Source organism: Neomonachus schauinslandi, chromosome 6 (genome assembly GCF_002201575.2).
Source record: "Neomonachus schauinslandi chromosome 6, ASM220157v2, whole genome shotgun sequence".
Lineage (NCBI taxonomy): Eukaryota > Metazoa > Chordata > Mammalia > Carnivora > Phocidae > Neomonachus > Neomonachus schauinslandi.
The window spans coordinates 76,693,110-76,754,057 of record NC_058408.1 but is presented as its reverse complement, the minus strand read 5'-3'; the positions used below and the strand labels follow the sequence as shown (position 1 = coordinate 76,754,057).

At 38.8% G+C, this 60,948-nt stretch overlaps 2 protein-coding genes across 4 annotated transcripts in view; both read right to left on the bottom strand.

The window, feature by feature from the left end:
- Positions 1–580: 580 nt before the first annotated feature.
- On the bottom strand, positions 581–24,960 carry LIPF (lipase F, gastric type). 2 transcript variants are annotated; one of them, XM_021696175.2, is made up of 10 exons: positions 24,919–24,960; positions 20,931–21,046; positions 20,435–20,552; positions 19,417–19,615; positions 18,211–18,320; positions 13,785–13,921; positions 12,094–12,240; positions 9,783–9,854; positions 3,615–3,686; positions 581–982 (listed from the first exon to the last, which is right to left on the bottom strand). In XM_021696175.2, exons 2-10 carry the CDS (start codon positions 21,033–21,035, stop codon positions 746–748), a joined length of 1,197 nt encoding a protein of 398 aa, XP_021551850.1. In that variant the 5' UTR covers positions 21,036–21,046; positions 24,919–24,960; the 3' UTR covers positions 581–745. The 2 variants fall into 2 exon arrangements, with proteins under 2 accessions (XP_021551850.1, XP_021551851.1); XM_021696176.1 differs by lacking the exon at positions 24,919–24,960 and having other exon boundaries at positions 746–982; positions 19,417–19,516; positions 20,931–21,056.
- Positions 24,961–60,824: 35,864 nt separating this feature from the next.
- The window catches only part of LIPJ (lipase family member J), a 17,858-nt gene continuing 17,734 nt past the window's right edge, over positions 60,825–60,948 (bottom strand). For both annotated transcript variants that reach the window (XM_021696195.1, XM_044916454.1), the window contains one exon: positions 60,825–60,948. This exon is cut by the window's right edge and continues 110 nt beyond it. In XM_021696195.1, coding sequence (XP_021551870.1) covers positions 60,825–60,948 — 124 coding nt within the window.

Below are 60,948 nucleotides of genomic sequence, written 5' to 3'. Positions count from 1 at the left end.
GGGCACACCGAATGATGACAGTTGCATCTTCTGACTTAAATTATCAGTGGGAGTGTTTCTGGATCCTGTGGTTGCCAGAATGGTGATGGTAATGTAAAAAATCTTATGGTTGGTTGTCGCATGTTCTGTGGCCAAGGTCCAGGGATGGGGATAGAACAGCAGGAAGGATGGAGAACACACCTCGTAGCCCAACTTCCAGAACTACAGCTCCCTATTGCCAGTTGCTCTCTTCCCTCTAGGAAGTGAAAGTGAGCTGACCTTCATTCAGCTGATAGCTTAATTTGCCTTTTCATGGGGTTAAATAGGCAAAACAGCAAGGAATATCACCAGCGTACAGAGGGAGAGAGTGAGCTTCAGCAACAACAGACCATAGAAAGCAATGTACTCAATCTCAAGCATGCCCCAGAGGAGTCAGTATTCTATCCCATGACTGTCTTTTGGTAACACTCATGACTCATGTCTCACAATCTATGTTGAGTTTAGAAGATCATTGGGATGGGAGCACTGGGAGAGACATTTCACCTCCCCACAAATGTGTTCTTCCAAGTGTTTCAAGACCCATCTTAAGTGAAAAATAAAAAAATGTAAAACTTTTTTGACATTCAAAAAAGACAACTAGAAAGATTGTTGATGCTAATATATTTCTGAAGTCAAAATTACAGAAAGAATCCCTGTATCCCAAACACCATGTGAGAGAGAAGAACTTATTTTGGAACAATAAATGGATAATTCTCTAAATGGGGAACTACTTATTATTTTCTCCCATCATAGAAACAATATCGTTGTAAATTACTTGAGGGGCATCCATGGCCCAGATAAAATCCAAGTGATTGTAAGGAGGAATCTTCTTGTGGTAAATGAGGTTGGGGAGTTTGGAAAGCAGAAGGTCAACGTCTTGAGGGTCGGCCAACAAGTCATTGCCTCCGTTCCACACTGCAATTGGCACATGCATGTCCGTCAAGTTGTAGTAGGGAGGTGTGGGCTAAAACACAAGAGAGAAAGAACCCTAGTGTTTATAGGTAGCTGCACTTTAAAGCCCAATACTTATTCCTTGGCTAGAGGATATTGCATTGGTTGATGACTTTTTCTACTGAGGTGTAATTAACACATAACATTGTATCAATTTCAGGTGTACAACATAATGATTTAATTGATGCATATATTGTGAAATAATCACCCCAGTATGTCTAGTTAATGTCCATCACCACACATAGTTACAAATTTTTTTCTTGTGATGAGAACTTTTAAGATCCACTTTCTCCGTAACTTCCAAATATACAATACAGCATTGTTAATTATAGTCACCATGCTGTACATGACATCCTCGGGACTTATTTATTGTATAAACTGGAAGTTTGTGCCTTTTGACCATCTTCATCCATTTCACCCACCCTGTACCGCCCACACCTCTGGCAGCCAGCCATCTGTTCTCTGTATCTATGAACTCAGCTGTTGTTTTTGTTTTTAGATTCTACATATAAGTGAGATCATACAGTATGTGTCTTTCTCTGTCTGACTTACTTCACTTAGCATAATGCCCTCAAGTTTGATCCATGTTGTTGCACATGGCATGATGGAGTTTTAGAAGGAGATTCTTACCAGTGATTGCTCAGAGAAAGTCACCTTTATCCACACAGCGAAGTGGATGTGATATGTTTTAGGTCAGTACTTCTCAAACTTGAAAGGGCCTGTGAATCACTTGGGGATCTTGTTAAAATGAAGATTCGGTACATCTGGGGGAAGAGCTGGGATTCTGCATTCCCAGGTGAATGCTGATCCTCTTGGCTCTGGACCATGCCTTGAATAGCAAGTCTTTAGATAACAATTCTTGGCAAATTAAAAACTTAGATTTCTACCCAAGCTCAAGAAAGTGGATTTGATTGGATTCTAACTGTAATAGACTGTTTCTACCCAGGCCCTCTAAAGTATGATCTCGAAATATCTTGAGTTATTTATTTTGGCTTTGTATTGATTCACCAGTATGGTCAGTTGGTAGGTCAGTCAGTTCATTGAAGGGGTTGCATTTATTTAATACTTACCTGATTTTACTAAATATTGGTTAAAATTCTGATAAAAGCTATCATCAGTCTCATTTGCAATTTCTAGAAGATCACCATTTACACATAGATTTTAAAGAGGTTTATAAAGCAGGACAAGGGAATAAGTAAATCATCACCAATTTTACCACTATCCACAGAGAACTTTGTTAGCTTTTTAGATCATATTCTCAAGATTACTAAACCGATATACTACATTTTTCTATATTCTCACTTTATATAATCGCCAACTTGTGTCATAACAAAATATTTCATCATATGTAATTTTCCATAGTATTTTAACACTTTATTATAGTGGAGAAAGGGGTGTGGAGAATATCCATAATAATAAGCCCACTTACCTTTATTCATACTCCATTGTTCAAAGAGTTTTCTAAATGCTAGCTTCTGGCTCTTAAATTAGTGTCAGTGCTCAGTTAGTTGAAGACCATCTGTCCTGTTTTATGGCTTGGCTGGAGGGAGGGTGGGCTTGGGATTTGTTATTTTGGGTCCTTTAAGATGAAAGCCTCTGATGACAGAGCCCAGTAGAAAGGTAGATGCAAAGAATGACTGTGTTTTGGGGGTTTGAGGAGGCAATGGTTGGGGGGAAAAGTTTTCAACAATGTTTGATCTGATGGTACCTCTTTAAAGACATCAAAAATGTCACAAAAAGGGGGGACATCTTCTCTACACATAAGATATTGTGGTGAAGAGATAGAAATCCCTTGTAAACATCAAGTCGTGGAAGCAGATGAAAATCAGTAGGGCTGCTCGGCCAATACTTGGGCGGAAAATTTGGGGTGGGATAAGAAGGAAGGGAAGAAAATTATAAAAACTGCAGAGTAGCTCTCCATTCAAATGTAGCCAGTGATGGTCTGAGGGTGTACCCTGAGCTGAGGGCTTGCAGACATTGCCTCATTCCGAGTCTGGGTGGTGAGATGAAGCAATTCCTGACTCAACGCCTAGGGGGCCTCAGAGAGGATGGACTCCAAAGCAGCAGCAAGTGCAAGCGGTGGCCAGTATGTCTGCCTCTCCAACAAGGCCTCTGTCAGCTGAGGAGTATCTCCAGCCTTGACCTGCGAGCACGCCATCCTAACATCTTACCTCTGGGAATATGGTGGGATCACCTCTCTGGCTGTTCACAAAGGAGGGGCTATTGTTGAAGAAGACCAGAGATTCCAGCTTTATCTCATGAACAGTTCGAATTATTGGCTTGTTGTATCAGCAAATTGCACTTCCCAAAGGAGAGGACTGTATGCTGGGTGGCTGGGATACAGGGCAGAGCTGTATAAGGGGGTGAGGGGTAATGTGTTCTAGGAGGTTCTCGCACGCGGTGGTGCGGTACCCTGAGTGCAGCCAATGGAGCAGAGTGCACAGAGGGAGAATGGAGACGGGGTGATGTCTGGCATGATGAAGGGATTCCAAGGAAATTATTGTCTACTTTCTAATTTCCTTAAGGATGAGTCTGGGCACCAACATTCCTTTGGAAAATATATGCACGATTATCATAATTTTACCTTTAACCTTTTATATCTTTGTCTTTCAAAATGTGAACAATTTCAACTTAAAGAAGCTTACCTGATGATAGTGCAGCATGTTCTGAGCTGGGCTGCCCCAGTCAAAAGCTTGGAACTTCCCAGACTTAACAGCCTAATGTAGAGAAATGAAGAACACAAGGAAATAAAAACTCTCCTTGCTATGTGAAAAAGAAAATTCAGACACTTCCAGTTGGTTTATTTTCAATTTAAACAATATTTGGGCCTTTTGTAGAGATGGCGGAGGAGTAGGAGACCTGGATTTCGTCTCCTCTCAGGAATTCAGCTGGATAGGGATCAAACCACTCTGAACACCTACAAACTCAACAGGAGATCAAAGAAAAGAAGAGCAACAACTCTCTCATCAGAAAAGTGACCACTTTCTGGAAGGTCTTTTCTGATTTGTTTAGAGTATATTTTCTGGGGATGTTGTTACTCTGCTAGCATTTTGTTCTCTCATTAATCTATTCCCCTCTGCACAAAATGACAAGACGGAAAAAATCACCTCAACAAAAAGAACAAGAGGTAGTACCGACTGCCAGGGACCTACTCAATACAGACATTAGTACGATGTCAGATCTAGAGTTCAGAATCATCACTTTAAAGATACTAGCTGGGCTTGAAAAAAATATGGAAGTTATTAGAGAAACCCTTTCTGGAGAAGTAAAAGAACTAAAATCCAACCAAGTAGAAATCAAAAAGGCTATTAATGAGGTGCAATCAAAAATGGGGGCGCTAACTGCTAGAATAAATGAGGCAGAAGAGAGAATCAGTAATATAGAAGATGAAATGATGGAAAATGAAGCTGAGAAAAAGAGAGATAAGCAACTACTGGATCACGAGGGCAGAATTCGAGAGATAAGCGATACCATAAGACAAAACAACATTAGAATAATTGGGATCCCAGAAGAAGAAGAAAGAGAGAGAGGGGCAGAAGGTATAATGGAGCAAATTATAGCAGAGAACTTCCCTAATTTGGGGAAGGAAACAGGCATCAAAATCCAGGAAGCACAGAGAACCCCTCTCAAAATCAATAAAAATAGGTCAACACCCCGACATCTAATAGTAAAACTTATGAGTCTCATAGACAAAGAGAAAATCCTGAAAGCAGCTAGGGAGAAGAGATATGTAACCTACAAGGGTAGAAACATTAGATTGGCAACAGACCTATCCACAGAGACCTGGCAGGCCAGAAAGGACTGGCAGGATATATTCAGAGCACTAAATGAGAAAAATATGCAGCCAAGAATACTATATCCAGCTAGGCTGTCATTGAAAATTGAAGGAGAGATAAAAAGCTTCCAGGACAAACAAAAACTAAAGGAATTTGCAAACACAAAACCAGCCCTACAGGAAATCTTGAAAGGGGTCCTCTAAGCAAAGAGAGAGCCTAAAAGCAACATCGACCAGAAAGGAACACAGACACTATACGGTAACAGTCACCTTATAGGCAATACATTGGCACTTAATTCCTATCTTTCAATAGTTACCCTGAATGTAAATGGGCTCAATGCCCCAATCAAAAGACACAGGCTATCAGACTGGATTAAAAAACAAGACCCATCGATATGCTGTCTGCAAGAGACTCATTTTAGACCCAAAGACACCCCCAGATCGAAAGTGAGGGGGTGGAAAACCATTTACCATGCTAATGGACACCAAAAGAAAGCTGGGGTGGCAATCCTTATATCAGACAAATTAGATTTTAAACCAAAGACTGTAATAAGAGATGAGGAAGGACATTATATCCTACTTAAAGGATCTATCCAACAAGAAGATCTAACAATTGTAAATATCTATGCCCCTAACATGGGAGCAGCCAATTATATAAGGCAATTAATAACAAAAGCAAAGAAACACATTGACAACAATACAATAATAGTGGGGGACTTTAACACCCCCCTCACTGAAACGGACAGATCGTCTAAGCAAAAGATCAACAAGGAAATAAAGACTTTAAATGACACACTGGACCAAATGGACTTCACAGACATATTCAGAACATTCCACCCCAAAGCAACGGAATACACATTCTTCTCTAGTGCCCATGGAACATTCTCCAGAATCGATCACATCCTAGGTCATAAATCAGGTCTCAACTGGTACCAAAAGATTGGGATCATTCCCTGCCTATTTTCAGACCACAATACTTTGAAACTAGAACTCAATCACAAGAGGAAAGTCGGAAAGAACTCAAATACATGGAGGCTAAAGAGCATCCTACTGAAGAATGAATGGGTCAACCAGGAAATTAAAGAAGAATTAAAAAAATACATGGAAACCAATGAAAATGAAAACACAACTATTCAAAATCTTTGGGATGCAGCAAAGGCAGTCCTAAGAGGAAAATATATAGCAACACAAGCCTTTCTCAAGAAACAAGAAAGGTCTCAAGTACACAACCTAACCCTCCACCTAAAGGAGCTGGAGAAAGAACAGCAAATAAGGCTAAACCCAGCAGGAGAAGAGAAATCATAAAGATCAGAGCAGAAATCAATGAAATAGAAACTAAAAGAACAGTAGAACAGATCAACAAAACTAGGAGCTGGTTCTTTGAAAGAATTAACAAGATTGATAAACCACTGGCCAGACTTATCAAAAAGAGAAGAGAAATGACCCAAATCAACAAAATCATGAATGAAAGAGGAGAGATCACAACCAACACCAGAGAAATACAAACAATTATAAGAACATATTATGAGCAACTCTATGCCAGCAAATTCGATAACCTGGAAGAAATGGATGCATTCCTAGAGATGTATCAACTACCAAAACTGAACCAGGATGAAATAGAAAACCTGAACAGACCTATAACCACTAAGGAAATTGAAGCAGTCATCAAAAATCTCCCAAAAAACAAAAGCCCAGGGCCAGATGGCTTCCCAGGGGAATTCTACCAAACATTTCAAGAAGAATTCATACCTATTCTTCTGAAACTGTTCCAAAAAATAGAAATGGAAGGAAAACTTCCAAACTCATTTTATGAGGCCAGCATTACCTTGATCCCAAAACCAGACAAAGACCCCATCAAAAAGGAGAATTACAGACCAATATCCCTGATGAACATGGATGCAAAAATTCTCACCAAAATACTAGCCAATAGGATCCAACAGTCCATTAAAAGGATTATTCACCACGACCAAGTGGGATTTATCCCTGGGCTGCAAGGTTGGTTCAACATCCGCAAATCAATCAATGTGATACAATACATTAACAAAAGAAAGAACAAGAATCATATGATCCTCTCAATAGATGCAGAAAAAGCTTTTGACAAAGTACAGCATCCTTTCTTGATCAAAACTCTTCAGAGTATAGGGATACAGGGTACATACCTCAATATCATAAAAGCCATCTATGAAAAACGTACAGCGAATATCATTCTCAATGGGGAAAAACTGAGAGCTTTCCCCCTAAGGTCAGGAATGCAGCAGGGATGTCCACTATCACCACTGCTATTCAACATAGTATTGGAAGTCCTAGCCACAGCAATCAGACAACAAAAAGAAATCAAAGGCATCCAAATCGGCAAAGAAGAAGTCAAACTCTCACTCTTTGCAGATGATATGATACTTTATGTGGAAAACCCCAAAGACTCCACCCCAAAACTGCTAGAACTCATACAGAAATTCAGTCAAGTGGCAGGATATAAAATCAATGCACAGAAGTCAGTGGCATTCCTATACACCAACAACAAGACAGAAGAAAGAGAAATTAAGGAGTCGATCCCATTTACAATTGCACCCAAAACCATAAGATACCTAGGAATAAATCTAACCAAAGAGACAAAGGATCTGTACTCAGAAAACTATAAAATACTCATGAAAGAAATTGAGGAAGACACAAAGAAATGGAAAAACGTTCCATGCTCATGGATTGGAAGAACAAATATTGTGAAGATGTCAATGCTACCTAGAGCAATCTACACATTCAATGCAATCCCCATCAAAATACCATCCACTTTTTTCAAAGAAATGGAACAAATAATCCTAAAATTTGTATGGAACCAGAAAAGACCCCGCATAGCCAGAGGAATGTTGAAAAAGAAAAGCAAAGCCGGCGGCATCACAATTCCGGGCTTCCAGCTCTATTACAAAGCTGTCATCATCAAGACAGCATGGTACTGGCACAAAAACAGACACATAGATCAATGGAACATAATCTATACGGTATAGAGAGCCCAGAAATGGACCCTCAACTCTATGGTCAACTCATCTTTGACAAAGCAGGAAAGAATGTCCAATGGAACAAAGACAGTCTCTTCAACAAATGGTGTTGGGAAAATTGGATAGCCACATGCAGAAGAATGAAACTGGACCATTTCCTTACACCACACACAAAAATAGACTCCAAATGGTTGAAAGACCTCAGTGTGAGACAGGAGTCCATCAAAATCCTAAAGGAGAACACAGGCAGCAACCTCTTTGACCTCAGCCGAAGGAACTTCTTCCTAGAAACATCGCCAAAGGCAAGGGAAACAAGGGCAAAAATGAACTATTGGGACTTCATCAAGATAAAAAGCTTTTGCAAAGCAAAGGAAACAGTCAACAAAACCAAAAGACAACCGACAGAATGGGAGAAGATATTTGCAAATGACATATCAGATAAAGGGCTAGTATCCAAAATCTATAAAGAACTCATCAAACTCAACACCCAAAGAACAATCCAATCAAGAAATGGGCAGAAGACATGAACAGACATTTTTCCAAAGAAGACATCCAAATGGCCAACAGACACATGAAAAAGTGCTCAATATCGCTCGGCATCAGGGAAATCCAAATCAAAACCTCAATGAGATACCACCTCACACCAGTCAGAATGGCTAAAATTAACAAGTCAGGAAATGACAGATGTTGGCAGGGATGCGGAGAAAGGGGAACCCTCCTACACTGTTGGTGGGAATGCAAGCTGGTGCAGCCACTCTGGAAAACTGTATGGAGATTCCTCAAAAAGTTGAAAATAGAGCTACCATATGATCCAGCAATTGCACTAGTGGGTATTTACCCCAAAGATACAAAAGTAGGGATCTGAAGGGGTACGTGTACCCCGATGTTTATAGCAGCAATGTCCACAATAGCCAAACTGTGGAAAGAGCCAAGATGTCCATTGACAGATGAATGGATAAAGAAGAGGTGGTATATATATACAATGGAATATTATGCAGCCATCAAAAGGAATGAGATCTTGCCATTTGCAACGACGTGGATGGAACTGGAGGGTATTATGTTGAGTGAAATAAGTCAAACAGAGAAAGACATGTATCATATGATCTCACTGATATGAGGAATTCTTAATCGCAGGAAACAAACTGAGGGTTGCTGGAGTGGGGGATGGGGTGGGAGGGATGGGGTGACTGGATGATAGACACTGGGGAGGGTATGTGCTCTGGTAAGATCTGTGAATTGTGCAAGACTGTTGAATCTCAGATCTGTACCTCTGAAACAAATAATGCAATATATGTTAAGGAAAAAAAAAGAAGAAGAAGAAGGTAGCGGGAGGGGAAGAATGAAGCGGGGGAAATCGGAGGGGTAGATGAACCATGAGAGATGATGGACTCTGAAAAACAAACTGAGGGTTCTAGACGGGAGGGGGGTGGGAGGATGGGTTAGCCTGGTGGTGGGTATTGAGGAGGGCACATTCTGCATGGAGCACTGGGTGTTATGCACAATGAATCATGGAACACTTCATCTAAAACTAATGATGTAATGTATGGGGATTAACATAAGAATAAAAAAAGAAAAAAAAAACAATATTTGAAGCACTATTTCTCCTTCCAAAAACCAAGACCATCCAGGACCAGATATTTATACAAGTTTAAATGTGGCTTTGCTTGAAATACTTTTTTCTCACATGCCAAGTCATCAAAAATCATTTGTTTGCTCCCCAAAGTGACAGTTTTCATGGGATTTTATTTTTATTTTTTTTTAGAGAGAGAGAATACATGCACACGAGAGGGGTGGGGGAGGGGTAGAGAGAGAGAATCTTAAGCAGGTTCCATGTTCAGCACAGAGCCTGATGCAGGGCTTGAGCTCATGACCCCAAGATTATGACCTGAGCCAAAATCAAGAGTCAGAAGCTCAACTGATTCAGCCACCCAGGAGCCCCTCATAGGATTTTCATTCACATGCACTGATAGTTATTTTCAGTGACCCTGGTAAAGTGCCAGGGATTCAGGTACACAAAAGAAGTTTTAACAGCATTTGAGAAATGATACCTGGGACCAGTGGAGGACGTCCTGAACCGATGTTCCCGCTGGATTATGTGATAGATACACATCCAAGCGACTCTAGAAAGCAAAGGCACACACAGATGTATATTTGGTTTCTTAAAAACAGCTAAGATTTAAGTTTTTCTGATCCAGGTCAAGTGCCTAAGGGCAGCATTTACCAAAGGAGATGAGCAACACAGTTGTATGCTGCTTTAGATCTTGCAAAGCGTAATTGCATGAGCCAGTTTGTTTGATTTGTAGCCCCTCAATGAGGAGAACTCATCATCCCTTTTATCAAAATGGGAATCGGGGCTCAGAGAAGTTTAGAGAAATGTCCAATGTCATGCAGCTCATATCAGGGTGGAGCCAGAGACTTTAATCTAGATCTCTAAATTATCAGCTTTCATTCTTCTCTACCCAGTGCCAGAGTGCTGTAGATGTAATGTCCACACACAAGCCTTTTGCTTTGCAGACCTATATATGCATATATAAGGAGACATATGTATGTGCACATTGTATATGTGATAGTCAGTATACACGTATAGGATATTTACAATTGTTGTGCTATCCTGCTATCCTATCAGTGTCCTAATCCACCATGATCAGACCTCAGACAACAAACTGAAATCCGTATCTCAGCTTGCATAGACTAGTTCATAGTGGGTCTTAGTGCCACTCTGTGGAGGACCATGGCTAAGGGCAAACAAATTGACCATTATCATAGAAGAATGAAATCTTTCTCTACATAATGTTCATGCAGAAGGATGAAATCTCTAATTTCCTTTGCTCCTCGTCTCTATTTTACTATGGTTTTTCTCAGAAGGCTCTTATGAATGGAATGCAGTAACTTGTTCTGCCTTTTCTTAGTGTGACAAGGGTAGATGGCTCCGTCATACTCCACATATAAAATGGCAGCCATTCCCAGATCCATGGAGAGGGACTCGCTTGCAAGACAGAAGGATGAGACTTTTATTTACCATCCAAAATAGAAACGAAGGAAAATTCCCTTTGTTCATATATATTTTAAAATATCCACAGATTCTGATCAGCATTGAGAAAAAGGACTGGATATCCTTGATTTCCATGACAGCAGGAACATATCTGTGTTTTCACCTTTGTGTTCCCAGTAGCGACAACACTTAGTAGTGCCCCAATAAATATTGTTTAATGAGTAGGTACCTGAAGGTAGAATTATACCTTCTTGTCAATGAACTTGGTTTTCTTAGGTGTTCAAGGGTATATAACTAAACCGACAATTCTGAGGGAGGATAATTGTCAGTATACAATAGTATTAATAGCAAAACCTATGCTATTCTTATGAGCCATATGCTTTGAACTATATCCTCCATACTTTACACATATTAGTTCATTTAATCTCCACAATAATACATTTTGTGGACAAGGAAACCAAGATAGATGAGTGTAACTCAGCTCCAAAGATAGGATTTGAATTTTGGCTCTTACCCTGAATCCATGCTCTTCACTACTTTTGATACTGCACTTTGTCATACATGTTTTAAAACCCAAACCCAATTCAAAGCAAGTGAAATAGCCAGATAAAGAATGTGGACAAAAGCTAACATAAATCATTGCTCTGAAATAAATTTTATAAAATTTATGGGAATGACTATCAGCATTAAGGACATTTATTCAATGCTTAGACATCGGCAGAGGAGCCTGCCAAAATATATGGTTCAACGAGTCCCCTCACAGAATTGAAATGTTACACCAATTACTTAGGTGGTCAGAAGTGAGTAGTGCTCACTATCTACTACTTTTTCTACCTGCTGTTTACTTTAGGGGGCACTTGGGTGACAGCAGGGAGCTAGAGGGAATGAAACTGGGAGCAATGATGTGACTTCCCTTGGGCTTATCTACATAGCATGGACACAATTCTGAAGCTACTCCTAGTTTTTTTGTTTTGTTTTTGTTTTAAGTAGACTCCACACCCAGTGTGGAGCCCAACATGGGGCTTGAACTCACGACCCTCAGATCAAGACCTGAGCTGAGATCAAGAGTTGGATGCTTAACCAACTGAGCCACCCAGGAGCCCACTACTCCTAGTTTTTTTTTTTTAGAATATCATGTCTAAGTGATGGTAGGACAAGTCATCAAAATTTGCTCAAAATATTCAGAATAGAAATGTCAATGCAGGGTCCTGGGATCGAGCCCCTCATCGGACTCCCTGTTCAGCAGGGAGCCAGCTTTTCCCTCACCCTCTCCCCCTGTTTGTGTTCCCTCTCTCGCTGTGTCTCTCTGTCAAATAAATAAACAAAATCTTAAAAAAAAAAAAAAAGGAATGTCAATGCATACAAACCATGTTCAAGTTCTTAGTGTCAAATCCACAAATGATGAATAAGGCATTGCTGCAGAGGAGATCCACTGTCTCACGGGAACACACCTCAGTAGCAAGAAATTGTTCAAAAAACTGGTGTGGGAAGAATATTTTGTCACCAAAGATAAGCTGAAAAATAAAAGCATCGGTAGAGGATTGTAAAAATTAAGCAGCGGAGAAGACTCATTAATTTGTCTAGTTTACTGGTACAGGTGTGAATTGGCTGATGAGATTTTCATATTTCTTTATGTTGTTTCAGGAATTTCATATACTTTTTCTCATTTAATTCCCACAATAAAGTTGGGGAATAGACAGGGCAGATGACCAACATTGAATATTTACTGTTCCGTTGAGAAACGTAGTGGCTGCCGAGAAGAAGTACAAGACACAAAGAGTTACAGTCTAGTTGGGTTAAAAAGTGTTATGAAATAAAATCATAAAACAACGTGGCAGGATGTCATAACTAAGTGTCAAGATGTGTGATTTCAGCAATAAAACGTGAAAAGATCAGGAGCCGAAATGGTGACTCAGCCATATTTTCAGCAAAGCCTTTGGAAGGATTTGCCTCAACTCTTCTTGAGGAAAAGACATTTGGTTATCCCCATATTATACATGAGGAAACAGGAGACTAAGAAATAGTTGGGATCTTGTGCTAACTAGATCTGACTATAAAGTTCATAAATTCTATAAAGCTAGCATCCTGACCCAAACCTCAAGCCTCTGACTTAAGGTCTAACACTTATTATTATTATTTTTAAACCAACTATCTACACTGCCTATCAGAAAATCTGAGCACAAGTAGGAAAGAAACACCTGCATTAATGCAGCCAGTCATGATACTCAAAGTCATCCCAAATTTTCACGTTTTGAACAAAAGCTTTACAAATATAGTTTGTAGATAAAGTCTCAGGCTTTCAACATACAGGTTAGTTCAGAGTGAAAAGAAATGAATAGCACAAAACCACAGAAGGAAATAGCATCATTACGTTCTAGGGCCTGCAGTAAAACTGTTTTCCTGAAGGAAGTTGTGTCGGTGTCTGGGTGCGTTGGTTTCGGTAGGTGATTAAGTGTTGGAAAAACAAAGATCATTAATTCCCTCTGGTGTGTGCCTACTTATACAAGACACTTAATATTTACGGCTTATTGCAATCCACACTCCTGCCCTCTGGAACCCCATTTAAAGGGGAAGCTCTTAGGAAAAGTTTTGGAAAGCCAAGGGCATTTGATGAAGGGTCTCAAGGTGCTTGCCTCAAGGAGCATTCTTTCTCCTTTTCCCTCTCCTTCGCTTTTTTTCCTACCCTTCCTGTTTCTGGTTTTCTTGGCGCAGGTGATTTAGGCTTCTTCTTTGACTGGTTTTGTTTTTATTTCTCCTTCCCTGAATCATGGTTTTCATACAGCTATGAAGGAAACAAAACGTCTGTGAAGGGGACCAACACTCCCGGTATTGCTAACCCATATAAAGTAACTGAGAATGCAAAAATAAAGGGGGATCTCAGCGGCTTTAATGGGGATTCAACCATGGTCAGTGCTAGTCAAGAACTAAAACACGCATGTGCACATTTCCATTCTTGGCCAGAAACATGGTTGTCCGCGCAGTGTTTCTCTTCTCTTTCCATCAGTCTGAGACCAAGGATAATTTGATATCTTAGATTCAGTTAAAGACAATCACATACCTTGAAGAGGAATGAAGGAATAAGCGCGAGTTTGTTTAGCAGGCTTTTGGTGTACTTCACAGTGGCAACTGGAGCTAATGCATAGAAGGTTTTGATTCTTTCAGCCAGCTTGGGATTGGTAGAAAAGGCGATGAAACCTGAAACAGAATGACAAGGAACCAGTGAAGAAGGGCTGTGTGTGTGTGTGTGTGTTTTACAAGTGGACATTATTTTGGATTTACTCAGTGCCGTTTACTAAGAGAGAGAAAATGACCACCTCTGCTTGTTCAGAGTGGATCAAATCTTAGTATATTTGTTTTATTTTCATAGATTCTCTCTAGGAACATGCATGAGGCTAGAACTTGTAAAAAGTTAAAATAAATTCTTTCATCTGACTTTAGAAAACAGGCCAACTTACGATTCGCATGGGGTGATAAAGAGTTATTTATACTACATATAGGTTTTGATGAGTTCAAATTCATGTCATCACAATGAGATAATTAGCATTTAATACGAGTAGGGTATGTAAGTGGGAAGATTGAAAAAGTTTTAAATCTGACCAAACAAGATTTGAATCCTGGCTATGTGGTTTACTAGTTTTGTGACCTTGGACAAATCACTTAAGCACTATGAGCTTCATTTTCCTCATCTGAAATATGGGGCTAATAATAATGAGTGCTTCAGTAGGTTTTTTTAGGAACCAAGTGAAGTGAGTTATAGAAGGCATTTACCAGGACACTAGGCACATTGTAAATGCTGGACAAGTGACTAGACACAATAATTCAAACATCTCCGCATGGTAAATATACTCAAATCTTGACTGTAATTAATTGGTCTTATGAATGGTAGCATATTAGTAGATTGGGATGTGATCAAAGAGTTTTTAAGCTAAACTCTATACAATCAAACTACATAGGATAATCTCTCCCCACGGTTTATAATGACATATTGATTAGACACAAGAATGACCTGAAAAAAATAAAAAAGACTTTCAAATGTAAACACCTACCTCACCTACCTCAGCCCAATTCTGCTTAAGGAAGAATGGTGCTCTTGGTTGCCTAATTCTGCAGATTACAGCAAGCCTATCACCCAGAGAAAGCAAGAATCACACTTGAAGACTTGGCTTGGGTGTCCCCTCACTGTCAGGACAGGTGACTTCCCCGAATACGTTTGCTTGCTCAGAATAAACAATCCTATTTGAGACACAATCCTAACAAGGATACTTATCTGACTTTCCAGTACACAGAAGATTAAAAGATGCAAATTCAAAGCAGAAACACCTCCCAGAAATCTATGAGTGTGGCGACAGCAATGACAAGGTATCCATTAGTGACAAAGAAGAATAGAATGTTCAAAATTCAAATGGCTCCAAAGAGTGGTAGTTTGGTGTCATTTAGTGTCAGTTCTACTCATCTCAATAAATCCTAGGAAATTGTTGCATTGCATCTCAAGGCAATAATTTTATAACCTTAGATCATCGAGGAAAGGTTAAACTCTGTTCAATGGGTGCTCTTTAAAAATGCAGCAGTGTGTCATAAGTTAAGGCAGACTTCCCTCCAAAATAATGAAATTTTTGTATGGTTTTGGAAACTGAAGGAGTCAATTTTAGTAATCTAGAACATCTCCCCCTTTTTAACAAAGGACTTTGAGGGGTGCCTAAGTGGCTCGGTTGGTTGAGTGTCCGACTCTTGATTTTGGCTCAGGTCATGGATCTCAGGGTCGTGAGATCGAGCCCCAAGTCAGGCTCCTTGCTCAGTGGGAAGTCTGCTTGGGATTCTCCCTCTCCCTCTGCCTGTCTCCCTGTGCACATGCGCGCATGCTCTCTCTCTCTAAAATAAATAAATAAATAAATAAATAAATAAATAAATAAATCTTAAAAAAAAAAAAAGGATTTGAGTCGATTGCTGACCACATGTGATTGATGCTGTGCTGCACTGTCCAGATTCTTCTTCATGTCTGAGACATTTATTCAACCCTAGAGCAGGGAAGTTTGTGACTCCTTTCTAATTTTTCTTTTGCTCAAGAGAATCCAAGGTTCTCAAAGAATTCAAGGGAATCCCTTCCCAGGGCAGTCTGCATTGAATGGCTGATCAGCAAGTGGGTCACCTAGTCCCACTCAAAGACTCTGAAGAGCCATCTCATACAGAGCTGGCAGAGACCTTTTTGAGACCGTGTCACGTCCCAGTTTCTCTCTCTGCCTAGTCCTGCTTTTCTGCCCTTTACCCTAGCAGTGTTTATTTATAAAACACCCTGAATACTAATCCTCATTTCCTTGGGAACATGGCCTATGATGTAATGACAAAGGACACTGGGAAGCTCTTTGTCACTGACATTTTTCTCTAAAATTTTATAGGTGAGTGGTGCCTGGGTGGCTCAGTTGGTTAAGCATCTGCCTTCAGCGCAGGTCATGATACCAGGGTCCTGGGATTGAGCCCCATGTGAGGCTTCCTGCTCAGCGGGGAGTCTGCTTCTCCCTCTGCCCACTCATGTTCGCTCGCTCTCAAATAAAAAAATAAACTCTTTAAAATTCTATAGGTGAGATCCATGTGCCCGCCACCAAGTTCATCTACTTCCCTGCATAGATGTCTATGTATGGATGCTCTGATTGCTCAGCTTCATGGCAGGGACTCAGGTTATCAGCTGAGAGTAGGGACTATCATAAAAACACATTGTTATTCCTCCCCTGTGACCCCATCTTCCCCTTCTGCTTCCACCCTTTTCCTTCCATTTATAGCTTTCTCTCGTGAGCTCTTGAACTCACTGGATTATGCTTTCATCCCAACCACTCCTCTGAGGTTGCTGTTAGGAAGGTTCCCTACACCTGTCCGGCTGCCAAATCCAATGGTCCCTTCTTAGACTTCAGTTCACATGATTCATCAGTAGCCTCTTCCACAGTTGACCACCTTCTCCTTCTTAAAACACGTCCTCCCCTTGACTTCCAGAACACCAGGGACTCCTGGCTCCTCATAGCACTGTCACCATGACTCCTCAGCTCCTTTGTCTGGTTCCTCCTCATCGTCTAAATTAAGAGCAGCCCAGGGCTTAGTCCTCGGGCTCCTCCTCTTTCCTGTCTGAACTCACTCCATTGGTTATTGCATCCTGTCTCACGTACATTTTGTGTTTTCAGTCCAGTCCTCTCCCCTGAACTCCAGATTTGTATCATTACTCAACTGCCTGGCCTTCCACTTAGATCTCCAACAGGTATCTGACAGCCAACAGCGAGAAAACAGAGCCCCTGTGCCCCTGGACCATATCAGCCCTCCTCACAGCCGTCCCCCTCGTGGGTTGGGCATCTCCATTGCTCTAGGTACTCAGGCCACAAATCTTGTGTCATCCCTGACTCCTCTCTTTCCCTATACCCTGTATCCAATGTGGAGGCAAGTCCTGTAGGTTCCACCTCCAGAACACATCTAGAACCTAACCGTGCACCACAGCTACCTACCCGCATCCAGGTCACAATCATGCCTCGCATGGGTTCCTCTAAGAGTCCTCTCCCTAGTTCCTCTACCCAGTTCTTTCTCCCCATTGGCAACTGGGGGGATCCTGTTAACAGGACCGTGTAACTTCTAATCCTGTTGAGGATCCTGAGGTCGGATCCTGGTACTCCTGTCTTCAAAACTCTACTCTGGTTTCCCTTTTTACTCAGAGTAAAAGCTGAAATCCCCGTAACAGCCAAAAAGCCCTGAATAGTCCTCCTTCCTTAGACCGCGCCCCCATCTCGTCTCTTGCTTTCTGCCTGATTCAGCCATACAATGAATTGCCTCATCACCTTTCCTTGAACCGGCTGCAACCTCAGACCTTTTGCACTTGCCATTCCCTCTTCCCAGAACATCAGTTTTTCAGGTGTACACATGGCTCACCCCCACCGCCCACCTCCTTCATGCCTTTACTCAGAGAGCTGGTGGTATTCTCTATATGAACTCGCTGTGTCCCCTCCGATGCTCCTTAATAGCCTTTCCTGATTTATTTGCTTCCCATAGCCTTACCATTATCTAACCTACTCTATATTTTACTTTTTAATCCTTGTCACTTTCTCTGCCTCCCCACTAGAGTATCTGTAGCACAAGGATGGAAATTTTCATCTCCTTTATTTATTGCTATATTCTTAGGACACATTGCAGGTGCTCCATAAATGTGGTTGAATATATGGAAGACATTCAGTCCAGAGGCCAGGAGGTGCAGTATCTCAAAGCATGGGTTTGGGAGTCAGATTGCCTGAGCTGGTATCTGAGCTACCCTATTTGCCCTACCTGTGTTACCTTGCACAAATTATCTACCCTCATGTTTTGTTTCCCCATATATACAATAGGAATAGTAATTGTCCCTATATCACTGGATTGTTGTAGCCATTCCTTTATATGATGAATGGAAAGCAATTAGCAAGATGACCAACATGCCTGGGTCTATACAAACAAAACCACCTGCTTCAGCTGCTTTTACCTACCAATGGTGGTACCCTGGGAATGGCCAACATAGTGTAGCTTATCCTGTCCAGTTTTCTTTAAAATGAAGTCAATTGTGGCTGGAAGGTCGTATTTAGCCATCTCATCAAAGCTGCAAGAAAAACAAAGACAAAATAAAACTGAATACATTTCCTTGCCGTAATTTCTAAAAGTCAAGCATATTTATAGCTAAACCTCTCTTTGAGAAAGAGAAAACTGGATTCTCTAAGCATTGCTTCTTATAGACCATTAGTTAGTATCAGGTGCTTTTGAGGGGCGTGGCTTCTTATCAAGAGCTGACATCATTTCTGAAGCAGAACATTACAGCTGCAACTTAATCCAAACAAGAGAGCATCTGTAGGTGGGGATTCTTTCTATCCTTAAAAATGAATGTCAGACTTAATCATCATTTGTATGCAGTGTTCTGGCGCCAATTGAGATGAGTCATATCGCCCTCTCTTTTACTCCCCAGAGATCAGCCAGAATAATCTTTTGAAAATGAAAACGGGATTCTGCCACTGCCTTGTTGGAAACTGTTCAGTGGCTTCTCCTTGTGTGAAGGGTGAGCTCTGAGGCCCTCAGCATTGCACGCGGAGCCCACCTGACCTATCTCTCTTTCTCACCACTCCAGAGACATGGGCTTCCTTTCAGGCCTTGGAACACTCAGAGCCCTTCTGTGCCTCAGCATCATCACCGAAATCTCTTCTGTTCCCCCTTCCATCAGCACTTTCCAGGAATGGGGCACGAGAGGGCCAGAGATAGGAAACCTTTGAAAAGCTTTCCACGGTGTCCAAATTTCACGCTCCCCCCCCCACCTCACTTTCGATGGTGACTCGGGTTCTTGAACCCCCAACTGAGTTTGGACATCCTCCCAAATCTCCACAGATGTTCCTTTTGGAATCTGCTGAAGGCAGCAAATTTCCATGCTTCGGTCATTTCGCTCATTCCATTTGGAAAAGCATACTCAGGAAATCGGGCTAATCATGCGTACCGAGATCATAGAAAATGTGAAGGAAAAGCTACCCTTGGACTGAGGTGTATGGAAGAATCCAAGAAGGTATTAGGATAAAAATGACTTGCTTTTTTCCTACTGAGAGTGTAATATATTAAAATGGGACTGGACTGGAATATGCACGCATGAATACCCATGCTTTTTAGACTCAATGTTTATTTTTCATTGTCCATCTTTCCTTGTCCCCTTTCTTTACCTGAAAGCCCAGAATTCAACTGAGTCTGGGGAGAAGTATAGGTTTCTCCTGGCCCAGGTGTTTCCCCTGCTGTTGCCCAGCCACACGTCATAACCTGCGTCTGCCAGAATGAAGGCCAGGCTGTTGTTGGGCAAGTTGGAGATCCAGTTTGTGGCTGATGCGAGCAAACCGTGCTGCAAAAATGCAACAGGTCTCCGGCCTGAGGGAGAAAATCGTATCCAAGCTTTATACACTCATTCCTCATTCTCAGATAAACACGAAGACGGAAATAGGCTTTCAGACGAGTAGAATTAAATACGTTTGCTTGATTGAGTTGAATATTTGAATATATTATCTTAATCATGGTGGTGGTTTCTCAAGTGACACAATGTATCAGATTGTGCATTTTAAACATGTGCAGTTTATTGTAGGCCAATTATACCTCAGAAAGCTATTGAGAAACTGATATTCTAAGGAAGTTCAGCGTGATGTTAATTTAAGTGGATTGTGAGTGGTAAAGTGATAGGTGATGTTGCTTAATTTTATTCTTTTTGTACTTCACAATTTTCCTGCGATGAAAACAAGATAAATTTTTATTTAAGTGACCTTTATCTGTTTAGGAAATGAGCCTCAGATCGCCTCCCCATCCTCCTTACTGTAACACACATCCTGGCTAACGCTTCCTGGTCCTCCAGGACTCAGTTTAGTTATTATTTCTATAGCAAGTTTTCCTTGACCTCCACTAGCTGAGTTAGGCACCTTTACCAGAACTTCCAGTTCAATATCCTCTGGAGAGTTCTAGCCTTGCACTTATCACATATTATTATATTATAACCATCTGTTCATGCATCTCATTGACTTGATGGTAATCTCTTTGAAGACTGGAGATAAGGTTTTGTCATTGCTGCATTTCCAGAATGAGCAAGACTCATTAAGTCCTTAGGGAGAAATGAAAGGAGGAAGGGAGGGAGGAAAGAAACAAGGATGGAATGAAGGGAAGAAAAGAGAGAAGGAAAGAGGAAGGGAGACAGGATTATACCTATATTCTCTGAATTTTTCTTCCCATAAGGAATTCTGTTGATCCCAAGTATATAACCGTCTTCAGTCACGACATCATACTCTTCACTTGGGTATCCCCAATAGGTGATCATCTGACTCTGATGAGGAAAAACAAAGCTTTTAATTTTAGTTGAGTTTTTAAATGCGTTTGGTAAGTAGATGCTGTTATTCTTTTTTTTTTTAAAGATTTTTATTTATTTATTTGTCAGAGAGAGAGAGCACAAGCAGGGGGAGCAGCAGAGGGAGAGGGAGAAGCAGGCTCCTCACTGAGCAAGGAGCCCGATGTGGGACTTGATCCCAGGACCCCGGGATCACGACCTGAGCCGAAGGCAGACGCTTAGTGACTGAGCCACCCAGGCGTCCCGCTGTTAGTTATTCTTGATCGGTCATGTAAAAGCTTCAACTCACCATGATTCTAAGTCATGGCAGTTGCTCTTGGTTCTATAGGTTCCCCATCCCCAACCCTGGTAACTTACAATATTCATAGTCACTTCAGGGCTTATAGGATGTAATTTTCCAAAGTAACCATGTGTAGTTCCAAGTGTAGATATCAAACTTGTCACTGTTAATAGCAACCACATTTTTGTCTTGCCTGAAAAAGAAGAGTAACCAGTGCCATGGTTAGCCCATTATACTTTCATAATACTTGTATTTTGTGCTAATTTTACCTTCATGCAAAGTAGAGAAAGGCTTAGGTTTGATTATATTCTGTTGGGCAATAAACTGGGACATGTGGATGTCAGCATAAGTATCTTAATGCTTCGCATGTTTTCACTCTACTTGATTCCACAAATATGTCTATAACCACAAATGTGTCTAAAACCATCTATATGTACGAGGATGTTCACTACAGCATTGTTTATACTAGGAAAGATTGGGAATGACTTAAGTGCCTATCAGCAGAGAACATAATCTTATAAATTATTGTGTAAACCATACAACAGAATGTCATGCATATTGCTTAAAAAAAAAGCGAGATGCAAATCAAAACTGCAATGAAATATCACCTCACACCTGTGTGTGGTTATTATCAAAGACAAGAAATAACAAGCGCAACAAGTGTTGGCAAGGATGTGGAGAAAATGGAACACTCGGGCACTCACTGTTGGTGGGAATGTAAGTTGGTGCAAAAACAGTACGGAGGTTCCTCAGAAAAATTATAAATAGAACTATCATATAATTCGACAATTCCACTTCTGAATATTTAGCCAAAGAAAACAAAAACCAATAACTCAGAAAGATATCTGCACCCCCATGTTCACTGCAGCATTATTTACGAGAGCCAAGACATGGAAGAAATGTAAGTGTCCATTGATAGATAAATCGATCAAGAAAATGTCACACACACACACACACACACTGAAATACTATTCAGCCTTTAAAAAGAAGGAAATCTTGCCATAGAGGACAACATGGATGGACCTCAAGGGCATCATGCTAAGTGAAATAAGTCAGAGAAAGACAAATACTGTATGATCTCATTTATGTGTGGCATCTAAAACAAACAAACAAACAAAAACACCAAAACAAAAAGCAAAACAACTGAACTCCTGGATACAGAGAACAGATGGGTGGTTACCAGAGGCAGGGAGGTGGAGGAGGAATGAAATGGAAGAAGCAGATTAAAAAGTACAAACTCCCAGCTATAAAATAAATAAATCAGGGGGATATAATGTACAGCACGGAGACTATAGGTGATGATAATATTGTATTGTATTTTTTAAAGTTGCTAAGAGAGTAGATCTTAAAGGTTTCCATCATAAGAAAAAATAATTCTGTGACTATGTGTGGCGATGTATGTTAACTAGACTTATTGGGGTGATCATTTCACAGTATATGCAAATATCGAATCATTAATGTTGTACACTTAAAACTGGTATAAATGTTATATATCAGTTGTATTTAAATTAAAAAATAAAAAGAAGAAAATACGATAACACTCTCTCCCCGAAGAGAAAAAAGTGAGATAGGTATGTATGTATTTATATGAAAAGTTATCTTGGGTGGATTGTAAAAACAAGGCGGAGAATACCGTTCCTTTGGTGTATATACTATAGTGTATATAGTACCATTTATAAAATTAAAAAGGTCTCATCTGAAAAGTAAAACTAGAACACCAGAATTGTTAGGCGTCTTGTAGTTAGAAAGAAATACTGCCCAGTGACAAAATGTGCTTGCTATAAAATGAATGAACGAATTTTTTTTACTCTGAGCTACCTGGAAAAACTGGGTTGCCCAATTTAAAATTTACCAGCCTTGCTTGTCAACATGTGGTGCTTGGGGCAGCTGGTCAGCATTTTCTCTTGGACAATAAAGAATCCCCCTTACACTCAAACTTATTAGAACTAAATTGATGTTCTTTTCCATTTTTCCATTTTTATTGAAATTACAATTTATAAACTTTTTCCAAAGGACCACTTTTATAGCCCTTTACTTTTCTGATCTTGTGATGGCAATTATCACTTATTTCTCAGCATAGACAAACTATTTGACATTAGACCCAGAACATCTAAACCCCCTTCTATGTTGTAATCACCAACTACATGTTTGAGAAGCTTCAGATATTAAGCTGGTGAAAAAGCCTCAAGGGAGAAGTGATATTTGTCCTCAAATATTTGAAGAGACGCCATATGGCGGACAGTCTTAAATCAATTCATGTTTATGCATCAGAAATAAGTCATTCAATAATATTTGTTAAGAAACTACTAAGTGCTGTAACACCTGGGAGGCTCAGTCAGTTAAGCATCTGCCTTCAGCTCAGGTCATGATCTCAGGGTCCTGGGATCGAGTCCCATGTTGGGCTCCCTGCTCAGTGGGGAGTCTGCTTCTCCTTCTCCCTCTGCCCCTCCCACCACTCGTGCTCTCTCTCTCCTCTCTCTCTCTCAAATAAACAAATAAATAATCTAAAAAAAAAAAGAAACTACTGAGTACTAGGAGCAATATTTGGAGGTCACACATGGAAAGATTTTAATTCTGTATCATGAAGAGCTTTGTAAGATTCGGATCATTGGACTCAAGTGGGATTCTATGGAAAGTAGTGATTTCTCAGTTGCTGATGTTTCAACAAAGGCAGTATGACCAGTTGTCATAATTCATGTAGAACACTTAGCATACTTTGCAACTTACAGGAAAGCCAGACTGAAGCTCTCCAGACCTCAGTCTGACCCTCTGGTCTGAGAGTTTGGCCACTTATTTAGTGTAGGATTAGATATAACAGTGTCCCTTACAAATGGATTTTTAACCATGTCTTTACAAAGATATTTTAGAAAGGGACAAACTCGTACATAAAGACCAACCAGCAGTGTTTTAACATTCAAGCCAGAAGGGTTTGACCATGTATTTCAAGGAGCCATAATTTTATACCATCTATTGCCTCATTAAGTAATTTGGCATTGTAAAGTGAGGACACTTAACCTATGGTTTAAGTTTAGGATGTCCCAACAACCCAGTCGTAAACATGGGCTCAAAGATGTTCAGGGGCAGGTTAAGTGTGCTCAAAATGCCCATGGACCAGCTCTAAGATGATACCAGTAACTAACATTTGCAGAGGTCTCACTGTGTACTGGGGAGTGTGTCCAGCATGTTGAGTGTGGAAGTTAGTTGCCTTCACTGAGATAGTTTTCTGTTTGAGAAAATACAGCAAGTAATGGTGCATGTCCCAAAGTTATTATCAAAACCCATGAAGATAATGAAAGTTCTTAACAACATGATAGGCATGTCATAAACACTGAATAAATACAGTTATTATTATTGTCATCCCATTTGATTCTCATGATAAGCCTTTGAAGTAGATAGCATTTCAGTCCCCATTTTATGGATAAACAAGGCAAGGCTAAAAAAAAAAAGGGCTTCCCCAATAGGTAGGTTGAAAACAATTGATCCCATGTTTGAGACTAGGTGGTCTGTTTCCAATGATTATGTTCTCCACTATAACGCTTCTTTAGGATGACCTAAGGCCAATGCCTATAAGGAACTGCTTGGGACATCCACCAGGGGTTTATATAATTTGGTCCAAAGTTGTTTGGAGGGGTGTATAATTTGAAGAAATTCATTAGTAGCTTCTGAAGTTTAGCAACTGTTTTAATAAAGTTTGATTCAATAGCACCTGGATAAAAGTAAATTATTTAATATAGTATAGTAATACAGCTAACCCATATGATGCTAGAGGACTGATTTTTGCTTCTCAAAAGGAAGAATAAGAGAGAGAAATGTTCACATTAGGCACTCGCTATAAAAATGCTGGAAGTAATAAGCAAATCTATCATCTAGTAATTAATAATTTCACATATAAATAAAAAAATCCAAGAAAAAATAAATAAGATCTTAGAAGAATGAGCCCTAACTTAAATAGACACATTTATAAAGAGGAATATGCAACAAATATGAAAGCTTTTAAGAAATGCAAGAGTTGCAATGAGTTCAATAATTCAAATGTGAATATTGCCCAGCAGAAGTCATACTCACGGTCTCCTCAGAAACAAGGTTATATTTCTCTTGATGTTTAGTATCTTGGTTAACGTTGCATTTGCTTCTTATATACAAAACTTCCAATAATGGCCAGAATTACTCAGCCGCTGATAACATTCCATAAATCTTTATATCTGGATATCATCTAATTATCAGAGGACAAACCTAAAAATCAAATACTGCATTGATTTTCACATAGTACTGAGATCACACCTTTAATTTCTAACAACCACAAATATTGGCCAAAGGAGTTATGCTTAAAAGTGATTTAGGAAACATTAAAAATGATTCTTGATAGCTTAGACATATGGAAAATGTTGACCCAAAGGTATAAGACAAGCGATTATGTAGTGTAGCTCAGATAAAGGGGTCTAAGATGACAAAAGACCTCCTCTTGTTCTTTAAAAGTACAGCACATAAACTATTCTGAATGGGTACTTACATAACCTTCTGCAAATGAATGTGATCAGCAAGGATTAGTGTTATATTATGGTCTTTGATCAGGGTCTCTAACTCAGCAGATAATGATCTAGCTCATATAGAAAACCCCAGCCACTGCCCTTTAAAAACATATGGGTGGTGTCATTTTCTTCATATAACATCATTAGTTGGAGTTTAAACATTGTAATTGTGTTAATAAATGACTTGTGCATTAAAAAATTAATATTTAAAAATACAGTTGATCCTTTACAACCACCATGAGCACCCGTAGCTTACAGTGAGAGAAAAAAAGGATCCTGTTTTGACTTCTTAAAATAGTTTGCAATTTATTTTTAGGAATCATCATTTTTTTAGTAGCACTTAAATTGCGTTCAGAAATAGTGAAGAAATAATTATTGCTGGAAAGAACACAATGGCAGGCTATAACCCATCAACTTTTCACCAAGTACCATAATACAACTAACTAGATTTGCTTGGTTTGAACAAACTAGGAAAAAGTTAGGGTATATCAAGTACCACATGTATTTGCATATATTTATGTTCCTAATATCTCAGCTTCACTCAACTCTGGTTGCTTGTCATTGACAATAGGAGATTTTTGAAAAGAGGAGAGAGTGGTACATTCTCATAACTGTCAAAGTGGAACGGGAAGGTTTTGCTCGCTATCCTAATGTAATCTGAATTTACTTCCCGAGCAGGTGGGAAACAGCTTGACCGTGTTTTTCATGTCATTGTTTGTATACATTTAAACAAGAGAACGCAGGATGTGTTCCCTTGGCCTTTTGCTGTAGTCGAAAAGGATTTGGGGTCAGAGTTTGGGCATAAAGGCACACTAGGAGTCTTTTAAAGAGATCCGCGATTCTTGCCACGACAATGCAGCCAATTGGCCAAACACACTCACTCTTGCTTCTTTATAAGTACCTTAAATTCTGATTTGTTAGGGGTCATTGTGGTAGTCATATAAACTAGGAAAGAAGAGTTAGGTTCCAGTGTGCAGTGTATGCTAAAGGCCATGCGGAAACATGTTGCCTTCTGTGCTGTATCAGCCCCCCTAACCTCCCTCACCCTGCTCACTGTCCTTTTCCCCTTGCAACTGTCCTTATGTACATACAAGTCTCAGCTCAGCCTGTATTTCCCTGACACTGTTTATCATCTCTCCATGTTGGGCTTGGTACTATTATATGCATTACAATGGAGCCCTATGGTCATCCCTATTATAGGATTATTGATAGATGGGCTCTTTGTTAGATCTCTTCCCTTGCACACAACACACACATGTAAACTCCTTAACTGTAGGGGCTCCATCTTGTTTAATCAATATTCTATCCCCAGCGCCTACCCCTTGTCTGGAACAAAGTACAGGATCCATAGATATTTGATGAAAAAAAATGATTAAAGAAAGAAAAAGAATTGCCAAACCATCTATACACTTGCATAAGCATACCAAATACACTTTGTAATAGTAAACTACCTGATGGATATAAAAAAAATCTGATTAATTTAATGTAAATCAAATGAAAAGAGGATATTAAAATATACATGAGAAAAATATATGTATTAAATTATTACTATCTCTTATTTTTTATGCTGATGATAAGAAATTTTTCTAATGATAACAGAAAGCCATTTATAAGCTGCTGAAAGAAAAGTTGTAATTTAAGAGTTGTACAAATTGTTCCATGGAAACCACCTTGACCCCATGGTCTTTGGGATAGTCATTATCAGAATCCACTGATGCAATTAATGTTTGAGTCTTTAATTAGGACAAATGAAAACACAAATCCGGTGTGGAAAGTGTCTTTGAATAAGACTGTAATGTTGAGAGAAGAGGTCAAGGACAGGAAGAATGGTTGTACCTATATAACCCTATGTTGGGTGATTCAAGGCAAAACACTTATTCACTGGGCCTTAGTTTGTGTAATAAACTCTCTAACAATAACAATACCCACCCAACTACCTGGTAGGTTTCTCACGTAAATGTCCTGATTTCCTTTTGTTGCTTGGTATCTTTTCTTCAAGATATGGGATTCACTTCAAATGTCACCTCCATGGTGACATTTGAATCTCCCTGTAGAGTTAGCGGTTTTGTCTCCTCATTGTTCTAGGTCCTTATTGGTCCCCCTGCACTGGCATTCTCCATATTTTAAATATAAGCTGTTTTCCTGTCCAGATGGTGTCTGCTGAGCGACATAACAGATAAATAGATGAATGAACGCATGATAGAGATCACAGGAAATAATATGAAAGCAAATGCTTTGGAAAACTTAAAGAGCTAGAGAAGCAAATATAGGATAGTGTTTTCAGTAGCGTTTTGTGTTAGCCTTACTAGAGAACCATAAGATCCCGAAGGTGACACCAGCCTGCAGATGCCGTCCCAAAAATAATGTGGGAATTTCTCATGTTTGTTTCTGGACAGAGGGAAGAATAGCACATGTCTAAACACATGGCTTTAGGGTCAAACCCAAATTCTTGCATAGTCACCTGTTGTCTCCATGGATTTACATCAGTTTCAGCCTCTCACTTCTCTCATTTGGAAAACCAGGACGACAGTGGCCTACCTCTCAGATGGTTTTTATAAAAATTAGATAAGTTATACACTCTATATAGCATCGGGCATGACATAGATACTTAGGAAATGATCTTTTAAATTTTTCATAATGAACAATTTAACCAATTGCTGAAGGCCTCATTCCTCAGTTATTCTTTTGAGTGCTTATTATATGCTTGAAACTCTCAGAAGCTGGAAAAAAAATCTTACAAATGGCGAGCCAGGTCATGCTCTCTAGAATCTTTTATTTTGGGGCACAGAGATGTTAAAGAAATGGATACAAGTCTTGGTGGATTGTAAAAAGGGCTTGAGGAAGTAAAGTGCTCTGTGAAAGAGAACAGCCACACTATTTAGGAAGGATAGATTGGGAAGGTTTCTCTGAGGACAGAGCTGGGGCTGAGTGATAAGAAGACACCAGCCTTGTGAAGAGTCAGTGAAAAATCCTTCTGGGCGGAGGTAAGAGCAAGTTCAAAGACCATGAAGTGCACAAGGACTTGTCACATTGGAGTGACATCTAAGAGGCTGGTGTGGCAGGAATCTGATGAGCAAGGGTGAGAGACAGGATCCACTCATGTGGCTCATTTAGTCTGTGATAAGCAATTCTGATTTCATTTGAAGAGTTGAAGGGTTTTGAGCGGGGAGTGGGGAGGGCTTAACTTGTTTTATGTTTTTAACAACCAACCTAGAAACTGTGTAAAAAAAAAGGGGGGGGGGAAGGAGGTAAGAATGAGAACAGGAACACCAGTTGGAAGCTTCTGCAATGTTCCATTGAGAGATAATAGAGTCTTTGATCAGAGTGGTAGTAGAGAAGGTAAGAAGAACTGATTCAAGATATACTCTGTTCTTACAGAATTTGCTAACCCATTAGATTTGGCAGGGGTCAGGGTGAAGGTAAGAGAGGAAACAAGGGTGATCAAATGTTCTTGCACTGACCGTCTGGGGGGAAGATGGTGACAGCTGCATAGATGAGAAGTGTAAGGAAGGAACAGATGAGGGTGGAAGGTAGGATGCCAAAGCATTCATTTTTTTATATATTTGGCATGTTGATGATAATTATAAGCAGGCAGTTTTCATATGAGACCAGAGTTCAAGAAATACGATATTGTAGACACAATGTGGGCACAAATGTGGGTATACAAATGGCATCTACAGATGGGATCACCTAGAAGAGCGGCTCTCAATTTTGGTTACACGTTGGAATCATCTGGGAAACTTTTAAGTACAGATGGCCAGACTCCAGCCCCAATCGACTGAATCAGAAGCCCTAAGGTGCTAACTAAACCCTAGCATAAAAAAAAAAAACCCAAAAAACAAAAAACAAAACAAAAAAATCACTTCATGTTAACTCTGATGCATTTGTGAGACCTGAAAACCACCGACCCAGGGAAAGAGTGTAGACAGAGAAGAGAAGATGGTCCCAGATTGGGCTTGGAGGCATGGCAATACTTGGAGACCGAAGATCCCTAGCAAAGGGAATGGACAAAGAGCAGCCAAGTAGGCCTGGAAACAGATTTGGGCCCCTCGAGGAGACTGTTGTGAAAAAGTGTGGCTAGCTGGTTTCAGGGTCACTAAGGGGTCAAGTATGGTGAGGACAGATAGTGTTCTTATATTGATTTTTTATTGAACCATGTATACATACGATAAAGCATATACATCTCAGTTCCACATTTGATTACTTTGTGAACATGTGCATACTCGAGTAACCACCATCCAGGTCAAGATATGGAACATTTCCAAAATTCCATAAGGATCTCTTGTGCTCCTTGGAGCTTCATATCTTCCTCTCTGTCAGGAAGTAACTGCTTTTCTGACTTATATAGCTATGGGTTCATTTTGCACATTCTTAAACTCCTTATCAGTGGAATTCTATAGGGTGTATTCTTTGTGTCTTGCCTTTTTTGTCCAAATTATTTCTGTGAGCTCCATCTGTCATTACTTCATGTATAAGTAGTTTGTTCTTTTTCTAATTCTATAGTTTGCGATTATACGAATTTGCCACAATTCATGCAATCTTCTGTTGATAGGTGGTTGGGTCTCTAGTTTATCAGCACTTACGAATAAAGTTGCTATCCATGTCTTTTGATGGACATCTCTTTCTACCTTTACTAGGTCCATTCTTAGGGATGGAATTACTGTGTCATTAATATATGTGCACTGTTAAGTTAATTAGATCTTGACACACAGTTTTGCAAAGAGTTGTGCCAACTTACACCTCCTCCAGCAATAAATGAGAGTTCCAATTTTTCTATATACTCACCAATACATAGTACGGTCATTCCTTTTATTTTTAAATATTCTGGTAGGTGTGAAATGATATTTCATTGAGGTTTTAATTTTCCTTTCCCTGATTAATAATGAAAGACATTTTCGTAGACTTACTGGACATTTTGATCCTCTTTTGAAGTTCCTGTTTCAATCTTTAGGTTAATTTAATTGAGTTATCTCTTTTTATTATTGATTTGTGGGAATTATCTCTATATTTTGGATATTGGTCATTTGTTAGATGCATGTGTCATGAATATTTTCTCCTAGTTTCCCAGGAGTTTGCTTTTACAGTCTCTGAATGGTATCTTTTGGTGAAAAGAGCCATTCATTTTGATGAAATCTAATTTCTCAATTCTTTTATGGTGCTTCTTTGTCACACGTAAAAAATCTTTGTCTACACCAAGGTCACGAAATTCTGTTTTCCTTTAAAAACCTTATTGGTTTACCTTTTTACATTTAGGTTTGTGATCCATGTCAATTTAATTTTTATATTTGGAGAGAGGAGGGGTCGATGTTAATTTTGTTCTGTGCAGACGCCTAATTGATGCAGTAGCCTTCCCACTGAGTCACAGTGCAGCCTGGATCATTAATCAAATGTGGGCTTGCCTCAGGGCTGTATTTGATTCCACTGCCTACTCACATTCTAAGAAGTGGCCATAATCTTCCCTCATATTCTGAGATGTTTTCTTTTATTTGTTGCCACAAGATGGGAGAAGTGAGGGAAGCATGTGGTTCATGATTCCTTCACATTTTCACTGCTCCTTGGTTGGATCAAAAAGTCTAAGAGCTTCCACTCCACTCTGACATTTGCATGCAATGCGGTAGAACAGGAAATGATTTGCTCCGGAAACATCTGTCCTCTTGCAGATATTTCAAATTCTCTCACTCCATAGAGTATAATTCTTTGCCTCCTCCCACATTTGCTGCCAATGTTCACTGTTCTTAATCCTGGTCTTTCCAGCTCAGAAGGGCTTTCAACGTAGTAACTGAAGACTCACACCCATCTTGTAGCTCAGCTTTGAATCCAGCATTAACGCAGAGGCGACCGCTCTCTTTGAGCCAGTTGACATGTATGAAACCAGTTGGACAAGCCCAATTTGAGTCCAAAGTTGAAGCTCAAGGGTATCACCTCTTGGCTTGAAAACTTGCAATGGCTCCCACTGTCCCAAGAATGAAGTTTAAACAGAAAAGAATGTAATTCATCAATGGAATAGGGATTTTTGGAAAACTCTTTTGTTGCAGGAGTGGAGTGTTCCTAAAGTTCCCAGGCCCAACTGATCTCTCTTTTTCTTATGATTTTCTATTGTACTTTGGTGATAGTAAATTTCATTTTGGCTCATATGTCTCCACTGTTTTATATTGCTTCTTAATGACTTCAGAACATGCTCTATTAATTCAACAAGATGAACTTCATTAGAACACATATTTATATCACTATAGAACACGGTGAAGGGCTTTTCACTCAGCACGTGCTTAGTATTTTAGATATTAATGAATTAGCTTATTTCCTGCATCATTTCACAAATACATGAGGCAACTCTTGGTGCTTAGGAAATGAGTTTATTTGACTGTCCTCATAAAATTCCAGAGTTCCTTTATCACTTGGGAGTGATAACATTGTCTTTACAACTCCTCTTAGAAACCTAGAAACTTCCTCTTAGAAACCTCATTACTCTGAATAGTTGACACTGATGTTGTAAGGGACAGATGTTCATGACCTGGGGCCCATGTAAATATGTGCATTTCTAAGGTGAGTAGTTCCATGACTTCCATTAAATTCTCAAATTTATCCTTCATCTATAGAAAGGTTAAGAATCATTGAGACTATGCCTTCGGCCTCAGGTCATGATCCCAAGGTCCTGGGATTGAGTCCTGCATTGGGCTCCTTGCTCTTCTGGGAGCCTGCTTCTCCCTCTGCGTGCCGCTCCCCTTGCTTGTGTTCTCTCACTCTCTCTCCCGGACAAATAAATAAATAAGATCTTAAAAAAAAAAAAAGAGAGAATCAGTGAGACTGGGGTCATGTCTAACAATCCTTCGTATAACAATTACAAAATGCTCAATAAATGCACGTCCAATAAGACTGAATGGCAATGAAAAGCAGAATATTTACAATGATAGAAGGATTCCCTCTAGGTTAAAAAAAAAAAAGACATGATATAAAAGGTTATTTTATGTGTATTAAGAATTCAATGTCAGCATTGAAAAAAATAGTATTGGTGATAGAGGTAGTAATGATTATTTCTGTAACTATTTCATAGAACCAAAATAGTACAGTCAAACTTAAGAAACACTGTGAAAGAATATGAAAAATAAACGATAGCATTAAGGAAAAACAATTCCATTGTCAATTAAGAAAATTCCAGAACTTTGCATCTGGTAAAGTTTTCTTTATTGGGACAACAATTTTGTAAATTTCATAGTTAATGTCCTGAAGAGCTCCATGTCCCCAGATCCAATCCAATTGATTGTAGGAGGTACAGACAGGTGGTGAATGAGGTTAGGGATCTGACACAGTACATTGCTGACATCCTTAGTTTCAGACACAGGACTTTTCCATCCACAGTGCAGCCCTCAGTCACACAGTACCGTGGAGGAGCAAGCTAAATGAACACAAAGAATTTTCACAAATAATCACACTTAGAAGCAACGTTGGGTCTTTGTAAAACTGTTTCACTAGAAGAGGTGTATTTTATTTATGTTATTTTTATTATTAGTGAAAGTGAGTTGGTGCTAAAATATATAGTGTCTAGAAAAAAGGCCACATGTGCATTAGCCAATGTAAAGTTCCATACTGGAGTAGCCCCACTATACCTGGCAAACTTTGGTGCCCTTCTACACACAGAGGTTAGGGGAGAGGTATTATTTTTATTCCTAATCTTTAAAGCAACAATAAAATAGATGATTAAAAATCAAACCGGATCTGCTTTGTTGGCTCTCTCAAAAAAACAAAGAGAGGTGTGTTTTGGAATTTCTAGATAAAGACCAGTTTGGGTTGATAGCTATTTTCCTATTCTGGCCAATTGGTCTTGAATTGATCCTTTAGGTCTAAAGATAAGGGTGTTGATCCACTCTCAGATTCAACAAGTCCTGCCCTAACCCTGCTGAGGCTTGTCCCTGCCCTCCTCCCGTGCTGCCCCCACTTGGGTAAGACAAGTTTAGAAGAGTCCTTAACAGCACAATGAAGGCGAGTGGAGACAGTGGAGGAAGGAAATAGAGGGGGCATCGGCCAAGAGAGAGGTACTGGGATAGAATTATGGAAAACTACTTTGGGGAGAAAAAACCTCTTGGATATTTTGACTAAATTTACAGGCAGAATCTGCTGCCTCAGTCAGTATCTAAGTATATGACAGAAGCATGAGAACAAAGTTGCCTTTAGCTGTGTCATGTGATGCTCAGAGTAGGTTGAAGAGATTAAAAAATATTAAGACTGTTAGCTTCTGAAGACACGTTGCAATTTATATGTGCTTTTACTTGTATTAGCATATACAATCTTTAGAGCCGACCTGTGAGGTAGTCAGTAGGTATCACCTCCAATTTACAGGTGAGAAAACCAGCTCAGGGAGGTCAGTTTGGTTAAGGGTGTACAATTAATAACTGGAGAAGCTAGGAGAAGGGCTTCGGGTTATAGACATAGTTCACCTTCTGGGTGACCCTGGGGATTCTCTGGAGCACCTATCAAAAGTCACTGCCTTCACTTACTAGGGCAGCCATGACAAAGTACCACACTCTGGGTGTCTTCAACAATAGAAATAGAAGTTCAACATCAAGGTATTGGCAGGGTTGGTTTCATCTGAGGCCTCTCTCCTTGGCTTGCCGATGACCACCTTCTCCCTGTGTCTTTACATCGTGTTCCTTCTGTACCTGTCTGTGTCCAAACTTCCTCTTCTTATAAACATACCAGTCATACTGGATTAGGGCCCCTATAAAGCCAGCAAGTATAAGTAGTTCACTTCACAGTGACTTCTGAGAAAATTCTCAAGGCAAAACAAATGAGAGGCCAGTCTCCAAACTTGGCTTATAAACTTGCTTCTTATTATGACTTAATGAGTCTTCCCAGGATCAGAAGTGCTGGCTCAGATTTCCAAAATCACGGAAGCCACATGGGATATTTGTCATTGGAGGGAGTTATGGTTCAAGAGTCTGTGGACCTTGAATTAGTAGGCTAACAACTTGATTGGAAATTTTGTGCCTTGGAGGAAATCAGAAGATTGGAATCTTCACATATCTAGAGATACATGGGAGAAAACCATATGCACTGGAACAATCAGAAGGTTAACTGGCAGAATCCTAAAGACTTGGAAAATTTATTTTCTGAAATATTCTGCTGGAACAATGGGATGCTAAATAAGCAACTTCAGAGCCCACATTTAGTGAGATATTTATGAATTTCTTTGTTGTCAAAAAATTCTAGTTTTATTTATTGAAAAGACCCAACTATAGAGTTTGATATTTAACATAGAACTCCTCCAGCTATGTCTTCTAACATTTTGTGATTACCAGAAATTGCCTAATATTTTTTAAAGAGTAAATTAAAACAATTATTCTTTTAAAATTCAAGAATTACATTTTTTCTTAGGAAAGTGTCACAAAGAAATGAGCCTAAAGGAGTCAAACAGAAAATTGAGAAATTATTGTCCACATAGAGAGAATCTCAACTTTCTCTTCTATATTTACTAAAAAGAATATAACTCCACTAAAATTTAGGTGTCTTTGGGGATATTAGAAAAATCCACACTTGGGGCGCCTTAGTGGCTCTGTCGGTTAGGCGTCTGCCTTCGGCTCAGGTCATGATCTCAGGGTCCTGGGATTGAGCTCCACATCGGGCTCTCTGCTCAGCGGAAAGTTTGCTTCTCCCTCTGCCCCTCCCCCTGCTCATGCTTGCACTCTGTCTCTCTCTGAAATAAATAAATAAAATCTTAAAAAAAATCCACACTTACCCCTAATGTAGACAAATGTACTTAAGAATAGGGAAGGCCAGTCGCATCAAATTCAATTATAAAAATAATTATGCTTACATGAATGGAATGCTATTTAAGCAAATAAAAATCAAACTAATAAAATGCATTTACAATAAACATATTTTATTTTGTAAAATATATATTATTTAAAAAAAATAAAATCAGTGGTCAGGTAAAGCTAAATTGATCACTTTCTCAAATCATATAGTCCATTAGCCTAATTTTACCTCTGTATAATGACCTGGTTTGGTATCCTGGCATACTAATATCTTGAAATCTCTATGAGATATTATACCTACAAAGTTTTTTATGTTAATAGTTAATTCTTGATTTGCTTTATTTGTCTAAAAGTTAAGAACTTAAAAATATTTATGTATAAGTATGTCTGATTTTTAGATTTAGGTGTGAATACTTAATAGGTATAGTTATGAATACTTAATTGTGAGAACCTGAGTGTTTTCCTCCTGAGATATGGGACAAAGCAAGGATGTCTGCTTTCAGCATCATCACCTGAATAGCACCACCTGTATGCTCGTGCAATATAGAAAGACAAAAAAATAAAAAAAAATTTAAAAAATCAGAGGACCTAAGATTGAAAAGGAAGATGCAAAACTGCCTCTATTTGTAGATAACTGTCATCGTTAAAAATCCCAAAGAACCTACCCCAAAAAGCTATTAGGAATATGTGAGTTTAATAAGGTCATAGGATGCAAAAATATCAAATGTATTTTTATACGTTAGCAAAAACAAATGGAAATATTTTAAAAATACATTTACAATAACACTAGAAAACAGGAAATACTTAACTATAAGTTTAAAAAGAATGGGTGCAAGATCTATATGCCAGAAACTATTAAAAAAAGAATGACAAATACCTAATCAATGGAGAAATAAATCATATTCAAGAAGAAATATTTTGTGTTCACTGTATTGGGTGTAGTTATCTTTAAATTAATCTATAGATTCAACACAGTTTCAAACAAACTCTCTGGTGGATCTTATTGTAGCTATTGACAAGCTAACTCTAAAATTTATATGGAAAAGCAAATGAACTAGGAGACACAAACGATTTTGAAAAAGAACAAGTTCAAGACTCACATGACTTGATTTCAAAATATATTTTAAAGTTAGATAATGGAATTGATATGATACACAAATTGATCAATAGAACAGGATGGAGTTCAGAAATAATTCCACATCTTTATGAGGAATTGATTTTTCCAAGGTTGCAAAGACATTTCAGAGAAAAAAGATAGTTGTTTCAACAAATGTTGCCAAAATAAAGTTATTCATATATGAAACAGCGAATTTTAATCAATAGATCACATGGTACACAAATATTAGCTCAAAATGGATCATGGATTTGAATGTGGAACCTAAACTATAAAAATTTTAAAAGAAAGTATTGTTAAAAATGTGATTTTGGATTAGGCAAAAATTTTTTTAAATACAAATACCAAAAGAATGATACATAAGAGGAGAAATTGATAAATTGATTTCATTAAAACTTAAAACTGCTCCTCAAAAGACACTTAAAAAGAGACAAGTCATAGGCTGGGAAAAAAAATATTTGCATATTATGTTTGATTAAGGACTTGGATCTAGCACACTTAAAATGCAATAAAAGAAAAACAAACAATCCAATTTTTAAAAGTAGGCAAAAGATTTGAATAGGTATTTCAACAAGAAGATATATGTATGGCAAATAAGCACATGAACAGAAGTTCAAAATCACTTGCCACTAGGAAAATATAAATTGAAACCACAATGAGACACTACTACTTACATATTACAATGGCTAAAATTAAAAAGACTTACCATACCAAATTTTGGTACTCCCATATACTGTTTATGGGAGTATAAACCATTTTGGAGACCAGTATTACAGTTTCTTAAATAGTTCAATATGCCCCTTCTATATAACCTGACCATTCTGTTCTTAGGTATATGCTCAAAATAAATGAAAACACATTTCCACACAAAAGCATGTATAAAAATGTTCATTACAGCTTTATCTGTAATTGTAAAAAACTTGAAACAACCCAAATGTCTTTCACAGGTGAATGTAGTAACAAACTGGTATACCCACGCAGAGGGATACTAAACAATAAAAAGGAATGAACTATCATTCCCACCAATAGTGTAAAGATGGTTCCTCTTTCTCCACATTGTTGCCAACATTTGTTGTTTCTTGTCTTGTTAATTTTAGCCATTCTAACTCATGTAAGGTGGTATCTCATTGTGGTTTTGATTTGTATTTCCCTGATGGCAAGTGATGTGGAGCATTTTTTCATGTGTCTGTTGGCCATTTGTATGTCTTCTTTGGAGAAGTGTCTGTTCATGACTTCTGCCCATTTCTTGACTGGATTATTTGTTTTTTTGGGTGTTGATTTTGGTAAGTTCCTTATAGATCTTGGATACCAGCCCTTTATCTGATATGTCTTTTGCAAATATCTTCTCCCATTCCAGAGTTTGCTTTTAGTTTTGTTGACTGTTTCCTTTGCTGTGCAAAAGCTTTTTATCTTGATGAAGTCCCAATAGTCCATTTTTGCTTTTGTTTCCCTTACCTTTAGAGATATGTCTTGAAAGAAGCTGTGGCTGAGGTCGAAGAGGTTGCTGCCTGTGTTCTCCTCTAGGATTTTGATGGATTCCTGTCTCACATTTAGGTCTTTCATCAATTTTGAGTCTCTCTTTGTGGGTGGTGTTAGGAAATGGTCCAGTTTCATTCTTCTGCATGTGGCTGTCCAATTTTCCAAGCACCATTTATTGAAGAAACTGTCTTTTTTCCATTGAATATTCTTTCCTGCTTTGTTGAAAAAATAGTTGACCATAGAGTTGAAGGCCCATTTCTGGGTTCTCTATTCTGTTCCATTGATCTGTATGTCTGTTTTTGTGCCAGTACCATGCTGTCTTGGTGATCACAGCTTTGTAATAGAGCTTGAAGTCAGACATTGTAATGCCCCCAGCTTTGGTTTTCCTTTTCAACATTCTCCTAGCGATTTGGGGTCTTTTCTGGTTCCATACAAATTTTAGGATTGTTTGTTCCAGCTCTGTGAAAAATGCCGATGGTATTTTGATAGGGATGGCATTGAATGTGTAGATTTCTCTGGGCAGCATGGACATTTTAACAATGTTTATTCTTCCAATCCCTGACCATAGAATGTTTTTCCATCTCTTTGTGTCTTCCTCAATTTCTTTCATAAGTGTTCTGTAGTTTCTAGAGGACAGATCCTTTACCCTGGTTAGGTTTATTCCTAGGTATCTTATGGTTTTTGGTGCAATTATAAAATGGGAATGATTCCTTAATTTCTCTTTCTTTAGTCACATTGTTGGTGTATAGAAATTCAACTGATTTCTGTGCATTGTTTTTGTATCCTGCCACAGTGCTGAATTGCTGTATGAGTTCTAGTAATTTGGGGTTGGAGTCTTTGGGTTTTCCACATAAAGTATCATGTCATCTGTGAAGAGGGAGAGTTTAACTTCTTTGCCAATTTGAATGCCTTTTATTTCTTTTTGTTGTCTGATTGCTGAGGCTAGAACTTCTAGTACTATGTTGAACAATAGTGGTGAGAGTGGGTATTCCCCTGATGTTCCTGACCTTAAGGGAAAAGCTCTCAGTTTTTCCCCATTGAGTATGATATTCACTGTGGGCTTTTTATAGATGGCTTTTATGATATTGAGGTATATTCCCTCCATCCCTATACTTTGAAGAGTTTTAATCAAGAAAGGATGCTGTATTCTGTCAAATGCTTTTTCTGCATCTTTTGAGAGGATCATATGGTTCTTGCCTTTTCTTTTATTGATGTGCTCTATCACGTTGATTGACCACCCTCGCATCTCAGGAATAAATCCCACCTTGTCATGGTGAATAATCCTTTTAATGTATTGTTGGATCCTATTGGCTAGTATCTTGGTGAGTATTTTGGCATCCATGTTCATCAGGGATATTGGTCTATAATTCTCCTTTTTGATGGGGTCTTTGTTTTGCGATCAAGGTAATGCTGGCCTCAGAATGAGTCTAGAAGCTGGTTCTTTGAAAGAATTAATAAGATCAATAAGATCAATAAACCTCTGGCCAGATGTAATACCTATTCTACTGAAGCTGTTTTTTAAAAAAAGAAATGGAAGGAATACTTCCAAACATGTTCTATAAGAAAATTTTCACTTTGGATGATAAAGTTTATTCATTCATTTTATGCACATATTCTTATATGTTGCTTATTCCTTATAATATTAAGTATACCCCCACACATTAAAAAAGAATTAAATCTAGGGAGAGGTAAGTATTGGAAATTGGGGTAGGTGTATAGAGGAGGAAACAATCATTTAACATCAATCTTAAGCCAGGGATAGGTAGGTAGGAAGGTAGGAAGACAGACAGACAGATAGATATAAACTCTAAACAGTAGCAATTCTATGAGTGATCTGACAGAATTCAAATTTCATGAGCGAAAGAAAGAAAATGTGTGGAAAATTTGCTTTTTCCTCAGAGTAGAAAGGAAAGTTTGAGCCTAGCAGACACTTTCTGTTTGAATCCTCTGTGTAGCCTCTAGGGTATCCTAGAGGCTTTTGCATCCACCCCATGACCTGGGAATCTTTGCCTGGGTCTGCTCTGTAACTCATGGCTTTGTATCCGCTACCCCAATCCTCATAGACATGTCATGTGACTGTTCTAGACTCCAGCTACCCTGCTCCATCTCCAGTCTTCAACGTGGCGGTAACCAATGACAGCTCCAATCACATGGGAGGTAACAGGATAGAGGGAGTGGTACACTGGGGATCTGGGGGTAGGGGGGCATAAGGAGGGTCTGGACACAAAAGTATTGGAGATGAAGAAGCTTTTGAAGCAGAATGGCATCACGTGTCTCTCTTTGATTTCTCTTTTCCTTTCTATGCCTTTCTCTCAACCTCAGACAAGTTCTGAACATCTTAGATGAGACCCTCTCTATTCTGAAGAGCTCACAGGCTTGCGAGAGACAGTCAGGTAGGCAAATATAACTGATTCTATCATATGAATTTTATCATTCTGATATAGAGAACATCATCAGTGTAAAATAAATGTAATACTGTTTACGGTGCTCCTTCTGTTGGATTGCTTAGGGAGTGGCAATGTTTCAAGTAAACTCATGTGGCCCTACAAGCTTTGGGATTATTCTAGGATTATAAGATACAAACAGTAATTACGACTTCAGTGAATACATCTGTGAGCCCCTGGCTTCTAGTCTCTGATTAGAATGTCGTACAGAGAATAGAACGTGGAGAACTTGGGGATGAAATACAGCACTAAATAAATGTCATAGTTTCTACAATCCTGACTGCAGATAATTCATCACAGCACAGGAAAAGACTGGTTACTTGTAAAAGGTTAAAACCAGTTTTTCTGACTCAGGAAAGGGCCACTGTTTCTTTTACTGCATTTGGCTGCCTCTTTCAGACTGACTTGAGATTTCTTGCAAATTATGCATTCTTCATTCATTTCACTAACTCATAAAATCAGTATGACTTTTATAATGTGTTCTGTTCCCAAATCACAATGAGAGACAGCAAAGTCAGGCATTTTTGGTATAGAATTGTAAATAATTACCTATTCCACATTTTTAATGTCTGTAGAAAGAAATATTTACACAAAAGCTAATTAAATATACTTACTTCATGAAATGGCCAGAGATGTCCCTTATACATCTGTTGAAATCTCGCTCTTCTTTTTTAAAAGATTTTATTTATTTATTTAGAGAACATGTGCAGGGGGATGGGTAAAGGGAGAGGGGGAGAGAGAATCTCAAGCAGACTCCACACTGAGCGTGGACCCTGAGATCATGACCTGAGGCAAAATCAAGAGTTGGACGCTTGATGGACTGAGCCTTGCAGGCACCCTGAGATCTCACTCTTAAATGAGATATCCTCTATACTCACCCATTAAGGGGAAGAACCATTGTGGGAGGGAGCATGGAGATACTTCTGAGATAGCAGACCTCTGATCTGAAGTTACAAAGTCCCAAAAGATCTAAACTATCTGATCCAAGAATCCCTAAACACAAGTAAAGAGGAGCATACACTATAATCAATCTCCAAAACAACATTTGCATTTCTGATCACACGAGAAACTGAATATGACCATTGACAGACAGAGGAAAGATAGAAAAGGCTCATGAGAAACGTGTTAACTGGATCCTGCATGGTTTTTGAGTATAGCCTGGAACTACTGCTTTCCTGAAAACCTTGCTCACAGTGACAAGGTTAGCCAAAGTGTAAAAGGTAATATTTGTCCTTCAGCTTTGTCCCTGTGTCACTCTCACCCAACTAAGCCCCTTATCTTGGGGTGCTTGCGCTGATCCTTGCTTTTCCTGCCCTCTACCGGAGCGTTTTGCTGAGTGTCAGGCAGAGCAAACACTCCTTCCCTTTCCCTCCACACCCACAGACATGATCTTGTAGTCTCTGCTCTCAGCTGCAGCCCCTACCTAAGAGGTGAGAATGGGAACTCTGAGTTTGTGCATTGGACCGTTTTGAATGTTCAATGTGTTCTCCGCTACCAGATCTAATTTACCCTTAAGATAAAATTGTCGTTCAGACATTTCCTTCAAATCTTGAGTGTGATGCCACTGCCTCAATGGAACTTTAACCGGAACATCTCATTAAAAATTACAGCACTAGTCTCATACCACCCACCCCCACTGTATTTTTCCCCATTGCACATATCCCTTTCCAACCCCTTCTATGATTTCCTTGTTTCTTTTACTTAGTGTGAATGCTCAGGAAGGAACTGTTGGATGAATTCATTAATCGGGGATGGGAGGAGCTCTTATTGTCATCCCTCTCCCACTTTGCTGTCCTTCCTTTGCTCCATCCAGTCCTTTCTCTCTCTTGTCCGGATTGTTACATCCTTACCAACTCACTTTAGCTCAGTTTGGTCTCAGAGACAGACTTTCCTTCATCTTGCTTGAGAAGTGAAATTTCTATATTATAACATGACACCCAATCCATATGTTCTAAAAACTCTCTCTCTCTCTGTGTCTCTGGCTCCATTGCTGGCAGGATAAAATTTAGCAGAGAGGACACTCCATGATTCTCCTTCACTTTCAGCCTCTTCCCAATTCCCATCCACTGGTGTGGTATGCTGGGACCTGTTCCTACTGTCTGGAGGAGAACCAAGGGAGTGCTCCCTTTACCAATTCTGCGTGGGGTCACTCCACAGTGGTAGCTTGAAATCAGTTCTACCAGGAATTATTTTCACCAGGAAGATCGGCAAACCCTACAAATCAGGGTGTTTTCTTCCCTGGAGAGACAGATGTGAAATATCCTCCAGCATACCACTGTTCCCTCTCCCACCAAATAAATACATAATTCTCACCAGTGCTCTCCAACTTTAGACTCGTGGGAGAATGGTTTCCTAATCCTGCCACCCTCTGATGGGATTCCTCAACTGAGAAGTTGGAAGTTCTCAGTTGACCTTCAACACTCGTATGACTTTTGCGTTCTAGTCCATACATATGCACAGTATGATAAGAATTTAGATAATTTACTATTTGAGTAAAATGGATGTACAAGGAAGACTCACAAGCTGCTGCAAACTTTTGTGTGAAGGTTTTATGTGGATATGTTTTTTTGTTATTGTTGGGTTTTTTGTTTGTTTTTGTTTTTAAGTAAATACCAAGGAGTGAAATTGCTGGGTTGTATGGTAAGCATATGTTCAGTTTTGTGAGAAACTGCCAAACTCTCTTCCAAAGTATCTGTGCCATTTCATGTGTCCACTAGCAGTGAAGGAGAATTCTTGCTTCTCCACCTTCTCACTAGTATTTGATATTGACAGTGTTCCAGATTTTGGTTATTCTCATAGGTGTGTAGTGGTATCTCATTGTTGTTTTAAATTGCGTTTCCCTGATGACATTTGATGTGGAGCATCTTTTCATATGCTTATTTGCCACCTGTATATCATCTTTGGTGAGGTGTCTGTTCAGATCTTTGGCCTGTTTTTAAAATCAGGTTGTTCTCTTGTTGTTGAGTTTGAAGAGTTCTTTGTATATTTTGGATAACAGTTCTTTGTAGGGTGTGTCTTTTACAAGAATTTTCTCCGAGTCTGTTCTTGTCTTCTCATTTTCTTGACATGGTCTTTCACAGAGCAAAATTTAATTTTATTGGAGTTGAGCTCCATTATTTCTTTTATGGATCATACCTTTGGTGTTGTATCTAAAGAGTCATCTACATACCCAAGGTCATCTATATACTCAAGGTCATCTGTACTTCCTCTATGTTATTTTTTAGGAGTTTTATAGTTTTCCATTTCATATTCAGGTAGGACCTACTTTGATTTTTGTGTCTAGATTTATAATGTTTGTGTCTAGATTTATTTGTGTGTGTATATGTTTATGCCTACACCATTTGTTGAAATAACTCTTTGGGGGGGGTGGAGCAAGATGGCGGAGGAGTAGGAGACCTGGATTTCGTCTCCTCTCAGGAATTCAACTGGATAGGGATCAAACCATTCTGAACACCTACAAACTCAACAGGAGATCGAAGAAAAGAAGAGCAACAACTCTCTCATCAGAAAAGTGACCACTTTCTGGAAGGTAGGACGTGCGGAGAAGTGAATCCGAGGCGATATTCGGGAGGATAGATGGCGGGGGAGGGGCCTCCGTCGGCCGCTTCTGGCAAGTGATAGAGCCACGGAGCACAAAATCGGAACATCTAGAAGTCTGCTCCGCTGAGGGACGTCGCTCCGGTGGCTAAGCGGGGGGTGGAACCCTCTGGGACAGTGTGGTCTCAGGACCCTCAGGGTCACAGAAAGACCGGGGGTGCCTGAGTGTGGCAGAGCTCCCAGGTATCGGAGCAGGGAAGCCGGCTGCAGAGGCGGAGCCCAGGCGCGGGCTCTCAGCTCGGGGTTGCCATAAACCGTGATCTGTGGCACAGTCGGGCCACTGCTCCTCCAGCAGGGACCCAACAAGCAGCAGATCCGGGGAGACTCACCTTCCTCCCCTGGGAGGAGCCACGTGGGAGTGCACCGCAGGGATCTGCTGGGTTTGGAGACTCCACCCGGGGTCGGGTGCCAGAGATAGAAACACGCGGTCACAGGCCGGGTGAGCACGGAGTGTGGCCAGAGACCGGGGAGACGGGAGTGACTGACGGCTTTTCTCTGGGGCTGCACTGAGAAGCGGGGCCCTGAGTTCTCGGCTCCTCCAGGGCGGAGATTGGGAGGCCACCATTTTCACTCTCTGCCTCCAAAGCTGTACGGAAAGCTCGCAGGGAACAAAAGCTCCGGAGAGCAAACCCGAGCAGATTACTTAGCCGGGAGGGGGCAAGGGCGGGGCAATTCCGCCTCTGGCAAAGACATTTGGAAACCACGGCAACAGGCCCCTCTCCCAGAAGATCAGAGAGAACAGCCAGCCAAGACCAAGTTTACCGATCCATGAGAACGGCAGAACTCCAGCGATAGGGGAATACTGCACATAGAATTCATGGCTTTTTTACCATGATTCTTTAGTCTTTCAAAGTTAATTTTTTTTTAACTGTCTTTTTTTCTTTTTTTTTCTTTTTGATTTTTCTTTTTCCCTTTTTTCAACGAACATCTTATCAATCCCTTTTTAAAAAAAAAATTTTTATTTTTCATTTTTAGAGTCATATTCTATCCCTTCATAGTAGTTACCCGTATTTTTGGCTTATATATATAAGTTGTTCTCTCTTTAAAATTTTGAGATAGTTTCTTCTAACAGATTAAAATATACCCTAAATCTCTAGTATATGGTGTTTTCTATTCCCCTGCCTGATCACATCCTCTCCCTTTTTTTTTCTTTTTCCTTTTTTTAAATCCTTTCTTTTTTCAAACAACTTATCAATTCCTTTTATAAAATTTTTTATAATTTCCATCTTTACAGTCATATTCCATCCCTTCATCATATCAACCCTTATTTTGTACATATAAAAGTTTTTCTTTCTTAAAATTTTGGGAGGCACTTTCTTCTAAAAGACCAAAATACACCCCAAATCTAGTGTGTGGCACTGATCTATATACCAGCTTGATCATATTTGATCACATTCTGGTTTTTGTTGTTGTTGTTGTTTTGTTTTGTTTGTTTTTGTTTTTATCTTTATCTTTTTCTTTTTCTTTTTTCTCTCTTTCCCTTTCTTTCCCACTGTGTCAGGTCTTTTCTGATTTGTTTAGAGTATATTTTCTGGGGACGTTGTTACTCTGCTAGCATTTTGTTCTCTCATTAATCTATTCTCCTCTGGACAAAATGACAAGACGGAAAAAATCACCTCAACAAAAAGAACAAGAGGTAGTACCGACTGCCAGGGACCTACTCAATACGGACATTAGTACGATGTCAGATCTAGAGTTCAGAATCATCACTTTAAAGATACTAGCTGGGCTTGAAAAAAATATGGAAGTTATTAGAGAAACCCTTTCTGGAGAAGTAAAAGAACTAAAATCCAACCAAGTAGAAATCAAAAAGGCTATTAATGAGGTGCAATCAAAAATGGGGGCGCTAACTGCTAGAATAAATGAGGCAGAAGAGAGAATCATTAATATAGAAGATGAAATGATGGAAAATGAAGAAGCTGAGAAAAAGAGAGATAAACAACTACTGGATCACGAGGGCAGAATTCGAGAGATAAGCGATACCATAAGACAAAACAACATTAGAATAATTGGGATCCCAGAAGAAGAAGAAAGAGAGAGAGGGGCAGAAGGTATAATGGAGCAAATTATAGCAGAGAACTTCCCTCCCTAATTTGGGGAAGGAAACAGGCATCAAAATCCAGGAAGCACAGAGAACCCCTCTCAAAATCAATAAAAATAGGTCAACACCCCGACATCTAATAGTAAAACTTACGAGTCTCATAGACAAAGAGAAAATCCTGAAAGCAGCTAGGGAGAAGAGATATGTAACCTACAAGGGTAGAAACATTAGATTGGCAACAGACCTATCCACAGAGACCTGGCAGGCCAGAAAGGACTGGCAGGATATATTCAGAGCACTAAATGAGAAAAATATGCAGCCAAGAATACTATATCCAGCTAGGCTGTCATTGAAAATTGAAGGAGAGATAAAAAGCTTCCAGGACAAACAAAAACTAAAGGAATTTGCAAACACAAAACCAGCCCTACAGGAAATCTTGAAAGGGGTCCTCTAAGCAAAGAGAGAGCCTAAAAGCAACATCGACCAGAAAGGAACACAGACACTATACGGTAACAGTCACCTTACAGGCAATACAATGACACTAAATTCCTATCTTTCAATAGTTACCCTGAATGTAAATGGGCTAAATGCCCCAATCAAAAGACACAGGCTATCAGACTGGATTAAAAAACAAGACCCATCGATATGCTGTCTGCAAGAGACTCATTTTAGACCCAAAGACACCCCCAGATCGAAAGTGAGGGGGTGGAAAACCATTTACTATGCTAATGGACACCAAAAGAAAGCTGGGGTGGCAATCCTTATATCAGACAAATTAGATTTTAAACCAAAGACTGTAATAAGAGATGAGGAAGGACATTATATCCTACTTAAAGGATCTATCCAACAAGAAGATCTAACAATTGTAAATATCTATGCCCCTAACATGGGAGCAGCCAATTATATAAGGCAATTAATAACAAAAGCAAAGAAACACATCGACAACAATACAATAATAGTGGGGGACTTTAACACCCCCCCTCACTGAAATGGACAGATCGTCTAAGCAAAAGATCAACAAGGAAATAAAGACTTTAAATGACACACTGGACCAAATGGACTTCACAGACATATTCAGAACATTCCACCCCAAAGCAACGGAATACACATTCTTCTCTAGTGCCCATGGAACATTCTCCAGAATCGATCACATCCTAGGTCATAAATCAGGTCTCAACTGGTACCAAAAGATTGGGATCATTCCCTGCCTATTTTCAGACCACAATGCTTTGAAACTAGAACTCAATCACAAGAGGAAAGTCGGAAAGAACTCAAATACATGGAGGCTAAAGAGCATCCTACTGAAGAATGAATGGGTCAACCAGGAAATTAAAGAAGAATTAAAAAAATACATGGAAACCAATGAAAATGAAAACACAACTATTCAAAATCTTTGGGATGCAGCAAAGGCAGTCCTAAGAGGAAAGTATATAGCAACACAAGCCTTTCTCAAGAAACAAGAAAGGTCTCAAGTACACAACCTAACCCTCCACCTAAAGGAGCTGGAGAAAGAACAGCAAATAAGGCTAAACCCAGCAGGAGAAGAGAAATCATAAAGATCAGAGCAGAAATCAATGAAATAGAAACTAAAAGAACAGTAGAACAGATCAACAAAACTAGGAGCTGGTTCTTTGAAAGAATTAACAAGATTGATAAACCACTGGCCAGACTTATCAAAAAGAGAAGAGAAATGACCCAAATCAACAAAATCATGAATGAAAGAGGAGAGATCACAACCAACACCAGAGAAATACAAACAATTATAAGAACATATTATGAGCAACTCTATGCCAGCAAATTCGATAACCTGGAAGAAATGGATGCATTCCTAGAGATGTATCAACTACCAAAACTGAACCAGGAAGAAATAGAAAACCTGAACAGACTTTTAACCACTAAGGAAATTGAAGCAGTCATCAAAAATCTCCCAACAAACAAAAGCCCAGGGCCAGATGGCTTCCCAGGGGAATTCTACCAAACATTTCAAGAAGAATTCATACCTATTCTTCTGAAACTGTTCCAAAAAATAGAAATGGAAGGAAAACTTCCAAACTCATTTTATGAGGCCAGCATTACCTTGATCCCAAAACCAGACAAAGACCCCATCAAAAAGGAGAATTACAGACCAATATCCCTGATGAACATGGATGCAAAAATTCTCACCAAAATACTAGCCAATAGGATCCAACAGTCCATTAAAAGGATTATTCACCACGACCAAGTGGGATTTATCCCTGGGCTGCAAGGTTGGTTCAACATCCGCAAATCAATCAACGTGATACAATACATTAACAAAAGAAAGAACAAGAATCATATGATCCTCTCAATAGATGCAGAAAAAGCTTTTGACAAAGTACAGCATCCTTTCTTGATCAAAACTCTTCAGAGTATAGGGATACAGGGTACATACCTCAATATCATAAAAGCCATCTATGAAAAACGTACAGCAAATATCATTCTCAATGGGGAAAAACTGAGAGCTTTCCCCCTAAGGTCAGGAACGCGGCAGGGATGTCCACTATCACCACTGCTATTCAACATAGTATTGGAAGTCCTAGCCACAGCAATCAGACAACAAAAAGAAATCAAAGGCATCCAAATCGGCAAAGAAGAAGTCAAACTCTCACTCTTTGCAGATGATATGATACTTTATGTGGAAAACCCCAAAGACTCCACCCCAAAACTGCTAGAACTCATACAGGAATTCAGTCAAGTGGCAGGATATAAAATCAATGCACAGAAGTCAGTGGCATTCCTATACACCAACAACAAGACAGAAGAAAGAGAAATTAAGGAGTCGATCCCATTTACAATTGCACCCAAAACCATAAGATACCTAGGAATAAATCTAACCAAAGAGACAAAGGATCTGTACTCAGAAAACTATAAAATACTCATGAAAGAAATTGAGGAAGACACAAAGAAATGGAAAAACGTTCCATGCCCATGGATTGGAAGAACAAATATTGTGAAGATGTCAATGCTACCTAGAGCAATCTACACATTCAATGCAATCCCCATCAAAATACCATCCACTTTTTTCAAAGAAATGGAACAAATAATCCTAAAATTTGTATGGAACCAGAAAAGACCCCGCATAGCCAGAGGAATGTTGAAAAAGAAAAGCAAAGCCGGCGGCATCCAGCTCTATTACAAAGCTGTCATCATCAAGACAGCATGGTACTGGCACAAAAACAGACACATAGATCAATGGAACATAATCTATACGGTATAGAGAGCCCAGAAATGGACCCTCAACTCTATGGTCAACTCATCTTTGACAAAGCAGGAAAGAATGTCCAATGGAACAAAGACAGTCTCTTCAACAAATGGTGTTGGGAAAATTGGATAGCCACATGCAGAAGAATGAAACTGGACCATTTCCTTACACCACACACAAAAATAGACTCCAAATGGTTGAAAGACCTCAGTGTGAGACAGGAGTCCATCAAAATCCTAAAGGAGAACACAGGCAGCAACCTCTTTGACCTCAGCCGAAGGAACTTCTTCCTAGAAACATCGCCAAAGGCAAGGGAAACAAGGGCAAAAATGAACTATTGGGACTTCATCAAGATAAAAAGCTTTTGCAAAGCAAAGGAAACAGTCAACAAAACCAAAAGACAACCGACAGAATGGGAGAAGATATTTGCAAATGACATATCAGATAAAGGGCTAGTATCCAAAATCTATAAAGAACTCATCAAACTCAACACCCAAAGAACAATCCAATCAAGAAATGGGCAGAAGACATGAACAGACATTTTTCCAAAGAAGACATCCAAATGGCCAACAGACACATGAAAAAGTGCTCAATATCGCTCGGCATCAGGGAAATCCAAATCAAAACCTCAATGAGATACCACCTCACACCAGTCAGAATGGCTAAAATTAACAAGTCAGGAAATGACAGATGTTGGCAGGGATGCGGAGAAAGGGGAACCCTCCTACACTGTTGGTGGGAATGCAAGCTGGTGCAGCCACTCTGGAAAACTGTATGGAGATTCCTCAAAAAGTTGAAAATAGAGCTACCATATGATCCAGCAATTGCACTAGTGGGTATTTACCCCAAAGATACAAAAGTAGGGATCTGAAGGGGTACGTGTACCCCGATGTTTATAGCAGCAATGTCCACAATAGCCAAACTGTGGAAAGAGCCAAGATGTCCATCGACAGATGAATGGATAAAGAAGAGGTGGTATATATATACAATGGAATATTATGCAGCCATCAAAAGGAATGAGATCTTGCCATTTGCAACGACGTGGATGGAACTGGAGGGTATTATGTTGAGTGAAATAAGTCAAACAGAGAAAGACATGTATCATATGATCTCACTGATATGAGGAATTCTGGAGTGGGGGGTGGGGTGGGAGGGATGGGGTGATTGGGTGATAGACACTGGGGAGGGTATGTGCTCTGGTAAGTGCTGTGAATTGTGCAAGACTGTTGAATCTCAGATCTGTACCTCTGAAACAAATAATGCAATATATGTTAAGGGAAAAAAAAGAAGAAGAAGGTAGCAGGAGGGGAAGAATGAAGCGGGGGAAATCAGAGGGGTAGGCAAACCATGAGAGACGATGGACTCTGAAAAACAAACAGGGTTCTAGACGGGAGGGGGGTGGGAGGATGGGTTAGCCTGGTGGTGGGTATTGAGGAGGGCACATTCTGCATGGAGCACTGGGTGTTATGCACAAACAATGAATCATGGAACACTTCATCTAAAACTAATGATGTAATGTATGGGGATTAACATAAGAATAAAAAAAAAATCTGAAATAACTCTTTGCTCCCTTGTCAAAGATCAGTTGAGTATGTTTACAGAAGTCTGTTTCTCGGCTCTTTATTTTGTTCCATTGATCTATTTATCTATTCTTTCACCAATACCACACTGTCTTGATTATTATAGCTTTACAAGTAAGTAGAGTGAGTCTTGAGGTTAGGTAATGTTGGCCCTCCAACTCTGTTCTTCTCCTTTAATATTGTGTTAGCTATTCTAGCTCTTCGTGTCTCCATATAACTTTAAAATCAGTTTTTCAATATCTACAAAATATCTTGCTATGATTTTGATTGGGATTGCGTGAAAGCTGGGGATCAAGTTGAGAAGAACTGACATTTTGACAACATTGATTCCTCCTATCCATGAACATGCAATATCTCTCCATTTATTTAGTTCTTTGATTTCATTAATCAGAGTTCTGTAGCCTTTCTAGTTTAGATCTTGTACTGATTTTGTGACATTTTTATCTAAGTATTTTATTTTTGGGTGCTATTTAAATAATATTATGCCTTTAATTTCAAATCCCAGTAGTTAATTGCTGGCATATAAGGAATTGATTGGCTTTTGTGTATTAACGTTGTATCCTACAACCTTGCTATAATTGTATATTACTTCTAGGGGTTTTTTATTCTTTCATATTTGATACATGAATGATTACGTCATCTGCAAAGAAAGAGAGTTTATTTCTTCCTTCCCAATATGCATACCTTTTAGTTTTTTTTTGTATTGTCTTATTGCATTAGCTAGGACAATAATTTATTTTTACACCTGTGCTGCTTCCACTCGGGAAGCCATCACTGTGTCTCCTGAAGATTATTGCCATGTCCTCTTAACTGATCTCTCTGCTCTCACCTGAGTTTCCTCCAGTCCATTCTAACGAAACAGCCAGAGTGACCCCTTTTAAGACATTTTTAGTAAAACCTTGTCCCTCCCAGCTACAACCACACAAAGCTCTTCATTCCACTCTGTGTAAGACTTACATTCTAACGAGGGCTTGCAAGACCCTGCACCATCTGACTTACCTCCTGCTATCACCTTGATGTCCACATGCTATTATCTTCCCCTCGTTCATCCCATACCAGACATTCTAGGAAATTTCCCACCTTAGTCCTTTCCAAGGCAGTCCTGCATTATCTATCTGGGAGGTTCAGGAGTGGAGCATAAGGGAAGGGTAGTTTTATAAGTAAATACAGGCTGAAAGTCAGCATGACATTAGGAAAATTGGCGTTTATTTTTTTAAATAGGTGATTCTTAAATAGGTCTCTGGATGGTATAGATGAGATGGTTGACACATATAAATACATTCGTTTCAGGATGACTTAGTTGTAACTACTCACCGAGTGACCACATTTTGTTATAACACATTCCTATTAAAAACTGAGTAGCTACTTTATTTTCACAAGATAATTACTTTCTGAGTTTTGCCATCGTTCTCCTTCTTACTGCATTATCAAGAAGATGTGATCTCTTTTCAGGAGAGGGTATCCTGTATTACCATCCTGGAAACGACAAGGACTAAAGCAGGAGAGCAGTTACAGAGGGCAATGCAATTGAGTAGACTTTCATTTAAGTCAATGAAGACCCAGCGATGGTATCATGGAGGTGGGATCTGTGAAGTGACACAGGGTCCCACATTAAAGGGGGCTCATCCTTGGCTTAATGCTTTACTATCACTTAGTACTTGAAAAACTTATTAATTTTAGAGCAAGGGCCCTGCATTTTCTTTTGCACTGTACTCCGTAAGTTATGTAGTCAGTTCTGTGAAGACCTAAGCATATCATTTGATGGAAGAAAATGACATTGTATACAAAAAAATGGTTGAAGATGCAAAACGGAGATGATAAAATAAATAGAATGAGATCCTAGAAGAGAAAGAAAGGAGGAAGAGAAAGAATATGGGTACAGGTCTTAGAATCAGTAGGGACAGGGACTACAGTTAAAAAAAGGAGGGAAGGGTGGAAAGAAAGGTTGAAGAAATGAAGGCATCCTACACTTTTGAGGGAGAAGATAAAGAGGTTTCCAACTCTCAGTGTTCTCTATGTTCTCAGTAGGGCAGCCCAGCACCAGAAGCATGTGTTTAAACAATAGAGATCCTAAATAAATATTTGAAAGTGGGAGAAGATAAATACTATGAGAAAGATAGTGGAGGAGTAAACGTGTGAGAAAAACTAAACCAAATATAAAACAAACCTTATCAGAGCAGAATGCAAACACAAAGTCCTAATGGAGAAAGTTATAACAACAAATGTAGAAGAGGAAAACAATGTGCATTTGTTATGCCTTCACATATGTCGATAAAGCTTCTTAATACATGAACAAATATTCAATATTCTGTAAGATAGTAATGTGATTTCCTGGGGTGCCTGGCTGGCTCAGTCCATAGAGCATGTGACTCTTGATCTTGGGGTTATGAGTTTGAGCCCCACGTTGGGTGTGGAGGTTACTTAAAAATAAAATCTGTAAAAAGAATGATGTTATTTCCTTAGTTATTAGTGACCACACTTTATTCATAGGAAGACTGTATAAGAAGGTTGTCATGTTTAAGTTCCTGGAAATTCTTTTGGTTACCATTTTCTTATAACAAGCTTTAAGCATTCTTTATCTCTAATATTTCCTGTATCGCCCCACCAATTAATTAGCTACATTCTCATTATAATCAGTCATCCCCTAAGAATCACTTAACTGATTTTTTCCCATAATTCTAATTAAGGCCTTTATTTTTTAAAGTTTTTCTTAACTTCTTGGTTGACGTATAACACAAACAGTGAAAGGTTCACACCACAAGGGCACAAATCCATGAGTTATCACAAATGAATGCAGCTGTGTAACCATCATCCAGATCAATAAACACCATGCTGCTCATACTCAAAAAGCAAACCCCAAGCCTTGTCCCATTTACTCCCAGCTTTCTCTCCAGACCCTTCTCTTTCTAACTATCTCGACTTCTTACATTACAGATTTGTTTTTGAAGCTTGTATTAATTAAACCAAGCATTCTCATGTCTGGTCTTCCTGAGGATTAGGCTTTTGGGACTCCTAGGTGTTACTGTGCGTAGCAGTGCTTTGTTCATGTTCATTACTGCATATCCTATTGTACGAATGCAACATTTCATTTACACTTTCTGCTCCTGTTGATGGATATTTCTCTCATCTCATTATAGTTTTATTTTGCATCTTTTCAAAGCTTTCAAATGTGGATCCTGTTTTGAAAGGCTTCATGGTAGTTTGGATTTTCTCTTTTATGAAAGTCTGTTCAAGTCTCTGGCCTCTTTTACTATTGGGTTATCTGTCATTCCCTTTTTGATTTGCATTGGAAGTCCCCAAGACCGTGCTTAGGCTGCGTGTTTCACTAGAAGGACTCCCAGGCCACAGAAAAACAGTTATACCCGTACAGAGAATGGATCCAGACTAATATCAGCAAAGGTAAAAGCACCGGGGTGAAGTTGAGGAAAAACCAGGTGCAAGTTTCCAGCTGTCTTCTCGAAGTGGAGTTACATGGGGCTATAATAGACTTATTAAATAGACTTTTCATTCTCCCAGAAATAATGTGTGGAACTATGTAGGCATGCAGCACTTGCATGACTGACCTTAGCTCCTCAGACTCCAGCCCTCAGAGAAAAACAGGCATCACCGTAAGCCACACTCTTTGCACAAACTACCTGATCAAACTTGTACCACATGGCCCGGGTCTCGGGTCTACAAAAATAGTCTTATCAGGTAGAATTTTCCAAAGGCTCAGAGTTTGGCTAATCCTGAAAACAAGCCCTCCTTGGGACTGTGCAGAGTTTGAGCCACACTGGTCTGCTAAGTTAACCCTTGCCTGTACAGATTTGTAGAATAATAGATTGGAGCCCATTTCGCTTGCCAGTGTTATAATTTTTATCTCCTACTATGTGACTGGCTTTTTATTATCTTGACTGCTTTGATAAGCAGAAGTTCTTACTTCTGTTCCATTGACTAATCCCTGCATCAGTTAGTGTGGCTCTATAATAAGAGAATTGACATTTTTACAATGTTATTGTCCCCAGTCCTTGCACATGGTAGATCTATCCATTAACTCATGCATTCCATAATTTATCTTTAAACAGTGAGAAACCTATTAGGAAAATAGCTTTCTCTGCATAGAGGTCTCATACAGCTTTTATTATATTTTTTTCCAAGATATTTGATATTTCTGATGTTATTGTACATAGCATACTTTTGAAAAATTTACTTTATGTTTATTCTGGTTGGAAATAATGAACTAGAGGCAAAAGCATTTTTTTAGAGAAGTGTACTTGCAATTAATATAAGAGGTCAGAAATTAGAAGAACCAGCTTAACAAATTGAAAAAAAAAAAACACTAGGTGTTTAAAAAAAATAGCAAGATTATCATCAGACTGTTTATGGTAGAAAAATAGCTACTTTTTCACATAATTATTACATCCACAGAAATCATATTTTTTCAGACATCAGCATTGCAAAAATTATGGAGAAAGACATTTTTCATTAGAGTCTGTTCTGTCCTGGGTAAATGATTCTTAACCTGGTGTTGAGTTAGGCAGTCTTTCTCCAGAAAGTAATCAGCTTCTGCATGGAAAATGTGCTGTAATTCCTGATTACAGCCCTTGGGACAGTCTGACAAGTGTCCGTTTGTAATGATCACATCAACTGGCAAAGACAAGAACTATTCATCTATTGGCTGTAGAATCAATATTTAGGAGTAATTTGTGCAGTTCTTTACTAAGGTTCTTTTTTACATTTCTTCCAAAAACAGTGATCTCCAGATGATCAGATCCTTGAGCTAAATTTCTTCATCTTTGCATCAACAGGGACATATTTGGCCACACACAAACCAGTCCCTGAACCAGAACTAGACTGGACCGAGAACTGGGCATAATCTGGAACCGAATTAGGATAAGAGGTAGAAAATAAAAGGGTGGGGGGAAAAGAGATAGAGAACTCTATGACCACATAAGATCACCTCAAAAGCTAAGAAAAGGCTTGCCTCGATGTGAGGGGCCAATGGAAGGTTCACTTGGCACACTGTCATTTTCAACTCTGGTAGGTGAGTCTCTCTGGACATGGATGGATAACTCAGAGAGAAATTACATTAGAAAAGAAAATTAAGGGTTTTCTTTCATAAAGGTGCAAGCATAGACTTTAAGGGTCTGGCTTACTAAATAAGAAATATAACAAGTATTTAAATAAGGAGAAACACACAAGATGACAAAGGTTGTATTGGTTATATTAGCTCATTCATGCTGAAAAACAACAGTGTTTTCATATAATTATCCTATCCACAAAGATTGTGAAATTTATTCAGACAACAGCACTATATAAGATGGTAGTAAAGTTTTTTTTTTTTTTTTTATCAAGAGTCAACAATTTATGAGAGAAACTCCAGGTTACATTTATTTTGAGAACTACTCTGAGATAGAGCAACCCAATTCTTTTTTGCTTATCCCGGGGTACAAAGCCTTTTTTTTTTTTTTTTCCTTTTTGGCCATCAGATGTACTGTGTATGTTTATTGACAACAGTGGTGAGGCGAAGTGTCAGTTTTGCTTCCATATAAATGGTCGCTATAAATATAATATTTTTAAACTGACCTTAAGTCAAAGCAACTTTGTTAAACTCACTGATTAATTCTAATGATTTATATGTAAATCCCTTTCGATTTTTTATGTATTCAGTCATGTCAACTGAGAATAAGGAGGTTCGTTTTTCATTTTACTAACCTTCACACCTTTGTTTCCTATGCTTGCCATATTGTCCTGGCTAGGATCTATACTACAACGTTGACATGAATATGTGATGGGACATAATTGTCCATCCCAGTTTTGGCAGGAAAGCTTTTGATTCTTCATCAATAACTATGATGTTTGATGTAGATTTTGTTCTAAATACTCTTTGTCACATTAAGGAAACTTTATTCTTACTTTAAGAGTTATCGTCATAAATAGACTTTAAATCCTGTTAAATACTTCTTCCCATTTATTAAAATGATCAAATGGCTCCCCACTTCCCTGTTATACTCTTAACATCGTGATTTTCATAGACTGATTGTCAACATTCAGGCATTTTCTTTTCTCTTGAGTAAATACCTAAGAGTGGAATGGCTGGGTTACATGTTAAGTCTATTTTTACTTTTATAAGAAATCATCAGGCTGTTTTGCAAAGTATAAGAGTTCTAATTATTCAACAATCTTCCCAATACTTAGCAATACCTTTCTTTTAATGTGTTATTCTAGTGACTATTAAATATCTTGTACTGTTTAATTTGTGTTTGATGACTAATGATGCTGAAAATCTTTTCAGAGACTGATTGGCCATTCTTTTTTTTCCCACAGCTTTACTGAGGTATGACTGACAAAAATTGTGTATATTTAAGGTGTACACTGTGATTTTTGATATATGTATACATTGTGAAATGAGGACCACAATCAAGCTAAGTAACATAACTATCACTTCACGTAGTTATCTTTTGTATGTGTGGTGAGAACCCTTGAGATCCACCTTCTTTGCAACTTTCTAGAATACAGTATATTATAAACTATAGTCACCATGAGGTACGTTAGGTCTTTTGTATCCATTAACCAACATCTCCCCGTATCTCCCACCTGTGGTAGCCACCATTCTACTCTCTGTTACTATGTTTGACTTTTTTAGATTCTACGTATAAATGAGGTAATACAGTATTTGTCTTTCTCTGTCTGACTTATTTCATTTAACATAAAGTCCTCCAGGTTCATCTATGTTTCCATGTCCTTGCAAATAGCAGGATTTCCTTCTTTTTTAAGGCTGAATTTTATATGCATATATAATTATTTTATAGATAATGATGATTATACATAAACATGATGCTAGTACATAAACATATATATCTATATATACATCTAGATAGATAGATGATCTCCATCCATCCATCCATCAACAGACACGGGTTGTTTTCATATCTCAACCGCTGGGAATAATGCTGCAGTGAACATAGGAGGGCAGATATCTCTTTGATATAGTGATTTTTTTTCCTTTGGATATATAGCCAGTTGTGAGGTTATTGGATTATATGGTAGTTCTATTTTTAATTTTTCAGAAACCCCCATAATACTTCCTATAGTGACCCTACCAATTTACATTCTCACCAACAATGGATATAAGGTTCTCTTTTCTGTCCATCCTTGCCAACACTTGCTAACTTTTGACCTTTTGATGATAGTCATCCCAGCAGATATGAGGTGATATCTCATTGTGGTTTTGATTTTCATTTCCATTATGATTAATGATGTTGAGCACCTTTCCCTATGCCTGTTTCATTAGCCATTCTTATATCTTTTGTGAAGAATCTGTTAGGTCTTTCGCATAAATTTTCTTGGGTTCCTTTTCTTCTTATTGAGTTGTGAGAGTTATTTTTATGCGTTTCAGATAAACAGCTTTTGTCAGATATATTTTTTGTATATATTTTTTCTCAGGTGGTGGCTTGTCTGTCATTCTTTTAAGTGTCATTTGATAGGCAGACGATTTTAATTGTAATTATCAAAATTTTCTTTATAATTGCTCATGCTGTGTTTCATTTAAGATATTTTTGCCTACCTCAAAGTTGCAAAGAATTTCTCCTCTGTTTCTTCTAGAAGTTTTAGAGTTTTGGGTTTTGGATTTAGGTCTATATTCGTTACAAATTAAATTTTATGTGTGATGTAATGTAAAGGTCAAAGTTCATCTTTTCTTCTGTAATCATATCCACTTTTGAAAACACAATCTTTTACCCATTGAAGACCAACTGACTACATATGTGTAGTCTATCTCTGAACTCTGTATTGTTCCAAGGATCTAGACGTCTTTTTATACTAATACCACACTGTCTTAATTAATGCAGCTTGTGATTTAAGTCTTGCAATTTTGTAGTGCAAATCCTCCAACATGTTTCAAAATTACTTTGGCAATTCTAGATTAATTATAATTATGCAAAAAGTTTAGAATCATTATAACCATTTTCAGAAAAAAAAAAAGCCTAGTTGAATTTTTATAGCAATTCTTTGAATATACAGATAAATTTGAAGAGTGGATATCTTAATAATATTGTCTTTCAACTTGAGTATATTTGTTTATCTCTATTCCTAAGTATTATAACTGTGTGTAATATTGTAAATGGTATATTTAAAATATCATTTTGCAATCATTTGACACTAGTATATAAATACACAACTTATTTTTGTATCCTGACCTACCTTAAAACATTGCAAAATTTTAGCATTATCTCTAGTATCCTAGATGACTTGATCTTCCTTTAGAGAAGCCTTACTTTTGCTTCTGACAGATGGCTAGGGCATCAGTATTCCCAAATTATCTTTGTACGTTAAGAATTCTTATGATTCGGGCGCCTGGGTGGCTCAGTTGGTTAAGCGACTGCCTTCGGCTCAGATCATGATCCTGGAGTCCCTGGATCGAGTCCCGCATCGGGCTCCCTGCTCGGCAGGGAGTCTGCTTCTCCCTCTGACCCTCCCCCCTCTCATGTGCTCTCTCTCATTCTCTCTCTCTCAAATAAATAAATAAAATCTTTAAAAAAAAATAAAAAAAAGAATTCTTATGATTCAAAGGTGGTCTATGGTTTCTGAAAGGGTGATCAGTTTCTAGTTTGACTTTATTCTTAGGGTATAGTACTTTGAGGTTCCAATCCAAAGCCCGAAGATCAAAGTTTATCAGGGAAACTTCCCTTTGGTAAGCTGAATTACAATTTTTATTCTCAACTAATTGTTTGCAGGATTTTAATTATACACCTGGACAAAGCAGGTGTCTAGGATATAAACAGCTAAAATGCTAGGCTTACTTTCCTGGACTTCTTTTTCTTGACCCTGTAATTCTTCCCTTCATTTTTAGCTCTCCTTGTCTTCAAATAAATGCTTTTCACATTGTCCCAGGTCTGAATTACTCAGTCCACCATTACCAGAAACCTCCAACTTATTTTTTAAATCTCAGCATGAGTAATTCTTCTGCATAGTTACCCTCTGCATTTGTCTTTTTTGAAGGATCATTCGAAAACTTTGAAGCAACACTTATGTTATATACACATTCCTGAACTCTTTAAAAAGGTATCTCTAAGTGTGTATCTATTCTCAGTGCTCTACTTTTTTGGTACCAAGGGTTACCAAAGAAAGGAAGGACTGACCTGTAGTCTGAACTGTGGCCTTTAAAGTCATGTGTCTTCTCTTAGCTGCATTCCAGTAACCTATGCATAGATTTTCTTTTTTCTCACTATCTATGCATATTCTGTTATTTTTTGTGGAACACTTTTTAAAGCCCATAAGCATGTGTGGAGCACAGAGTTAGCCACCTCAGAGTGAACCGGACTTGGCTTGGCTTCCAAGCTCCATTTTGCTTGGGGCAGGAAACTCAATTTCCCAATTCAAGAAATTATAGATTTTTCCCCCCAGTCTTTATGTGGTAAATTTACACTCAATTCTAGAACTCTCCCTTTTCATCTTGTTGTCCCCAGGGACTAAGAAAAGCCCGTGATGTTATGCATTATTGCAGAGTCGGAAGGACTATTGTCTAAGTCCTTGTATGTGATGTGCCCTGTACCGCCTGTTGATGCCCATCCATCCCAGGTCCCTAGGATCATGACCTGAGCTGAAGGCAGATGCTTAACCAACTGAGCCACCCAGGCGCCCCAACAACCATTGCTACTCTTTACACATATTTGCTGGAAAGGTAGTCTATACAGGCTGGGAAGTGAGGCACAAACCCTTTATGGCTTTTACGAGCTCCCTACTTCTGAAGCTTGGCCGCAAGTTGGGCAGAAGCGGAAATACTACACTGGCATCCAAACTCTCCTTCTTCCCTTTTTCCTCCCCCAAACCCCTTTGCATAGCACAACAGTGTTTCTACTCTTTATTCAGCATAGACAAAAATTAGCTTTCGTATCAGCAAGCATTCTCCCAAACTCTTTTAATATCATATATACTCATATTTCTTTGAAGTAAAGAAAGCACCTTTTCAAAAAGTCATCCTTTTAAAATTATGCTTTTAGTTACTTATGTTGCATGTAGACACCCAACAGACTACTTTGGGCTGAGTTAGAATCTGCCGTTTCCCTCATATAATAAATGCCACTGATTTAATGAATGGAAGGCCTGGGGCAGTGAAAAAAATAGGGAAAAATTCCCAGATTTTATTTAAATAACTGGAAAAACATGCATAGCAAGAAAAAAGTGATTGGATTTTAAGAGAAATGATATAGATCCTTCAACACAGAGTACCATAGTTCTTTATAGATTGCCTTGGATAATGTCAATGATTTCACGGTAAACTTGCTTATATACATCTAATCCGAACAAAAAGTCTATATGATTGTAGTAAGAAACAGTTTTATGGTATATGTGGTTTGTAATT

Bases quoted from the DNA above. Each gene is read 5' to 3' on its own strand.
- LIPF (XM_021696175.2), bottom strand. From the start codon at position 21,035: ATGTGGTTGCTATTAACAGTGACAAGTTTGATATCTACACTTGGAACT. The intron at 13,922-18,210 runs GTAGGTAAAAGC...ATTCTGTTTCAG, and splicing joins TTCCCAGGGTACCACCATTG to GTTTCATCGCCTTTTCTACC. The intron at 12,241-13,784 runs GTATGTGATTGT...TTTATTTTTCAG, and splicing joins TTCCTTCATTCCTCTTCAAG to CTTATCTTTGGTGACAAAAT.